Here is a 72,089-nt window from a genome sequence, read left to right as displayed (position 1 = left end):
TCAGGAAAATTACCCCCTACGTAACTTAGGGTCTGCCCATAGGCGACCACTTATAACTAGTGAACAATGGGGAACTTGGTGTTCCTATTACGAGATGAGCACCCACAAGGACTGACAGCCAAACAGGCAGTAGCAGAAAGAGAAGGTAAAAAGGCAACGCAAGGAACGAATCAGTTAATGAAGGCATGTGGAATGGGAAAAGCGGGAAGATTAGATCGGGAAAAATATAGATGATATAATGAGCAGATCCTAATAATAATAATAATAATAATAATAATCTTTATTTATATAGCGCCAACATATTACGCAGCACTTTACAATGTAGAGGGAACATGAAAACAATATCAGACATTACATAGTGACAAAGTTCATTTACAATTCAAACCTGGGGAGTGAGGACCCTGCTCGCAAGAGCTTACAATCTATGAGGACATAAGGGAGACACAAAGTGTAATAGTGTTTGTTCTGTACAATGGTCCGGCCATTTTTATACACATGCGGTGGTAACATAAAGCTGCATGAGCCGGTCACCAGCCAGTATCCGTGTATGACGGACATGAAGAGAAGGAGTGTGAGGGAATCTTATTCTGATGACTAATCTAAATGGAGGGCCATGAAAAGGAGTCAGATTAGGGAATTTTATAGGCCTGTCTAAATAGATGTGTTTTCAGGGCACGTTTAAAACTGTGGATATTGGGAATTAATCTGATTGTCTGGGGTAGCACATTCCAGAGGACGGGTGCAGCACGAGAGAAATCCTGGAGACGGTAGTGGGAGGTTCGGATTATGGAGGATTTTAATCTAAGGTCGTTGGCAGAACGTAGAGCCCGAGTAGGGTGGTAGACAGAGATGAGGGAGGAGATGTAAGGAGGTGCAGCACTGTGGAGAGCTTTGTGGGTGAGAGTAATAAGTTTGAATTTTATTCGGAAGGGGATGGGCAACCAGTGCAGTGACTGGCACAGATTAGAGGCGTTGGTGTAGCGTTTGGTCATAAAGATGAGCCTGGCTGCTGCATTGAGGATAGATTGGAGAGGGGAGAGTTTAGTGAGGGGAAGACCGACTAGTAATGAGTTACAGTAGTCAAGACGAGAGTGAATCAGAGCAACAATGAGAGTTTTGGCAGTTTCCTCCGTAAGAAAAGAGCGGATTCTGGAGATGTTTTTTAGGTGAAAATGACAGGAGCGTGAAAGTGATTGTATGTGAGGAGTAAAGGAAAAATCTGAGTCAAAAATAACCCCGAGACAGCGGGCGTGCTGCTTAGGAGTTATGATAGTGCCACACACAGAGATAGAGACATCAGGTTTAGGGAGGTTAGTAGATGGTTGGAACACAAGGAGCTCAGTTTTAGAAAGATTCAGTTTCAGATAGAGAGAGGACATGATGTTAGAGACAGCGGACAGACAATCACTGGTGTTCTGTATTAGAGCAGGGGTGATGTCACGGGAAGAGGTATATAATTGGGTGTCATCAGCGTAGAGATGGTACTGGAAGCCAAATCTGCTGATGGTTTGTCCAATAGGAGCTGTGTAGAGAGAAAAGAGGAGTGGACCTAGGACTGATCCCTGAGGAACCCCGATATCAAGGGGAAGAGGAGAAGAAGTGGAACCAGCAAATGACACACTGAATGAGCGGTCAGAGAGATAGGAGGAAAACCAAGAGAGAGCCGCGTCCTTGAGGCCAATAGAGTGGAGCATGTTAAGTAGGAGTTTGTGGTCTACAGTGTCAAAGGCTGCAGAGAGATCCAAAAGAATAAGGAGAGAGGATTTACCGTCCGATTTAGCCGCCAAGAGATCATTTGAGACTTTAGTAAGGGCAGTTTCTGTGGAGTGTAGAGTGCGGAAACCAGATTGTAAGGGGTCAAGAATGGAGTTAGCAGAGAGATAGCGGATAAGGCGAGAGTAGACCAAGCGTTCCAGGAGTTTGGAGATGAAGGCCAGATTAGAGACTGGTCGGTAGTTGGCAGCGCTGGATGGGTCAAGTGTTGGTTTTTTCAATAATGGGTTTATAATGGCATGTTTAAAAGCGGAGGGAAAGATACCAGAGGAAAGAGAGAGGTTAAATATTTTAGTGAGGTGACTAGTGACAGCTGGGGAGAGGGACTGGAGGAGGTGTGAGGGGACAGGATCACTAGGGCAGGTAGTAGGACGAGAAGAAGAGAGGAGCCTCGAGACTTCTTCTTCAGTTATTGGGTCAAATGCTGAGAGTGAAGAAGAGGGAGTGTGGGGGGGAAGGGGATCGATGTTACTAGGGGACTGGGAGATAATATCATGTCGGATGTTGTCAATTTTAACTTTAAAATAATTGGCCAGGTCTTCAGCACTGAGATCTGTGATTGGTGTCTGCACTTTAGGACTAAGGAGGGAGTGAAAAGTATCAAAGAGGCGTTTTGGATTATTAGATAGTGTGGAGATGAGAGAAGTGAAGTAGACTTGTTTGGCGCGGTGAAGGGCCGAGTTGTAAGTTTTGAGCATAAATTTGTAATGGAGGAAATCTGCATCCAAATGCGATTTTCTCCACAGTCGTTCGGCACATCTCAAGCACCGCTGAAGAAAGCGGGATTGAGGCGTGTGCCAGGGTTGTCGTCGTCTTTGTCGGGTGGTTCGGAGTGTAGTGGGGGCTGCTTCATCCAATGCATTTTTGAGAGTGTTGTTATAAAGTTTGGCAGCCAGATTGGGACAGGAGAGGGAAGAGATAGGGGACAATGAGGACTGTAGACTGTCTATGAATTTCACAGTGTTAATGGCATGTAGATTTCTGTATGTCTGATACGTAGGGATGACCTGAGGAGGCAGAGAATATTTGATAGTAAAGCAGAGAAGATTGTGGTCAGAAAGTGGGAGAGGAGAGTTAATAAAGTCAGAAACTGAGCAGAGCCGGAAGAAGACCAGGTCAAGTGAATGCCCGTCTTCATGTGTAGGAGAGTTAGTAAGTTGTGACAGACCGAGGGACGAGGTTAAAGATAGAAACTGGGAGGCAGATGAGGAGATTGGGTTATCAATGGGGATGTTGAAGTCACCCATGATGAGAGTGGGTGTTTCAGAGGATAGAAATTGTGGAAGCCAGGCAGCAAAATGGTCCAGGAATTGGCGGGGTGAGCCCGGTGGGCGGTAGACAACTGCCACTCGGAGGGGAAAAGGGTGAAAGAGTCTGAGAGTGTGGACTTCAAAAGAGGGAAATGTGAGTGAGGGGACCGGGGGAATGACCTGGAAAGTGCAGTGTGGGGAAAGAAGTATACCTACTCCTCCACCCTGCCTGTTCTCAGGTCTGGGGGCATGAGAGAACTGGAGACCACCATAAGATAGAGCAGCAGGGGAAGCAGTGTCAGACAGGTGTAGCCATGTTTCTGTAAGAGCCAGAAGGTTGAGAGAGTTAGAAAGGAATAAGTCATGAATAAAGGTGAGTTTGTTGCACACGGACCGAGAGTTCCAGAGAGCACAGTTAAAAGAGACAGGAGAAGACCTACAAGGAATGGCAAGAAGATTTGCAGGGTTTCTATGTGTGGCAGGTAAGTGGTTGAGCTTGGCAGAAGAAAAGGGAGGCCCAGGGTTGGGAGAGATGTCCCCTGCAGCTAATAGCAGGAGAAATGAGAGAGACAGCAGATGGTTCTGTGATTTATGAGAGCGTTTTTTATGTTGGGCAGTGGGATGAGATGGGTTAAGTTGACTGAGGAAAGTGAATAGTGAATGGGAGCTGTACATGGGTGATGCCAGGATAGAAGGACTGATGCGGACTGTGTTTGGGCAAGTCTTAAATGGGCGATAGGATTGAAAACCAAGAGCAGCTATAATGATGAGAGCGGTGGCAAACATGTTTGTTTACAGATAGTTAGAAATTAATATTGAGAGCGTGGGCTAGTTTGTCTGGTTTGGTAATGCAGCTTACCTGTCACTGACCCTGTGCAACTGCCATGTATAACTGCCAGGACACTTTGACAGTATGACACTTAACTGCCATGTATAACTGCCAGGACACTTTGACAGTATGACACTTAACTGCCATGTATAACTGCCAGGACACTTTGACAGTATGACACTTAACTGCCATGTATAACTGCCAGGACACTTTGACAGTATGACACTTAGACAGAGATGACTTCTGCCGTCGTGCCCCCCTGCACGAGTGCCTTCCCCATATGCTACATCTAAATTTATAGGGGAGTAGATGCTCAGATCTAGGCCTAATTAAGCTCGTTCAGCTATTAATCAAATCAACTAGACACATGAGGTGAAAAGCTATGCAGAGATAAACAAACAAACTAGCAGGTCTGGATGATCATAAAACTTAACGACGATCAAACACTTTGACAAAACTTTGAGATAACATTAGACTATATAGGAAGAAAGGAAAGCAGAGTACCATAAAATAAAAGTTTCAGCTTTTTGAAATGCAGCTACAGCAGGGATGAGGTTCATGCAGGAATGAAATGGATTACATACCATAAAATAAAAGTTTCAGCTTTTTGAAATGCAGCTACAGCAGGGATGAGGTTCATGCAGGAATGAAATGGATTATATACCATAAAATAAAAGTTTCAGCTTTTTGAAATGCAGCTACAGCAGGGATGAGGTTCATGCAGGAATGAAATGGATTATATACCATAAAATAAAAGTTTCAGCTTTTTGAAATGCAGCTACAGCAGGGATGAGGTTCATGCAGGAATGAAATGGATTATATACCATAAAATAAAAGTTTCAGCTTTTTGAAATGCAGCTACAGCAGGGATGAGGTTCATGCAGGAATGAAATGGATTATATACCATAAAATAAAAGTTTCAGCTTTTTGAAATGCAGCTACAGCAGGGATGAGGTTCATGCAGGAATGAAATGGATTATATACCATAAAATAAAAGTTTCAGCTTTTTGAAATGCAGCTACAGCAGGGATGAGGTTCATGCAGGAATGAAATGGATTATATACCATAAAATAAAAGTTTCAGCTTTTTGAAATGCAGCTACAGCAGGGATGAGGTTCATGCAGGAATGAAATGGATTATATACCATAAAATAAAAGTTTCAGCTTTTTGAAATGCAGCTACAGCAGGGATGAGGTTCATGCAGGAATGAAATGGATTATATACCATAAAATAAAAGTTTCAGCTTTTTGAAATGCAGCTACAGCAGGGATGAGGTTCATGCAGGAATGAAATGGATTATATACCATAAAATAAAAGTTTCAGCTTTTTGAAATGCAGCTACAGCAGGGATGAGGTTCATGCAGGAATGAAATGGATTATATACCATAAAATAAAAGTTTCAGCTTTTTGAAATGCAGCTACAGCAGGGATGAGGTTCATGCAGGAATGAAATGGATTATATACCATAAAATAAAAGTTTCAGCTTTTTGAAATGCAGCTACAGCAGGGATGAGGTTCATGCAGGAATGAAATGGATTATATACCATAAAATAAAAGTTTCAGCTTTTTGAAATGCAGCTACAGCAGGGATGAGGTTCATGCAGGAATGAAATGGATTATATACCATAAAATATGGGATTATGTGGGATTATTGTTTAGTTGGTTGTAATTTGGCTCAGTTGGATAGTGTATACAGAGTGTACGTAGGAGATACGTAGTGTGGGACTTTCCCTAACAGCCAATAGCCATAGTGTTTGTTAGTGAAGATAAAAACTGAGAGAGAAGGGTAAGAGTCCCCTCTATCATAGCAGGGCTATGGGCAACAGTCACGGCAAACGAGAGTAGGTATGGCATATGGATGAGCAAGCACCTGTTAAAATGGTGTAAATTTATTAGGGGATTGTAAATCCAGAACCACACAGAGTCAAATGACAAAGCAGATTGGAGTAGATGGATTGTAGCATCTTTTAGAAAACAACAAAGAGCCTACAAATGTATGTAATGTTAATACACTGAAGTAAAAGTGCAGGAGGTTGTCAGAGGAAATTCATATTTTATAAAGTAAAGTTTAAAGCAAAGGGAGGTATAGAAGTAGTAGTTGTTTTAATGTTGCAAATGACCTTATAGTAAATTCCCATATGGTATAATTTAGAATCAACTAGTGTGACAAGAGAAGGGGGAGGTGGAGAACAGCTGCTAGTGAGATAAGAAATGTAATCTTGTTCTTGAAATGAATGGACACAACATTAAATGCTGATATAGATATTTTGTATGACTTTGTGTCATATTGTATGTATTAGAAAACAGGACCAGCCGACGCCCGGTAATGGCGTCCGTACCTCATGTTGAGTGTGTCCTCATTGTTGGTGGGAAACCCCCCTGCGCACTGTTTCCAATGGGAGAGGCTGCCCCCCCCTGCCCCTGATGTGGCCACGCCCGGCCCAACCAAATCAGTATGAAATAATCACCTTGTTAATTTTGTCATTTGTAGTGTTTTTTCTATTTACAGAAGTTCCAGTCTAGTTCACTGATGAAACAACACGTCATCATAATATAGAGATGGTGGCCGACAGATTGTACGGTTAAACATTAACGTAGCTAATTCCTATACAATGGTGTGATAAATGATTGCAGATACGTATGTTGTTTTGCCGGCATTGAAAGTGTTAAGATTGTGAGAGAAGAAGTTGTGAGAAGCTGCGAGTGTGTGACCCCCCTCCCTCTCCCCTGTAGTGTGCTGTGTTTGGGAGGAGGAGGGGGGCTGACTGGGTGCAGTCTGCAGGGCTGATGAGACAAAGGGATCTCAATATGCACTGCTGAGATATATATATATATATATATATATATATATATATATATATGTCAGTAATGTCTACAAACCGAAATAAATTTCTTCTCTTTTGCGCAAGCGCTGTTGGTTATAAAAGTTCCGATATTTATGTGTTATGATGTGATCAGATTTCATGTGTTTTGATGTTAATTCAGATGTATTAAACTACAGATACTGTGAGACACGGGGTTTTGAAAATGTATGTGCCCCCACCGTTATACTGTTTATTGGTTTGCAGTAATTAATGTTATCAGAGATAATATTTTCTGTTTTATTGAATAACTAACTACAATTGTTCTATTTTCGATTTCACATAGAAATTATGTCATTGTAAAGATCAAATGTTTGTCAGGAAAAAGGCATTTTTGTTTCAGGCTGTTGTACATTACAGGAGGTTAAATTAGTGTTATGTTGAGATGTAGTTTTGAACTCTGCTACATCACTCTCGCAGAGTCCACAAAGGGGGGAAGGGTGAAGGAACTGATCAGGTACAATTTTGGTTTATGTGTAAGAGACCATCCCCCTCCAGCAAAGTTACACAGGAGGCGATGTGACATCACTCACACGAGTTTTTATGGATTTAGATGAGGGAGAAGGCAAAACAAAACTTGTCTGGACATTGTTAATTTGATGTAAAGTTTTTGTGAATGTTTTATTTTTATTTGTTTTTGTATTAATCAAGTATTTGCAGAACCTGATAAAAGTGAGATTCTCAAAGTATTGTGGATTATCAGCTGAATGAGGAGGAGTTGTGTTTGGTAGCGGCTTGTGACACCAATCCATGGAGTACCTCTACGCAAGCATATACTTTGTACTGTACTGAACAAAATGGACATGACACTGCGGTTCTCACACAAAGTCATGGACCACAGCAGCGCCCGGTAGCATGTTATTCAGCTAGACTAGACCCTGTGGCCCGAGGTTCCCCATTATGTGTGAAAGTTATTATTGCTGTAAATTCAATGCTAAACAAGGCCTCAGATTTGGTCCTGGCATTTCCACCACATGATATTACTGCTATTCTAACTCAAGTACAACCTAAGCATTTGTCCACTGCAAGACATTTGAGATTAACCTGTGCTCTTCTTCTTCCTGAGCAGGTTACTTTACACCGCTGTACTACATTGAACCCAGCTACCTTACTGCCTTTGGAGCAAGGGGGAGAAGACGTAGGTAAAGTATGGTCACAATTTTTGCCTGACACTGATGAACATGATTGTATGGCCCTTATGGCCCAGGAAACAGTGGGGTTCGCACATGTAAAAGATACCCCACTCCAAAACCCAGACCTAAGACTCTTTGTGGATGGTTCAAGGTATTGTGTAGAAGGATCTTTTCTTACAGGATATGCAGTAACCACCGAAGATGTAGTCCTAGAAGCAGCCTCCTTACCAGCGTCCCGCTCAGCACAAGAAGCGGAGCTTAAGGCCCTGGCAGCAGCATGCCAACATGCAGAAGGAAAGACAGCAAATATATACACTGACTCTCGATATGCTTTTGGGATTGCACACGATTATGGCCCCATATGGAGGGCAAGACAATTTTTGACCTCTGCAGGTACACCTGTAAAGAATGCAGACTTTGTAAAATACTTGATGGAGACCCTGATGTTACCTACTGAGGTAGCAGTAATAAAGATAAAAGCTCACACTAAGGTGAGTTCACCAGAGACAAAAGGGGAAATGCTTTGGCAGACGAAGCAGCAAAGCAAGCAGCACAGAAGCTACCCGTGTTAGCAGCCGTATGTCAGATAAAAGATCCAGAGGAAACAAGACCAGCTGTAAGCCCGGAACTACTGCAAAAACTTCAAGGACAACAAAAGAAGAAAAAGACAAGTGGACGGCCCAAGGAGCAACGCTACGAAAAGATGGCCTCTGGCAATGTAAGAATAAACTGTGCCTGCCTAAGACAATGTTCCCAATGATGGCCCAGATAACACATGGAGAGACACACCAGTCAAAAACGGCAATGATGGACTTGGTTAACAAAACCTGGTATGCTCCAGGGTTTAGTGTGATGGCCAGCAGTTTTACACAAGGATGCATGATCTGTGCAACACATAATATTGGAAGAACTGTAAAAGTACCACAGAAGCACACACCCAGACCTATATATCCGTTCCAGAGACTACAGATAGACTATATTCAACTACCCAAAGTTGGTACCTATGAGTATGTGCTTGTTTGTATTGATCTCTTTTCAGGATGGCCAGAAGCTTTTCCAATAACCAAAGCTACAGCCGTAGCCACAGCAAAGAAACTGATCAACGAGGTGGTGTGCAGATATGGAGTTCCAGAGGTGATCGAGAGCGACAGAGGAACTCATTTTACGGGTGAAATCATGAACCATGTGTTGTCAGCTCTAGGCATAAGTCAAGCCCTACATACACCATACCATCCACAAAGTAGTGGGAAGGTTGAGAGACTAAATGGGACTCTCAAATTGAAAATCCAAAAAGCAATGGTAGAAACCGGGAAACCATGGACCGAGTGTCTACCATTAGCCTTGTTCTCAGTAAGATACACGCCCACAAAAAGAACAGGTCTCAGCCCATATGAGATCTTATTTGGGTCGGCTCCCAGATTAGGATGTTATTTTCCACAGGTGCTCCAAATGCAGTATGGTAGACTAACAGATTATGTATAAACGCTGAACAAACAATTGACCAAGGTGTATGCACAAGTCTTTGCTTCCATTCCAGGTCCTGATTCAGTTGACGTATAAGCTAGAACCAGGAGATTGGGTCGTTGTCAAAAGACACGTGAGGAAGAGCCTTGAGCCAAGGTTTGATGGTCCTTTTCAAGTCCTACTCGTTACAAGCACCTCAGTGAAGCTCGAAGGAAAGGCAAGCTGGATTCACGCCAGTCATTGTAAAAAGGTTCTTCAGCCAGAAGAATGAAGATCTTTGCGGTTGTTGCGGCGGTTGTTGCGTGTGCTCTTATACAAAAAGGCAGAACTGCTACTCCTGTACACGTAATCAGTACAGAATCACTGGAACAGTTCAGGACAGGGTGGGCGAATGCCACAGTGATAGAAAGCAGGGTAACTACACCTGTAAGGCCAATGACCCGTGTTATACTACAAATGTGACTACAACCGAAGGGACTTGGAGAAAAGGACCACATGGAGGGACTGTGTACCTTCACATAGACAAAACAGCCAACATTAGCATACAAGAAGAGACGGCTGTTGTTTTGTTGTTATGAACCAGATTTACAGTATCTATAGAAATATACAACCAGTAAAAATAGAAATGAAATGATAAATAAGACTTATGAAAGATGCAACAAGGAGAGGCTCAACTCTACGATTGTAATAAAAGAAACTGATGGGATGATATTATGTATGAATAATAGCCAAATAAGAAATAGAAGATATTTTGTATTCTTGATAACAATTTTAAGAGATAGTTTTAAGCCACATATACCAGTACAAAGTCTGGAAAGAATCGCACACACTTGTAAGAGCGCTGTAACCCAACAGCAGAAAAAGAATGTACACTTCAATATTTCCTTCCCTGAATCCCCCAGCTGTCATAGACAAAAAAAGAGAATGGTATGACCCGCTATTAGGAGGGTTAGGAACGGGATTAGGAGTATTGAATGGTATACAGTTAGAAACAGTTATGAACAAATTAAACTCAGTGGGAGACGACACATCTACTGCATTAAGGATAGGTGCCTCATGGTTACCTACTACCTTTGACTTACAGCGAAAAGAGTTAGCTATAGATGAACTGTTTCTAAATGTTTTTAATGAAAGTATGCTAACCGAATATAGAACATTACAGAATGTATCAACTTTTGTAAATTGGACAGTATGTACGCTTAAAACGATGTGGCAACAAGAACAGATGAATAATTTTAAGAATAAATTGTTTAGTAGTCATGTTAGGCAATGGACAGACATTCTGCCCATAGGAGAGAGAAATGATACGTGGTTATTGTTACAGCCTGAGTATACTGAGTGTACACCTAAATGGTGCGCAGGAAGACTAATAGCATTCAATGTGAAAAATCCTACTCTATTATGCAAATTTATTGTTATGCCAATGGTAATGATTGATCCGGTGACATTATTAGGACAATATTGGATGCCAGAAATAAAAGGAACACACATAGATTCTCAAAATAAGACAAGGAATATAGATTTGTGCCAGTTAACAGAGCAAGGATATGTATGTAATCAACAGTCAGGGATATAGGAACCCTGTCTAATGCAGCACCAGGATAATGTATGCGCACTCACTATAATCCCAGAAGCTAACCTACAGGTTTATATTGAAGTAGGTCCACAGCATGTATGTTTAATAACTAACGACAAGCAGACCCTTAGCCAGTTTAATCTCATAGGACCATTTTCAGGATGTCTATACAATGTGACGCATTTGACTTGGGGGAACCAAACTATAGTGTTCCTGCCTACTTTAGAAGAAATAATGTCCACTGTATGGGTACCTGAACCTTTGCCCTATGGAAATTTTAGTTTGCCACTGGAAGAGTTAAAACAAGTGTTACAAAAGTCTAAAGACGTAAAGAAATTGATAGCAGCCCATAATGTAACTCTAAGTAAAGTGAAAGTATTGGCTACAATAGCAGCTAGGGAAGTAATACATTTATCGTCAGCAATAAAAGATGCCAGTGCCCATCACTGGTATGACATATTTACAGGATTTTCCCCCACTGCCACTAAGATACTGCACGTGTTATTCCAACCCTTGATATGTTTCATAATATTGTTTATATTGCTTACATGTTTTAATTGTTATACATTTTGCAAAATAAGGGAAGCATTCAATCAGAGGCCTATACATTATGATCAAAGAGTGTTGTGAGATTACCCCACCTACATACCTGTGTGAATCAAGTGAAGAAATGGATCGAAGCCTTGCTATCAGGAGATAGAAGTAGCATTGGAATTTAGGTGTTGGTAAAATCACAAAAGGAGGGATTGTTATGGTATAAATATATGTATAATGTATCTGGGACCCCAAGGAGTGAAATGTTATAGAGGAGAACATGTGTTACAATAGAATGGGTATTTTAGAAAGGTTAAGAGAGGAAATAGTTTGCAGCTGCTCTGCTGTCCATTGAAATTGCGAACAGATGGTGGTCAATCACTTGACCAACCCCCCTAAGCATAAAAGGGAATACCTTGTGTTCCACCAATGGGTTTTATGGGAAAGAAGGATGTAAGGATTGAATATACAGATGACTCATATGTTATGGAATGTTTTTTGTTCTAATGCTATAAAAGTGACCACTACGGTTAAATAAAGGCAGAAGGATTTTTACTTTGAGAAACGTCTCAGTGTATCTGTTGCTTCTCCGAGCTCGCCCCCCCACCTGATTTGAACCTGCATGGAGATCAAGGCGTAACGTGACTCAAATTGCGATCACAAAAGCAATGAGATTGGTTAGAAAGTTTTTATACTTCATAAAACTTCATACTGCATGAAATCCCTAAACATTGTTAGGCTTCGTTCACATCTTGGTCCATCAGAACAGAACCCTGACTGAAACAAACATAGGTTTTTTCTTGCATCACCATTGATTTCAATGGTGACGGACCCGGTACAAATGGTTTTCATTTGTCTCAGTTGTGCAAGGGTTCTGTCGTTTTGATGGAATTTATACGTAGTCGACTAGATAATGGCATGTTATATTTATTCTGCGGGTCAATACGATTACTGTGATACCAAATTTATATAGTTTTTTGTATGTTTTACTACTTTTACATGGAAAAAACTGATTGTTAAAAATAAAATTTCGGTTTTGTCGCCATATTCTGAGAGCCATATCTGTTTATTTTTTTGTCAATTTAGCGTTATGCGGGCTTAGTTTTTGCGGGTCGAGCTGTAGTTTCTATTGGTACCATTTTGGGGTACATGATACTTTTTGATCACTTTTTATTTCATTTTTTTGTGGGAGATGAAGTGACCACAAAACAGCAATTTTGACGGTTAATTTTTTTTGTTTTTTACGGCGTTCACCGTGCGGACTAAATAATGATATTTTACTGTTTTTTACTTGTCCCCTCTAGGGGACTTGAACCAGAGTTCGCTGGATCGCTTGCACAATATACTGCAATACTAATGTATTGCAGTATATTGTGATACTGACAGTCCCCTAAGAAGCCCTGCCGGATAAGAGTACAAAGATGCCTCAGAAGAGTACAAAGATGGCAGACCTGGGGGCCTTCATCAGGCCCCCAGGCTGCTATGCCAACCAATGGCACCCCCTGGAATGTTTTTAGTAATTTAAATGCCGCAGTCGCTAATGACCGCGGCACTTAACAGGTTAAACAAACGGGATTGCACTCGTTACCCGGGAGTGTCGACTGTAACACAGCCGACACACTTGTTCTATGGAGTGGGATTAGCCTGTGAGCCCGCTACATACTCCCCCACCCGACATGTGCCGTATATATAGATTATTTCAGCTAGCGGTAAAAAGAAGCGTGCTGCTTGATCTTCCGGCAGATTCCGCCCAAAACTCCCATTGATGTGAATGGGTAGGAGGTCTCTTCCTGCCCTTCTGGCGTTTATATCTCTGACCTCCCATTGACATCAATGGGAGGCAGAGAAAGCGTATTTCGCAGCGTTTTTTGCCCGTGGCGCTCAATGCTCACGGGCGAAAAACACAGTGAGGGAAAAATCAAATTGATAATTAATAAACAAGAAGCCTTATTTATCAAAACCGTGTAAGGGAAAAACTGACCTTGTTGCCCACAGCAACAAATCATCGACCAGCTTTAACTTCTTAGGGTATGTGCGCACACACTAATTACGTCCGTAATTGACGGACGTATTTCGGCCGCAAGTATTGGACCGAACACAGTGCAGAGAGCCGGGCTCCTAGCATCATACTTATGTACGATGCTAGGAGTCCCTGCCTCGCTGCCGGACAACTGTCCCGTACTGAAAACATGATTACAGTACGGGACAGTTGTCCGGCAGCGAGGCAGGGACTCCTAGCGTCGTACATAAGTATGATGCTAGGAGCCCGGCTCCCTGCACTGTGTTCGGTCCGGTACTTGCGGCCGAAATATGTCCGTCAATTACGGACGTAATTAGTGTGTGTGCACATACCCTTAGACTGTTAAAAATTAATGCTGTGCTGTGATTGGATGCCTGGTAACCGGAGGCCTATCAGATAATGACCTTTGGACCAAACACCTTGCATAGTCTATCTCTATTGGGGTAAAGGGCCACCTGACTATGGGCAATAGTCCACTAGTGGTATCTGTTGCCTCTGTTGAGGAAATATTCCCCCTGCAGCATTTCCCTCTGCTCTGTCTAATTCCCTGGAGCCTCCACAGACGCAGTATCCCCGCTGCGCTTTCCTTGCTCTTGGCTATTTGACGCAACCCTCAAATACAAAAATGTAGTATACAGAAATACGATCAGATTCAAGCTTAATTCATGGGTACACTGCCAGTACCAAGTTTAGAACATATATACAGCACCAGAACAAAGCTAAGTACATAAATACAGCTCTGAAACCAAGCTTAGTACATATATACAGCACTAGAACAAATCTCAGTACATAAATACAGCACCAGAACCAAGCTGAGTACATATATACAGCCACAGAACAAAGCCAAGTACACACATACAGCACCAGAACCAAGCTCATTACATAAATACAGCACCAAAACAAGGCTCATTGCATATATACAGTGCCAGAACCAAGCTCAGTACATAAATAGAGCATCAGAACCAAGCTCGGTACATATATACAACACCAGAACCAAGCTCAGTACATATATACAACACCAGAACCAAGCTCAGTACATAAATACAACACCAAAAGCAAGCTCAGTACATATACACAACACCAGAACCAAGCTCAGTAGATATATACAGTCCTAGAACCAAGTTAAGTACATATATACAGCACCAGAACAAAGCTCAGTACATAAATACAACACCAGATTCAAGCTCAGTACATAAATACAGCACCAGAACAAAGCTCAGTACATAAGTACAGCACCAGAACAAAGCTCAGTACACTAACCCTTTCCCGACATCCACTGTATATGGTGAAGGTTGGGTGGGGGAGTATGTAGTGGGCTCATGGGCTGAGCCTGCTCCATAGAACGACCATGTCGGCTGTAACAGCCCGCTTGTTTAATCCCTTAGATACTGTGGTCAAAGCCGTTAGAAACAGGGGGGGGGGGCTCTGTCCCAGAAGACATAATCTCACCACTCACCTTCTCACTGTGTCAAAACTACTCATCCCTCTACATTAGCGATTCAGGGATCCACCCGCCATCACTTAATGGTTCTCTAGACTAGACTCTATTTGAAGGATGGTGGAATTGTTGAGTTGGGAGTTAAGGCTACATGAGCGATTTCTAGAAATCTGGGAGCCCAGGCTATCTTTTCGCAGATCAGACAGTGACACACCTCAGCCTTCCCCCGTTTCTCGTATTTCCAATTAGAAACTTGGTCTTCATAGACTCTCCTTAATGACTTAAGGGGGTTTTACACTGGATGATTATCGTGCAGACAAGCATTCAAAGAACGCTCGTTGCCCTGTGTAAACAGGGGAACGATCAGCAGATGAACGACCAAACGCTCAATCATCTGCTGGTCGTATTGTTTTAAAAAAGTTAAATATTATCTTTATTGACAGCACATCTCCCTATGTAAACAGGGAGACGTGCTGCCGACATGATAATAATGTATGGGGACGAGCAATCGGAGTAACGACCGCTAGTCCACATCTAAAGCTCCGTGTCACAGGAGCAAACGAGAGCCGATCAACGATGTCTCGTTGATCGCCGCTCGCTGCAACGGCTGCTTATCGGCCGGAGTAAAAAGGCCTTTAGTGCATCCCTTAGGATAAGATGATCACCCCCTCCCCCTATACCCCCTCTACCCTTTACCTTAATAATCCTTCTTGGGTTTATGACTCCTAAACTAACTTCTTATTTACGACTTTGTAATATTTTCCTAGATAATGTGGAATTACTTTGTTTGACTGATTGTATATAGTTTACTGTGTTTGCATGTCTCTGCTACAATCGTACTCAGTTTTTTTAAATAAAATTGTTCCTTTTGTCATACTAGAGTGTAAACCGAGACATATCGGTTTGGCATTTATGTTGTTTGCATGTTTGCTGTTTACTCTTCTGAATAAATAAAAAGAGATTTGCCAAAATGAAACAGGGGGGCGACGCAATCACGGTGTGCCGATGGTTGGCATGGGATTCTGGGGGCCTAATGAATGCCCCCAAGTCTGCAATCTTTGCAGACATCCGGCAGGGCTTCATGGGAGAATGTCAGTACAATAATAAACTTAAATACATTAGCATTGCAGTGTATAGTCCAAGCGATCCAATGATCACTGGTTCAATTCCCCTAGGAGGATTAGTAAAAAAAATAAAAAACACAGTTAAATAAAGTTTTTTTAATAAATATAAAAAAAAATATTAAAAGTTAAAAAACCTTTTCTGATTTTCCCTCAAGCGCAATGTAAAAGAGAAATGTGTGCTTTCTATACTAGCAGTGTTTACCACGCATGCCCACTCCTGCGCAATAACAGCACCTGCGTGTCATTTTCTCCCCCCTAGCAGCGGACCGGAAACTATCAGAATAAATTATGTCAGTGATGTTAGGAGCCAGTAACTAGTTGCTAATAGTGCTCTGACAAGTACTCCGGTGCTGGGGTTAGGGGATTCCGCAGAGTCCCGGAGCAGAGCCTATACTAGCGCTCTACCCGGGACTCCGGCTCTGGGGAAGCCCCTGACATCACTGTCCATATATGGACAGTGATGTCAGGGGATTACACAGAGTCCCGGAGCAGATCCTATACTAGCACTCTGCCCGGTACTCCGGCTTTGGGAAAGACCCAGACAACACTGTCCATATATGGACAGTGATGTCAGGGGATTCTACAGAGTCCCGGAGCAGAACCTATACTAGCATTCTGCCTGGGACTCCGGCTCTGGGGAAGCCCCTGACAACACTGTTCATATATGGACAGTGATGTCAGGGGCTTCCCAAGAGCAGAGCCTATACTAGCGCTCTGCCCGTGACTCCGGCTCTGGGGAAGTCCCTGACATCACTGTCCATATATGGACAGTGATGTCAGGGGATTCCGCAGAGTCCCGGAGTAGAGCCTATACTAGGGATCTGCCCGGTACTCCGGCACTGGGGAAGCCCCTGACATCACTGTCCATATATGGACAGTGATGTCAGGGGATTACACAGAGTCCCGGAGCAGATCCTATACTAGCACTCTGCCCGGTACTCCGGCTTTGGGAAAGACCCAGACAACACTGTCCATATATGGACAGTGATGACAGGGGATTCCAGAGTCCCGGAGCAGAGTCTGTACTAGCGCTCTGCCCGGTACTTCGGCTCTGGGGAAGCCCCTGACAACACTGTCCATATATAGAGAGTAATGTCAAGGGATTCTACAGCGTCCTGGAGCAGAGCCTACACAAACGTTCTGCCCGGGACTCCGGCTCAGGGGAAGACACTGACAACACTGTCTATTTACTGTTTACTGAGAGATTAGAAAATACTTATAGCTGGGTGTAGTAGGCGTGATGAGTCCCTGCTGCCGGCGCATTGCATGCTGGGACACAAGCGGTGCATGCCGGGAACTGTATGACTGGTAGAGCAAGACAACAAACACACAGAGGTAAACAAATCTCTCAATGTAAACAAAATTGAATAATGGTAAATACATATTTTTTTTAAAAGATAAAGATGTTCAGGGGGCATTAATAGATAAATTGAGAAGTGTTGCAGTGATTAAAAAAATAAAAGTATTGGAAAACCCCTTTAACAAAATACAAAGTGAATCAACAGAAGGTAAATCAAAATCAAATCAATATTTGGTGTGACCAACTTTTGCCTCCAAAACAGCATCGATTCTTCTAGGTACACTTGCACACAGTTATGGATTTTGTAAGATTATTAGCCCTTGCCATATAAATTTGTACCATGTGAAAATACAGCTCCCAGTATGACCTGAACAATGTTAAGTTTATTCTGGAAGTTGCTGTTTCACAAAAAAATATTGGTACCACCTATTATCTCGCTTCAGATCATACAGTGACTACAGTCTGAAGGAGAATGAACATTTACATTCAGTGACTCACAGGTGATGTCACCGCCATGATGACTTCTCCCAACCACGACTCATCTCTGCAAAGTTTGTCACTCAGGTGTCTTCCGCTCCTCCCTTTTTCAACACATCTGCATCATTCACTGTGCACCTTAATATACTGCCACACACTGTGCCACTTGTACACAATCGTATCACACATACACTGCCCCTTGAATACAATCATGTCACACACTGTGACCTCCAAATGCAATCATGTCACACACAGTGTCCCGGAATACGACTATTTCACACATTGCACTTCCTGAACATAAAACGCTACATACACAGATCCCCATAAAAATAGTGCCACACTCTGTTCCCCCTTAAAGTAGTGCCATAGGCTGTGCAATAATATAATAAAGTACCAAACTCACAGTTCTTCCTAAAAAGAGTGCTACAGGCTGTGCCTGCTGAAAAGTTCCACAAGCTGTGTCCCATGCAAAAAGTGCCACACACTGTGCCCCATGCAAATTATACTCCACAAGCACACATGCTGAGTAGATAGATACCCGCCATTAACCCTTTAGATGCAGCGATCGAATGCGATTGCTGCATCTAAGTGGTTTGTAATAAATCAGCACCCCTGTGACGTAATCGCGGGGGTGCTGACGACTGCTATCGCAACAGGACGTCTAACAATGCCCTCTTTGTCTGGAACTTATTGCGGAAGCCAATTAGGCCCCGCCCGGAGGCAGAGCCTTATCTGCTTGCTGTCAGTGAACGAGTGACAGTTCTACTGCATTGCACTACATAGGAAGTGCAATGGATTAGAACAGCAATCAAACAATTGGACCTTCAAGTGACTAAAAAAGTTTTAAGTAATAAAATAATCGCCCTTTTTCTCTTATCAAGTCTTTTATTATTGAAAAAAATTATAAACCATACATATTCGGTATCGCCATGTCCGTAACAACCTGAAAAATAAAAATATTATGATATTTATCCCATGCGGTGAACGTCGTAAAAAAAAACTAAAAAATAATGCCAGAATTGCTGTTTTTTTGATCACATTGCCTTCCAAAAATTGGATTAAAAACTGATCAAAACGTCGCATTCATCTAAAAATTGTACCAGTAAAAACTATAGCTCGTTTCACATAAAACAAGTCCTCATACAGCTCCATTGATTAAAAAACTAAAACATTATGGTTGTCACAACATGGCAACTAAAAAAATGTTAATTTTATTTTGCAAAAAATTGTAAAACATAAAAAAGTGCTATAAATTTGGCATCACCACAATCATACTTACCCGCAGAATAAAGTTAACACGTCATTTATAATGCATGGTGAACGCTGTATAAAAACAAACTAAAAAACAATGCCAGAATTGATGTTTTTTGGTCACTTTGCCTCCCAAAAAATAGGATAAAAAGTGATCAAAAAAGTCGCATGTACCCCAAAATAGTACCACTAAAAACAACAGCTCATCCCACAAAAAAACAGCCCTCATACTACTACGTCTATGAAAAAATAAAATAAGTTAAGGCTCCAATAATTTAGGAAAGAAAAAATAAGCAATTGTGCAGAAGCGAGGGGAAGATTTCTTCTTTTTCAAGAGGTGATATATCAATGCCCTAAAATTAGGGAACTAGGAAGGGTAGAGCCTAAAAATATCTTCTGGAAGCGAGGGTGCCCACATTATACCATTACAACATTTCCCAGCGAAATTCCCCAAACTGCAAAGGTGCGGAGTGTGGACCAAAAGGGGGATAAGCAAGGACATTTATCAGTGCGACACTGGCCTGTGCATAAATGATTGTGTCACAGTGTAACACACATCTATGGATTATTTTATTGTTTTTTTCACCCCAATATTATATTACCTGATTATGCCCTGATGTAGTTTGCCCATATTGCATATGCCCCCACATTATAAACTGAAATACCAGTAATAGTCAAACAAAACTACTACCAAGCAAAATCTGAGCTCCAAAAGCCAAATGGCGCTCCCTCCCTTCTGAGCCCTACAGTGTGCCCAAATAGCAGTTTACTTCCACATATATGGCATTGCCATACCCAGGAAAAACATTTTAACAATTTTTGGGGTGTGTGTCTCGGGTGGCACAAACTAGGCACAACATGTTTGCCAATGAAATGGCATATCTATGGAAAAATTGCAATTTTTACTTTGCAGCATCCGCAGCGCAATTATTTATGGATAAGACCTGTGGGGTCTAAATGCTCACTACACTGCTTATTAAATGCCTTGAGGAGTGTAGTTTCAAAAATGGGGTCACTTCTCAGGGGTTTCTTTTATTATTTCACATCAGCGCTCTGCAATTGTGAACCAATAATTTGCATGGTACTCTTTTAGCCCTGAGCTCCATTGAATGTCCAGGCAAAAGATTAGGGCCACATGTAGGGTGATTCTAAAACCAGGATACACAGCATAATAATTAGAGAGCTGTCTTGTCATGGTGGCACAAGCTGGGCACCACATATTAGACACTGAAATGGCATATTCACGGAAAAATTGCCATTTTCACTTTGCAACATCGAGTGCACACTAATTTCTGGAAAACACCTGTTGGGTTAACATGCTCACTACACCCATAGGTAACACCTTGAGGGTGTAATTTCCAAAATGAGGTAACTCCTGGGGAGTTTCCACATTTTTGGTCCCGCAGGTGCTTTGCAAATGCAACATGGTTCCCAGAAACCAATCCAGCAAAATTTAAACTCTAAAAGCAAAATGGTGCTCCTTCTCTTCTGAGCCTACCGTGTACCCAAACAGCAGTTTATGACCACATATGGCATATTGCCATACTCTGCTTTACAAATTTGAGTTTCTTTTTCTCCTTTTATTTGTAAAATAAATATTTTGAGCTAAAGCTACAGCTTATTGGGAAAAAAATTTAATTTTTATTTTCTATGCCCAATTCTAATAAAATGTATGAAACTCCTGTGGGGTCAACATGCTCACTAGACCCCTAGATGAATTCCTCAAGGGGTGTAGTTTTTGCAAATAGAGTCACTTTTGGGCAATTTCCACTATAATGGTACCTTAGGGGGCTTTGCAAAGCGACTTGGTGCCGAGAAACCAATCCAGCAAAATCTGTGCTCCAAAAGCCAAATGGCACTCCTTCCCTTCCGAGCGCTGCCTTTTGCCCAGAAAGGAGTTTATGACCACATATGGAATTTTTCCGTACTCTGGAGAACTTGATTTACAAATGTTTTTATTTGTTGAGAAAATGAAAAATGTTGCGCTAAAGCTAAGTCTTTATTATCACTGCCCAATTCTAATAAAATCTATGAAACACCTGTTGGGTCAAAATGCTCACTACACCCCTAGGTGAATTCCTTATGGGGTGTAGTTTCCAAAATGGGATATTTTGGGGGGTGTTTCCTTTGTTTTGTCACCACATGACCTCTTCAAACCTGACATCTAAAACTGCAGAATCTGGGCAATAAATATTGATTTGTGTTCTGTGTTATGGATTAACCCCTTAATGACCGGGCCATTTTGCACGTTAATGACCAAGGATTATTTTTTGTTTTTTCACGGTCGCATTCCAAGAGTCGTAACTTTTTTTTTATTACGTCGACATAGCCGTATAAGGGCTTGTTTTTTGCGGGACGAGTTGTATTTTGTAATTGCACCATTTTTAGATGCTTACAATATGTTGATTAACTTTAATTAACTTTATTTTAGGAGAGAATTTAAAATAAGCAGCTATTCCAGCATTAATTTTCACGTTATAAATTTACGCCGTTTACTATGCAGCGCAAATAACATGTTAACTTTATTCTCTGGGTCGGCACGATTACGGGGATACCAAATATGTAAAGGTTTTATATGTTTTCCTACGTTTGCACAATAAAAACCCTTTTAGAAAAAAATTACTTGTTTTTGCATCGCCGCATTCCAAGAGCCGTAACGTTTTTATTTTTCCGTCGATGTGGCCGTATGTGGGCTTGATTTTTGCGGGCCAAAGTGTAGTTTTCATTAGTACTATTTTGGGGTACATAGGACTTATAGATTAACTTTTATTTTATTTTTTATGGGGGGAATGGGAGAAAAGAGAGAATTTTGCCGTTGTTTTTTGCGGTTTTTTTGGACGCCGTTCATCCGGCGGTTTAATTAATGTGTTCATTTTATTGGTCAAGTCGTTACGATCGCGGGGATACCATATATGTGTATGTGTGATTTGTTTTGACACTTACTGAATAAAACCACTTTTTGGGCAAAAAAAGTAGTTTTATTTGATTTTGACTGTAATTATTATTTTTTTTTTTTCAACAAACTTTACTTAACTGATTGACATTTTTTTTTTTAGTCCCACCAGGGGACTTCACTATGCGATGTGCCGATCGCATATATAATGCTTTGGTATACTTAGTATACCAAAGCATTATTGCCTGTCAGTGTAAAACTGACAGGCAACCTGTTAGATCATGCCTCCGGCATCGCCTAACAGGAAGATGCTGAAGGCAGACCTGGGGGTCTTTGTTAGACCCCCGCTGCCATGGAAACCCGACGGCGACCCGCGATTTGTTTGCGGGGGCGCCGATCGGGTGACAGAGGGAGCTCCCTCCCTCTGTCAAACACATTAGATGCCGCTGTCACTATTGACAGCGGCATTTAATGGGTTAAACTGCCGGAATCGGAGTGCGCTTCGATTCCGGCAGTTGCAGCAGGAGCCAGGCTGTGTATAACAGCCGGGCTCCCGCTGCTGATCGCGTGGGTACACTGGCAGTACCCGCGCCAACACAGGACGGATATATCCGTCCTCCTGCGCGAACTAGCAGCTGCTGAGGACGGATATATCCGTCCTTCGGCGTTAAGGAGTTAAAATGTAATTTCTGCAAAAAAATGACATTTGTAAATTTCACCTCCACTTTGATTTAATTCCATTGAAAAGCCTAAAGGGTTAATAAACTTTCTAAATGCTGTTTGGAATACTTTGAGGGGTGCAGTTTTTAAAATGAGGTTATTCATGGGGGTTTACATTATATAGGCCCCTCAAAGCCACTTCAAAACTGAACTAGTTGCTAAAAAAAATAGGCTTCTGAAAATCTTTTTGGAAAATGTGAGAAATTTCTTCTAAACTTATGTCTTGTTGAGTCATATAAACATAATAGGATGTTAAAAAAAACAATGCCAACATAAAGTAGACATATGGGAAATGTTAATTAGTAACTGTTTTGTGTGGTATAACTTTCTGTCTTACAGACAGATACATTCAAATTTAGAAAAATGCTTATTTTTCTCTTTATGTTGGTGTTTTTTTTTTTACAAATAAACACTGAATGTATCGACCAAATTTTACCTCTGACATAAAGTACAATATGTCACGAGAAAACACTCTCAGAATCGTTTGGATAGTTAAAAGCATTCCAAAGTTATTACAACATAAAATGACACATGTCAGATTTGAATAATTTGCTTCTTTCAGGAAGGTCAAAAGTGGCTTCAGCGGAAAGGGGTTAATAAGCAATCTTGTAGAGGAATAGATTTACTGTAATAATACAGAAGGTTCTTCACTGGAATATATTTTGGGAATAATTTTATTGATACCACATTCTGAGATGGGGAAATATCATGATATGACTGCTGCTAAGCTGCTTTTCCTCTTCTTTGCTGTCAGTATAGCATTAGCCGAACTTAGAGTTTGACATCTGAGTCACATCTGACAGTTGATTTATATGTCTGACAGTTTGTTTGTTTGTTTGTTAGGCAAACAATGCCTAAAAACTAGGATTTGTCAGACAACATACCTCTTGCAACCAGTCTTTCTCAGGCTTCTTAGATCAGTAGCGATTCTACTTTAACCCAAGACAAGGGGCGACCATTCTAGCACGACTTATTTCTTGTAAAATGAATTGAGATGGAATTTGTGGTTTTATTCTTTTGCTTTACATGGGATGTGGACTGCTGTGTCAGATAACTAGAGCTCCAACCTTCATAAAGATATTACGGAAATGTCCTGGGGCCATGCTAAAGAGAAGAAAATGGCACAATTCTGAAATAAAAATTCAGGAGTCTGTGATAAAAAGTCAGAACTGTGTCATTATTTTTTTACATTGCCAGGGGGCTCTATCGTAGAATATGATATAAAATAAATGAGCACCTTAGAATGAAATAGTGTTCAAAGTTGGACTCACACAGTTCACTCAGAAGAAAAGCAAGCTTCAGGCTATACTGTAAGTCCAGGCTCCCCACGGGTCATATACGCTGCATAAAAATCACCCAGCGTGTCTGACCTGGAACCCGCAGTACATTCCGTCCGAAAAATCGCACCACATTAAGGTGCATTTTTTCCGATGGACTTTCCACTGCAGAAGAAAGCCATTCATACTTACCCCCTCGGTCATCTCTGCATGTAGTCCGGTCTCCTACGATGGCGTTGCAGGCCATGTGATGCTGCAGCCTTTGATTGGCTGCAGCAGTCACATGGGATGAAACGTCCTCCCAGGAGGCCGGACTGCAGGAAGGAGGAGGGCGTTCTGGGTCAGTATGATTTTGATTTGTTTTCAGTAGTTGCGATTTTTGTGGCGTAATCGCTGCTAATACGTTGCGTTATTTTTCCATTGCCGGTTTTCCCCATTCAATGGGAATGTAAATCCCGCAATAGAAAGCCAAGTGTTGCGACTTTTGCGGAGTATTCGCAGCGATTACGCCGCAAAAATCACAACTACGGAAAAAAAACAAAAAAACATACTTACCCAGAAGTCTGTGTTTCTTTGTCCAATCCGGCCTCCTGGGATGATGTTGCACCCCATGTGACTGCTGCAGCCAATCACAGGCTGCAGTGGTCACATGGGCTGCAGCGTCATCCAGGGAGGCTGGACTGGACTGCACAGGAGGGACACGTCGCCATAACAATGGCCTAGGTAAGTATGAGCGTTTTTACCGCTGCTTTCCACAGCGGAAAATCAGTCAGAAAAAAACGCACCTTAATGTGGTGCGATTTTTCGCACGAAATGTACTGCAGGTTCCAGGTCGGACACACTGTGTGATTTTTATGCAGCGTATCCGACCCGCGGGAACCCGGCTTAAACTATAGACTGCGGCGTCCCAATACTAGAAGTCATTGATATGTATTTTAGCAAAACCAATTTGCTTTAGTTATACAATTGGTCCTTCATAGTCAAAGTTGGGGAAAAAAATATAATTAAAATGGAAAAAGTAATGTAAGTTATTTTTACAGGAAAGAATAGAGTAGTGCCCAATAAAAAAATATTTTCTGCTATAATATTTTACATTACTGTCTGTGGGTGACACATTCAACTATACCAAACAATGCATGAGTTAATCACATTAATTCTGCTAAAATAATATTTGTTATTTACCGTAAATTGTAGCATGAATGGAGACCAAAGCTTAGTTCACACCAGCGCTACTTTAATGCATACTTTTTTACTGAGCATAATTGCCAGTTAAAACATTTTTGCATTTGTTTAATATACAGGGTGGGCCATTTATATGGATACACCTAAATAAAATGGGAATGGTTGGTGATATTAACTTCCTGTTTGTGGCACATTAGTATATGGGAGGGGGGAAACTTTTCAAGCTGGGTGTTGACCATGGCGGCCATTTTGAAGTCAGCCATTTTGTATCTAACTTTAGTTTTTTCAATGGGAAGAAGGTCATGTGACACATCAAACTTTTCGAAAATTTCACAAGAAAAACAATGGTGTGCTTGATTTTAACGTTACTTTATTCTTTCATGAGTTATTTACAAGTTTCTGACCACTTATAAAATGTGTTCAAAGTGCTGCCCATTGTGTTGGATTGTCAATGCAACCCTCTTCTCCCACTCTTCACACACTGATAGAAACACCGCAGAAGAAATGCTAGCACAGGCTTCCAGTATCCGTAGTTTCAGTTGCTGCACATCTCGTATCTTCACAGCATAGACAATTGCCTTCAGATGACCCCAAAGATAAAAGTCTAAGGGGGTCCGATCGGGAGACATTTCTTCTGCGGTGTTGCTATCAGTGTGTGAAGAGTGGGAGAAGAGGGTTGCATTGACAATCCAACACAATGGGCAGCACTTTGAACACATTTTATTAGTGGTCAGAAACTTGTAAATAACTCATGAAAGGATAAAGTAATGTTAAAACCAAGCACACCATTGTTTTTCTTGTGAAATTCTCAATAAGTTTGATGTGTCACATGACCCTCTTCCCATTGAAAAAACTAAAGTTGGATACAAAATGGCCGACTTCAAAATGGCCGCCATGGTCAACACCCAGCTTGAAAAGTTTCCCCCCTCCCATATACTAATGTGTCACAAACAGGAAGTTAATATCACCAACCATTCCCATTTTATTTAGGTGCATCCATATAAATGGCCCACCCTGTATTGTTCTTAGACATTCTTTCCAAAAAGTTAACCAACATTTAGAAACTAGATGGGAAAAAAGTACACCCTTCTTTTTTTCACAATCATTAAGGGTGCGGCCACACGGTGCGGCCACATTGCGTTTATGTTGCGTTTTTAACCCGCAGCAAGTCATTTTTTAATAGAAGTCAAAGGTGAAATTTGTGATATGGACAGACAGCTGCTATTATATTACAATTTGTTTTTTGTGCAGTTGACCGTATGTTCATAATGTCCAACCACATGCAGTTAATGACCGCGCTGCCAAAGTTGTTGCTGTACTGCTTGCGTTCTGCAATGCATTTTAATAAACTATATACAGGAAGCATCTAACAAACTTCAACACGGGTGAAAACTATGTCCAGAAACTATTTCCTTTAAAAAAACGCAACAGACAGCGACGCGTAAAATGACAGGTCGTCGGCATAGTACATCGTAAATCCCATTGAAAGTAATGGGCAGATGTTTGTCGGCGTAATGGAGCCGTTTTTTCAGAGACGTAATTTGGGGCGTAAAACGACCGAATTACGTCTGAAACTTGGTTGTGTGAACATACCCTAAGAGAGCATAATAGAAGGCAGGTATTAATTATTAGATGCACAAGATTAGTTAGGCCAGGGCTACGCCTGTAGTACTACGTATTTTATTTAGACTATTGCGTGTTTGCTGCAGTACAAGGTTGTTTACAACTCAATGTACTCATTTAGACTTAAGCTGTAGCTCAATCATTAAAATTAATTATGTACTTCTACAAAAAGTCTAGGTGTAGCCCGGGCCTTAATCATCAAGAAGTGTGAATACCTGTATAAAAGTAGTACTTTTGGCAGCTTGGTGTTCTGGAGAAGTCAGCAATGTGTCTACATCATGCCAAGATATAAGGATCTAAGCCGCAACCCTCAGAGAAGCAATTGTTTCTGCTCATTAATCTTGTGACCATTTCCCAATAATTTGACAGTTGCCAATCTTCTTAGGAAAGGGCCTGCCAGCAAATTCAGTCCAAGGTCAAACCGTTTAATGCTCAGAGATATTGAGAAAAACCCAAGAGCCACATCACATTAGCTACATCCCTCTGTAAGCTTATTAAATGTTTATGTTCAAGATAGCACCATTAGAAAAAGACTGAAAAGTATGGCTTTTATGGAAGGGTGTCTAGAAAAAGACCCTTCTTTCCAAAAAGAATATGGTAGCACAACGGCATTTGAACAAACCACAAAAGTTCCGTAACAAAATCCTTTGGACTGATGAGGCCAAGGTGGAGATACTTGGTCATCATCCAAAGTGCCATGTTTGAAGAAAACCAACCATAGCGTATCACCACAAACACCTCATACCAGCTGTCAAGCATGGTGGTGGAGGGCTGAAGATTTGGGATTATTTTGCAGCCACTGGAACTGGGAAACTTGAAGCCATTGAGACACCTTTGAATTTCATACCAGAAATATGAGGCTATCTGTCCAGCATCTTAAAGAGGGCTTGTCATCTGTCCTGAATTGTCGATTTTAGTAAATACTTGTATTCCCCATGAAAGAACATATTTTCTAAGAAATCTGTTTTCTGACATTCCTCTGTTATTCCTTCTAGAAATGGGTTAATAAATTGACAAGTGGGCGTGACCATTCCCCTTGTAAAAGGGGTGTGTCACTAAACTGTCTCACTCGGTCAACACTCATTGGTAACAATCAGTTGTCAATTTATTCATGCATTTCCAGGAGGAATAACAGAGAAGCAAAGGCACAACGAAGAGTTCTAAGAAAAGATGCTGCAGAATTGTTATTTTTTTTATTGGGGGATATAATTATTTACTAAAATAGACATGGTAGGAGAAGTGACAGGCCCTCTTTAAGCTGGGCAGAAATTAATTCATCCGAAAGGACAATGATCCAAAGCACACCAGCAAATTGACATCTGAATGGATAAATTGGGGTCTTTATTGTTGTGGCCTCCACAAAGGACAGCTGTTGAGTGGTTGTAATGGTAGCTCCCATAGAATAATACATAAAAATATATGTATTATGAAACACAGTAATGTACACCATTGTTAACAATATTTTTTTCTTATATGGATGATATATGGGTCCTGATATCCCATGGAGATGCAGCCAGCCTGTTATGAATAAATCAGCATGGTCCTTGCACTCTCCTCCCTTTTCCCGTTAATTTCCGTCTTTCAGTGTGAGTGCCCTCATATTGACACTCTCCTTTTGTTTCCTATGGTATATTATGCAGGAAGATATGTACAATATAGCATGTACATGAACACAGAGAGACAAGTAGAACTATACTGTACGAGAAAGGCCATGTCCCACACCAAGAAATGCAGGTGATTGTAGTTGTAGGGTGATATCATTGAGAAGAAATGTCCCAGTAAGGGACCTAGATATTTCCATATACAATGTCTGCAAATATCCGTGGAGCTCAAAGTCTGTGAAAAATCGCAAGTTAGATACAGGATTTTCTCTAATCGAATATTGTACTCTTATTTTATATATTTATAACACATGCCCTGTCCTTTTTTATTTCATCAGTGGAATCCACTATAATGAACTAAATTAAAGGCTTTGTCCACCTTTATAAAAAGAAAATTGAATTGCTCCAATGCATTTAACATTAACAATGAAGGAACTTTGCAAATAATCTTGATTAAAAATGTCTTATTGATTTGTGTTTACAGCTCTTATACAGACCTATGTGTCTCCATGGTAACATACAACAAGTAAACGTTCTTTATCCTATTACTGCAGTCATACTCCCCTAGTAATTGATTATCTACCAAATGTATGTTACCACAAAGTAGGGGACAGATGGAAGAAATTATAATTGTGAATCAGAATCTGTTTGTTGTCTGTTACAATGGAGACACATATATCTGCATAGTAGCTGTAAAAACGAAACCATAAGACTATTTTCAAAATTGCTTTCATTTTTTTATTTTAGCATTGGAAAAATAGAAAAAAAAAAAAGTAGGTCTTAACGGTTTACCTAGCCTATAACAGTTTACCCTTTCAAGACCAGACTAATTTTAGTTTTTATGCTTTTGTTTTTTCCTCCCCGCCTTCAAAAGGTCATAACTCTTTTACTTTTTCGTTGACACAGCCATATGAGGTCTTAATTTTTACGGGACAAGTTTTACTTTCTGATGGTACTATTTAGTATTATGCACGATGTACTTTGAAGCTGGAAAATAATTCAGAATGGGGTGGAATTGGAAAAAAACAGCAGTTCCTCCATTTTCTTATGAGTTTCATTTTTACAGTGTTCACTGTAGGGTGAAAATTACACATTATCTTTATTCTGCGGGTCAGTACGATCACGGCGATACCAAATTTATATAGTTTTTGTTGTGTTTTAGTACCTTTAAAAAAATGTAAATGTTTGAAGAAACCAAAAACTTTTTTGCATCGCCATATTGTGACCTCCATAACTTTTTTATATTTCTGTGTATAGAGCTGTATAAGGCGTTTTTTGGTACGTGGAAAGATGTAGTTTTTATTGATACCATTTTACAGAATGTCGGGCATTTAAATCACTTTTTATTCAATTTTTTGGGAGGTTGAAGTGGCAAAAAAGCGTAGATTCGGCAGTTTTTACCTTTTTCCCCGCTACAAAGTTCACCGTACTGGATAAATATTTTTGGATTTTTATAGTTTGGGCATTTTCGGACGTGATGATACCTAATGTGTTTATGTTTATTATTGTTTCTTTATTTCTATATGTGATCTAGTGAAAGGGGGGTTATTTGAATTTTTATATTTTAAATAACTTTTATTTAACCCCCCTAGGGGACTTGAAACTGCGATCATTAGATCGCTTATGCCATAGACACCAATATCAAAGTATTGCAGTCTATGGTAAAATCAGTGCATTGCTATAGAGACATGCCACATGCAGGTCACAAAAGCAATCTTCCTATAGAAGGGCAGGGAGCGTTCACAAGGCTCCCAGCTGCTATAGGAATACACCGGCTCCTGCGGTCTCGCCGAGTGGGAGCCGGTGGCTGGCCCTGAACTGAAAGGGGCAGTAAAATCCCCTCAGATGCCAGTGATCACATCTGACATCGGTATCTGATGGGTTACGTTTGAGATCAGAAATTTTTGCTTTTTTATTCTGAGCCGGTGCCATATTAAAATACCCTTTCCCGACGTAAATTGCCGGTGGAGCGACGGGGAAGGGTTAGACGCTCACACTATGGTCAATTTCTTTGGAAGCCACCTAACCTAATAGTATGTTTTTAGTGTGAGAGGAGCCCAGAGACTCAGAAAGAATACAAGCTCCAATACAAGATTTTGCCCTTGGTCGGATAACACTTTTCTTTAGAAAATATAAACTTTACTATTTAATGAAAAAGTAACTAATCTTGCCATTTAGTGATGATTTTTTCTGGTCTAATCTATGAAGTTTATTCTAATTAGAACAATATTCATGAAGACAAAATATTTTTTTTGGGTTCTAATGATAATTCATTTATAATATGGTGCATACATGCAGAGGCGTAATTGAAGCTCCTACAAAATATGTAACAGGGCGCCCCACATCCCAGGTGCCCATAATATAGCTGGTGTCTTCTAATGAGGCTTTTGGGTAGTGACTGCTACCTCTGAATCCTATATAGTCGTGTTTCTGCATACAGGTAAACATTTTAAGATAAATTGGCTTTAGTCCATTCAAAAATTAAAATTACCTTTGGTAGGAGAAGAATCTTTTTGGATGCTATATGTACTCTCCAGACCAGTGCACTTACCAGATATGAACTCCTGATATATTTACTGCTCTGCCTGTTCAGGCTTCACTGTTCAGCTAGTCGACACTTTACTAACTTGTTGGCATAATTGCTTCAGTATTCATTTTACTTACAATGATGAATTTTTTGTCAGCAGTAAATTTTTGAAACCTTCCTGTAAGTGCTTTGCATCTATCATAAATATCATGACACTTATATTTCTGACCTTCTTGAACTCTGATTGATCCTTGTATTGTATAGGTCTAGATTTCTCCTGTTCTTCATCCCTTATAAATTGACTTTTGCTGCTTTGGATTCTAACCTTGAAGTTAAAAACCTTCCAATAATTGCATTTGTTGACTGCTACTCTCTAAATTGAAAAATGGGGGAATTTATTAGTTTCAATAGTCACCGTTTTCAGGGCTAGAAAAGTCAGAAATTGCTACTTTTGTGCAGCTTATGCCGATCACGGCACTTTTCTAAAAAGTAGGGGGAACTCAGCGAGAGGGGGCGAGGCCACCCACAACCCAACAAATTTACAATAATTTACGTCAAAAAGTGGTGTCAATTATAGCACAAATCGATTTGACTCTCTGGCACATAATTTATTAAAAGGCGTGCTCCTCTAAATAAATTTGGTGAATCTTACTCTGGCGATCTGTATATTAAGACTGGCGTATGAACCGCCATTCTGAAATAAATTTACCCTAGATTTCGCACATGCAGTTTTTATAGTACCTATTATACCCGCCTTTCATCGAAGAGATCACATTTTCCATCACCATTATGTCATTAATCCTAACAATCCATTGGGATAAAGTCGGAGCCATATTTTTCTTCCACAGAAGTGGGATGCATTGACGTGCCGCCGTTATAACAAAGCAAAGTAGTGAACATTAATATGCCTTGATTGAAACATCACGGTGATGGAGACGGAACAATGCCGGATCCAAGGGAAAAGTTGTTTCTGTTACCTCATTATTTACACGACCTATCCCCTCCCAAAAAGAGGAGAACTTTGGACAAGACCAGAATATATGTAGATTCGTGCCTTCACCCCCATTACATCTCCAACAGTTAGAGGGTATCTGTGGGAAAATATTGTGCAGCCGGGAGGGAACTCTGTACCATCTGGTCAGCAATTTGTAATTAGTTTCCTGATATCGGGAACAGATAGAGGTCGTATGTGCCAATGTAAGAATACAAGTCTATTGTATAGGAGATAGGGAAAGCCCTAAATCTGCTTCCCATTTAAGTAAACATGATGCTTTCTGCTTCTAATGAGTGACAGGTATGTTCATCTGTTGTAGTAGTAGTGCAGCCGCGGCATCAGCAAAGTACACATTGTTTCACCATTTTTTTTGCCAAGAAGTGTATACATTTTTCCACGGCTCTATAGTGGGGAGCTGCAATGACTCCCTATGCCTCTGTGTAGCGTGCTGCACATGACTCCACCGCGTGCATGAGACATTAGTCTGTAAAAATATAAAATAACGCTTTTTTTCCAGACGTCCTCTGTTATTGCATATTTGTCACATTGAATCATTTTTGATCATGAAATAAAATTTTATATTAAACAAAGAGAACTTTACTTTACTACTGTATTTATTACATGAATAGAAAACCATGTAAAAAGTAACTGCCTCCTTATCTAATGGAACCAGCTATAGCAGCAATAGTTAAAACCAATAAGTCCCACATTTCTGCAAGGGAATTTTTGCCCACTCTTCTTTGTAGAAGTGATTGGTAGGTTTTCATACATGAACTGCTTATTTTAGGTCCTGCCACTGCATCTCTGTTGAGTTCAAATCAGGACTTTGGCACGGGTAATCAAAATCTGTAACATCTTGTTTCTTCTTATCCATTTAGAAAAAGATTTGCATTTGTGTTTCGGATTATTGTTTTGCTGTATAAACCAGTTACACTTTAAATTCAGTGATAAATGACTGAACCTTCTTAAAACAATTTCTCTGGAACAGCACGAAATATCCGATTCCTCACAATGGAGTGATATATTTCAACAACTTTTTCTTATCTCTCTTGGAACATCTTTCGTGCTTGGCCCTGTGTTCTTGTAGAGACTTGAGCAGTAATAATTTATTAAATGACAATGTAATGAGTTCTCTTTGTAAATGTTAAACGGGGTTCCAGAACTAAAATATTGACTATCACTAGGACAGGGCATCAATATTTCATTGGTGGGATCTTCGTCAATCATCAGAGCTGGTGCTCGAGAGAATGGGGCTAAACTGCAGTAATATATAGAAAAATTGCCAGAGGCAATAGAAACCCGTTTTTTCTCCAACTACTTGCTACCTAGTCGAATAGTTAAATTGTAAAATTTAAATTGTAAATCTTACAATTTAACTATTCTACTAGGTAGCAAGTAGTTGGGAAAAAAACGGGTTTCCATTGCCTCTGGCAACTTTTCTATATATTAAAAGTTTTTTACCCGCCAACTACTAGGGTCTTTTTCTATTTTTTTGTTAAGCAAACTGCGGTAGTAAACATAATGCCTTAAAGTGGTGCTCACTTTATTCTGATGATTTGCGGACCCCCACAAATCACACATTAATGGCCTATCTTAAGGACTTCTATTATATATTTTCGACAGTTTGTTTCAAGCCCGATTATTCATTGGTTTAAAATGGATCACGTCATCTGTAAGCCATAATAACCAATCATATCGCTGCTTGGATTTTTAATACCTGCTTTGGAAATGATAAAAGCTGCTGCTGCGGACATCATAATCTGCCTCCCAGTACATTATTCAGAGACCAAATGAACAACAAAATGCCAGAGGCAAGAACAACATTCTTGAAGAACATTATTCAGAGACCAGACACACATCTAATACACCGCCTGCTGGCACCAGACTCCACATCCAGGAGAGGACGCACAATATTCCTCACAAGACCGTACTCCATCTCCTGCTACAAAGAGAAGCCATCTCTGATGTGTTTTCCTGGGACATGATCAGAACAACTTCCTACATGTAACATGGGAGACATCACAGTCCTTCTACTATACTGGATAAAGGTTAGTATATATAGGCAGGTTGTGTATTTTGGTATATTTGCCAACAACCTCGTTTTGGGGGAGACAGTCCAGCAAGCCGAGTTAGGAAAGGTGGTGTTTATGCAAATGTGTGTTTCTAGGCAGAAAGGGGGCGAGTCATCAATGCTTTGCTACTATAAATAGTACGGGGGAGGGGTATGCGTGAGATTATAACCTATTTGTTCATCCACACACTAACGCTCTGTGCAGTAACGGGACGACTCTGTAATGGAAATGTCTCCAGATTTATTATGGAAACAATTCATTATATCGTTCATTTTTATATCCATGTTACAGACAATTCTTTTGGTTATTGATATAAATTAGACTTTCAATGTTAGCATTTACTGAAAATTACAATGTTATATATGTCTCATAATGAGAGCCACTGTAGTTTATATGAGAAGAATGTGTTGTGCTGGTTACTATGGTGATAGCAGCCATCTTGAGGCTTGTGTCAGAAGAATGCATTGTGCTCGTTGCTATGGTGATACCAGCCATCTTGTGCCTTATATGAGAACAATGTGTTGTGCTGGTTGCAATGGCAGACATCTTGGAACTTATGGCAAAAGATTGAACCTCATTTAACACAACTGTCTAATAGAAAAACTGGATTTGTTGACCATAGCAACCAATCACAGTGCAGCTTTCATATTTCCAGCGCAGTGGAAAAAAAAAAGAAAGCTGAGCTTTGATTGGTTGCTATGGGCCACAGGATATGTTTTTCTATTAAACAGTTTTCATAAATGCGGCTCAATGTGCTGTGCTGGTTACTATGGGGAGGGCAGCCATCTTGTTACAGTCAAAGGCAGTTGGCGTGAGCAGCCTGATACTGGATAGTTTGTTTGTTTGAAGCCCGACTTTTCATTGGTTTAAAATCAGGGAATAGCTATTTTTGATTGGACAGTGAACCAAATTTGCCTCCTTTTGCGATTTTTGATTGGATTAAAAATCGCTTATACTGAAAGTCACTTTTTCTGAAATATACTTTTCACTGCCATTCACTTTTCAATTTGCATCGAAGTACACACTTGCCTAATCGTGATTTTTGATTGGTTGAAAAGCTAACCAATAGCGATTTTTAATTGGTTGAAAAACAAACCAGTAGCGATTTTTGATTGGATTGGAGATTTCACAAAGTTTGCCTCCTTTTGCATTGATTTGATTGGTTTAAAAGTCACTCTGATTGGTTTAAAATCAAACCAATAGCGATTTGTGATTGCATTGGACATCAAACAAAGTTTGCCTCCTTTTGCCACTTTTGATTGGTTTAAAAGTCACTTTTACTAAAATTTACTTTTCACTGACCATGGCTCCCAAAATAAAAACTCCTGAACAAAGAGAAGGCCGACGCTTGGCTCAAAGAATACGTCGAGCAGCAGAAACGCCAGAAATGACCAATGCTCGGCTTGAAGATCAAAGATTGCGACAAGCGACCGCAAGAGCTGAAGAAACACCTCAAGCGACTGATCGTTGGGTTCGAGCACAAGGCGCAAGAAATATTGTTTCTCGACGAAAATCTTGGGATTGCATGAACAAAGCTGCTAATACGACCCAGCAATTGAATATGATCTGCACGACTTGGTCAATATTGGAAACATGGACACGACCTGTGAACATTGTGAAGCCCAGAAGTGGAAGTCAGAGCCACCTGGCATGTACTGCTCTGCTGGCAAGGTTCAACTACCCCCCACTTACTGCACCACCAGAACCACTCAAGTCACTGATGACTGCGAACACTCCCCAAACCAATCACTTTCTGGGAAATTTGAGGCGCTACAACTCTTGCTTTCCGATGACTTCGTTTGGTGTGAACGAAATTCGAGAGAGAGTCTTCATGCCCACCTTCAATATTCAGGGACAAGTTTACCATCGACTTGGATCGCTCCTGCCATTGCCAATGAACCACCAAAGTTTCTGCAAATTTATTTCATGGGCGATGAAAAGCTTCAAGTTCAGCAATGACTGAGCAACGTCCCTGGAACTCGTGCCGACATTTTGCTGGAACTGCAGCAGATGCTTCACGAACATCACTGTTATGTTGAGATATTCAAGAGTTCTTTGGAAATGATGACTTTGGATAACTACAAAGTGGTCATCAAGGCTGACCGACGGCCAACAGGAGAGCATGAGCGGCGATACAACGCACCAACTTTCAATGAAGTTGCTGTCGTCATCGTTGGGGAATTTGAAAATCGGGATATTGTGCTGCAGAAGCGTGATAATCAACTGCAGAGAGTTTCTGAAACCCATCGATCATATGACCCACTGATCTTTTGGCAAGGCGAAGACGGATACGATATTAAAATCTTCTAAACAAATCAAAGTACAGGAAATGTTACCGCCTGGAAAAAAGTTTCGTGCATGGCCTTCTACGCCTATCGAATTATGAGCAAGCCATTCAAATCACCTGTTGATGTGCCAAAATCTTTTCCATCAGTTTTTAGTTGAAATATATTCCAAAATCGAAATGGAGCTTTTCGCTTCATCCGTTTCAATCAGAAGGCACTTCGCGCTGAAAGCTATATCCACCTTCGAGATGCTGTCGTCAACGATGGAAACACGAGCAATGTTGGTCAGATGTTATCTTGCCTTCCAGCTTCACAGGGTGCCCTCAACATATGCACGAATACACTCAAGACTCCATGACATATGTGCGAAAATACGGAAGGCCTGACCTGTTTATTACTTTTACGTGCAACCCAACATGGAAATGAATTTGCCAAGAGCTCTTGCCAGAACAATCGGCGACTGATAGACACGATCTGGTAGCCCGAGTCTTTCGACAAAAGGTTTTCAAGTTCATGAATGTCCTCACGAAGGGCAAGGTATTTGGAGAAACTCAATGCCTCATGTGCACAATCGAATGGCAAAAACGAGGTTTGCCTCACGTACATATACTGATCTGGCTGAAGGAGAAGATCCGACCAAATCAGATCGATTCTGTCATTAGTGCAGAGATCCCAAATGCACAAGAAGATCAAAAGCTATGTGACATCATCATGAAGAACATGGTCCATGGACCATGTGAAAGACTGAATCCAAGCTCCCCATGCATGAAAGATGGCTTCTGTACAAAGAGATTCCCAAGACAGCTGATCCATGAAACTCAGTCTGGAGATGATGGTTATCCACTTTATCACAGAAGAAAAGTGGGAGAAGGTGGGTTCACTGCATTGATGAAGATTGCCAATAGTTACCAGGACATCGAGGTCGACAACAGATGGATTGTACCCTACTTGCCATTTCTTTCCAAGATCTTTCAATCTCACGTCAATGTTTAATATTGCAACTCAGTTAAGGCAATCAAGTACATCTGCAAATATGTCCACAAAGGATCGGCTCAAGCAGCATTTGGCTTGGAAAGACAAGGAAGAATAACTGATTAAATCAATCGCCAAGAAAGACAAGAAAGAACAATTGATAAAATCGATCGCTTCCAAACTGCACGTTACATCAGTAGCAACAAGGCTGTATGGCGAATTTTGGACTTTCCAATTCACGACCGCTATCCGACGGTAGTTCATCTCAACGTCCACTTGGAAAATAGACAGAGAGTCTCCCTCACCGAGGAAACTGCTGCACAACAAGTTTTGCAGCCCAGACACCACGCTGGCAGCATTCTTCAAGCCTTGCCAACAACATGACTTTGCAACGGCACTCCTATACTGCGATGTTCCAAAGTATTATACGTGGAATAAATCTACAAGATTTTTCAAGCGAAGAGTCCACGGAACACCAGTTGAAGGTCATGTTGGAATCAAGTCAAGTGATGCTCTTGGCAGAGTCTACACAGTGCAGCCAAACAACCACGAGTGCTTCTTCCTCCGGTTGCTTCTTCACACAGTAGCAGGCCCAACATCATTTGTTAGCCTCAAGACTGTTGGCGACCATGTTTGTACAACCTATCGGCAAGCATGTCAAGAAAGTGGACTACTTGAGAGTGATTCTCATTGGGACAAGACTTTAGAGGAAGCAGCAACCTGCCAATTACCAGCAAACTTACGAAACCTATTTGCTATCATACTCACGATGTGTGGACCATCCGAGCCACTTGAACTGTGGGAAAAGTACAAAGAGCACCTCTCGGAGGATGTTCTTCTGCAAGCACGACGGCAAAACCCGGGACTCCAATTGGACAGCTGTACTCCGCAAAAGTTCAACATGTCATTGATCCTACTTGAAGAAAAGACCCTCATGATGGTTGGAAAGAGACTTGAGCAACTGAGACTTCCCGGGACGGAAAGGAACAACGACGAAAGACTTGGACGGGAATTGCTTCGAGAAACAAGCTATGACATGAGCGCTCTGGAGACTTATCTTGCAACGAATGAATCTCTTTTGGTTGCTGACCAAACGACGGCGTACAATTAGATCTTGGACATGGTTGTGAAAAACACAGGTGGTATTGCCTTCTTGGATGCTCCTGGCGGAACAAGAAAGACGTTTGTCATAAACCTGTTGTTGGCAAAGATCCGACAACAATCCAGGATTGCTCTGGCTATTGCTTCCTCAGGCATTGCGGCAACATTGCTTGATGGTGGCAGAACTGCCCATTCAGGGTTCAAATTACCGCTCAAATTGACTCGAGATGCGTCTCATGTTTGTAACATCAGCAAAGGTACTGGTGTGGCAAATGTCCTGCAAGAATGTTTGACGATTGTCTGGAATGAATGCACGATGGCACAAAAAATGGCGCTTGAAGCTCTGGATTGAACTCTGCAGGACATGCGTGGAAACAATACAGTCATGGGAGGTGTCGTCTTGGTGTTGGCCAGTGATTTCCGTCAGACGTTGCCTATTGCTCCAAAGAGAACACCAGCAGACAAATTGAAAGCTTACTTGAAGCAGTCGGTGTTGTGGAGGCATGTGAAGAAAATGAGTATCACTACCAATATGCGAGTTCATCTGCATGGAGATGCCACAGCTGGTGAGTTTGCCAGCAGATTACTCAATCTGGGGAATGGAGATGTTGAAGTTGACAATGGGACGGATCTGAAGAGCTTCCATGATGATTTCGCAAATTTTCCAAATTCGGTAGTAGAGCTTACAGTGTCTTTCCCAATGTGTATGTGGTAGTTCAGAACGCACAAGACATGGGTAGGTGCATGAATAGGGTCCCAACCCCATTACGTAACAAAAGAAGTATTCGGCACACAAATTCGTGATTCTTACAAATTTTCAGATTTTTATTTTATCATTAGTTGATGCCAGAGGTTTTAGTGCGACGTTTCGGTCTAAATTTAGACCTTCACCAGGCACTACAAAAGTAAAATACATTGAAACACAATTAATTAGCATCATGTAGATTAATACAAAAATAGAAGTAAAAATAGGGAAAAGAAAAACAACGAAAAAGAAAATAAATATATTAAACGAAAAATGAATGGGAACAATGTCTATGGTATGTATTAAGGCATCGTTCATGGGCTAAGTACAACATAGGAAGTAATGTAAAAAAAATCTGTTATTAAGCCTAACAATTTGCAAAATACAGTATATTTTTCATAATATAACATATATTGTGTGTACATAAAAAAACAGACAACCTAACACAGGAAGCATTGCCAGGGCATAACAGTTGGAATATAGTGATTCAATGTAGCATAGAGGAGGGCAGGTGTTAGGAGAGGACAACATAGGGTTAATATCTGTAACTTTCTGTTAAGGAGCCAAATTTATGCATATCAGATATGGAGGAAGATTAAAGAGTATTGTAGAGAGTAGTTTTGGAGTATCTAGTAGTTAGTGGTATGTACTAGTTTATAGTGTATTGTAGACAGTAGTTTTGGAGTATCTAGTAGTTAATGGTACGTAGTAGTTTAGATGGTAATGTAGAAAGTAGTTTTGGAGTATCTTGTAGTTAGTGGTACGTAGTAGTTTAGATGGTATGATAGACAGTAGTTTAGAGAGTATTGTAGAGTGTAGTTTTGTAGTATCTAGTAGTTAGTGGTATGTAGTAGTTTACAGAGTATTGTAGACAGTAGTTTTGGAGTATCTAGTAATAAGTGGTGCGTAGTAGTTTAGATGGTATTGTAGACAGTAGTTAAGAGAGTATTATAGAGTGTAGCTTTGGAGTATCTAGTAGTTAGTGGTATGTAGTGGTTTACAGACTATTGTAGACAGTAGTTTTGGAGTATCTAGTAGTTAGTGGTGCGTAGTTGTTTAGATAGTATTGTAGAGAGTAGTTTTGGAGTATCTTGTAGTTAGTGGTACGTAGTAGTTTAGATGGTATTGTAGAGTGTAGTTTTGGAGTATCTAGTAGTTAGTAGTGTGTAGTAGTTTAGAGAGAATTGTAGAGTTTAGTTTTGGAGTATCTAGTGGTGTGTGCCTGTGGCTTGGTCGTGTGTTAACTTTAGACTGCATGTTTATGTTTGTGTGTTGCTAGGGTTACGGGATCGTAGATGTCCGGCGTCATAAAGGAATGACGTACTGTACTCTAATGATGAAAAGTAATACTGCATTACCTGATTCCTCCTGGTGTCTAGAATATCCAGTCGTTGGCGCTGCTTGTTTGGGTAGCGGCTAACCGCTATATTTGGCGCGGATGAACTTGGCTGGAGGTGGCCATTTTATGTGGAGTGGGTCGGGCGGTGGGCGGCGTTACGATAGCCCTCGTCATGAGGTATGTAACTCCCAACATCGCCTTCAACTACAGGGATCATGAATGGTTATGTCAACGGGCAATACTGGCTCCAAAGAATGTTTCTGTCAACGCCATCAACCAGCAAATTCAAATAACTCTGCCAGGTCAAGAAAAGCTGCACAAGTCCACCGACACAGTTATTGACCCCGATCAAGCGGTGTACTACCCGACAGAATTTCTCAGCTCTCTGGCTTACCTGCCCATCGATTGATGTTGAAGGTTGGCTCACCTATCATGCTGTTGAGAAACATTGACGCTCCAAAACTTTGCCACGGGACGAGGCTGTGTGTCAAGAAGTTGATGGATCACGTCATCGAGGCCACCATACTAACAGGATGTGCCAAGTGGGAAGTTGTCTTTATTCCTCGCATTCCCCTCGCTCCAAATGATGTTCATTTCAAGTTCAAGTGGCAACAGTTCCCAGTACGCCTAGCCTTCACAATGACAATTAACAAGGCTCAAGGTCAATCCCTGAAAGTGGCAGGAATACACCTTCAAAGTCGCTGTTTTTCCCATGGGCAACTATATGTTGCTTGCTCCAGAGTCGGCACTGGAAAGAATCTCTACATCTTGGTACCAGATCAAAAGACAAAAAACATTGTTTACAAGAAAGCGTTGGAATAGAAACATGCAGTCCTAAATCAACACTATATAAATCTGTAATGAATATATTGCTTCATTTCATTTCTTCCAATAACATTATTTACACTCTCTAGTAATTAAATTCATATTGAGAGGTAGCAATTAAATTCATACTGAGAGGTATTTAACCCGTTAGTGACCGCCAATACGCCTTTTAACGGCCGCCACTAACGGGCTTTATTCTGATGCATATGCCTTTTCACGGCACTGCATCAGGCTAAAGTAAACAGAGCAGGGAGCGTCAAATCTCCCTGCTCTCAGCTGCCAGAGGCAGCTGAGGGCTGGGGGCGTCCCTGATCTGCCGTGTGAGATCGATATAAGTATCGATCTCACCCGTTTAACCCCTCAGATGCGGTGCACAATAGCGTGCACCACATCTGAGTGGTTTTGGAGAGAGGGAGGGAGCTCCCTCTCTCTCACACCGACACCCAGCGATACGATCGCCGAGTGTCTGTGTCTCTAATGGCAGAAGGGGGCCTGATAAAGGCCCCAGGTTTGCCTGGAGCGAATGTCTGCTAGGTCATGCCGGAGGCATGACCTAGCAGATGCCTGTCCGTTTTAAACGGACAAGCAGTAATACACTGCAATACAAAAGTATTGCAGTGTATTATAATAGCAATCGGAGAATCGCATATTAAAGTCCCCTAGTGGGACTAGTAAAAAAGTAAAAAAAAAGTTTAATAAAGTTAATAAAAAAAAAAATTTGATAAAAAAATGAATAACCCAGCTTTTCCCCTTACAAAATACTTTACTATTAAAAAAACAAAATAAAGTAAAAAAGTTACACATATTTGGTATCGCCGCGTCCGTAACAACATTATTTAACCCGCACGGTGAACGCCGTAAAAAATGAAATAAACTATGGAAAAATTGCTGTTTTCTGTGAATCCTGAAAAAATTTGATAAAAAGTGATCAAAAAGTCGCATCTACTCCAAAATGGTACCAATAAAAACGACAAGTCTTCCCGCAAAAAAAAAGCCCTCATACAACCGCATCGGCAAAAAAATAAAAACGTTACGACTCTATAAATATGGAGGCACAAAAACAAATAATTTTGAAAAAAAAGTGTTTTTACTGTGTAAAAGTAGTAAAACATACAAAATCTATACAAATTTGGTATCGTTACAATCGTAACAACCCGCTGAATAAAGTTATTGTGTTATTTATATCACAGGGTAAACGGCGTAGATTTAAGACGCGAAAAAGAGTGGCGAAATTTCAGATTTTTTTCTATTCCCCCCCCAAAAAAAGTTAATAAAAGTTAATCAATAAATAATATGGGTGCTATTAAAAAATACAACTTGTCCCGCAAAAAACAAGACCTTATACAGCTATGTCGACGCAAAAATAAAAAGGTTATAGCTCTTGGAATGCGACGATGGAAAAACTTAAAAAATGGCTTGGTCATTAAGGTTTAAAATAGGCTGGTCATTAAGGGGTTAAATAGTGAGCTTTTACTCTATCTATACCGTAAGTCAACCTCCCGAGCAACGCCAGGTATAAAAGCTAGTTTAAAATAAGTCTGATCTCCAGTCCCTTAGTAATCCTAGAGTTCTGATTTCTTTATTGAATAAAGTTAACGCATCATTTGAAAGAAAAAAATCAGAGCAAATTAATAAAGAAGGTAAATATAAAATAAAATTGTTAAAATAAACAAGTGTTTTGTAGGATTTTGTAGGATTTTCTCATATTGAGTTATATCTAATAATATTGGCCGGTATAATGGCTAAGTGGCATAGGCTGGGTATTTATCCGTTAATTCTAAGCAGTGTGTGTATAGTGTTAAAAAATAGAATTTTCTTTTTTTTCCTTTTTAGCAACTTACAATAAATATTATTTTTATACTTTTATTATACTATTATTTGTTATCTGCTTTGAGTATTCACTTTGTACTCCATTACTGATATATTTACACAGTTAAATATGTTTCTTTATAATATCCCAGTATTCTATATCCTTTTGTGTCCTGATTTTATATAGCATGTGTCCAGGTCAGGACACACATGTCTGTGACCTATCTTAGATAAAAAAAAATAGATAAACAAGATGAATGGATCATTGTGCTCCTGATAGAATATGGCTAATTTATCAAAGTAGCAACAGAGGCCTGGGAAGAAAAAACAATTAATTCCTTATCAACCATTGAAAAAACATTGAGACAAGCTGTGTCCTGAAGAAGAAGCTCTGAAAACGCTAATCAGAGCATTAAAGGAGTTTTCCACTTGCACTATCTTAGTTTGTTAAAAGGGTCAACCAACTTTAAGCTGATCACAAGATATCCTTCTACTGCAGATCCCACAAATCAGCTGTAATATGTGAAGAAACCTTCTAGCATGTGATATTTTTCTCTGCAGCACCACCAGCTGGGGAAATGAAGGACTACACAGTTCTTATTGGAATCAAAGGCTTTTCTTGTAATGTATCGGCATGCTGGATCCTCCAAAACAAGAGATGATCTTAGTTACAGGACTGTTGTGGTGAGCAGATAAGAAACCTGAACAGCATAGCTTTTTCTAATCTTTTAGAATGCCCCTTCAAGAACATTTGAAAATGTGTTTTCTAAACCAGACATCAACTTGACGAGGGATAATAGAGTGCAGTCCTGTCTTACCTTACCTCCCGCTACTGTACCAATTCACCCGCTGCGTCCCCCACTTACCATACTGCTAACTAGCCCAATAATACACAGAGACTTTTGCTTGGAATGAATTTGGCCACAGCAGCCATTTTATTAACAAAACAAAACAATTCCACACATCAATACACAGGAAATAAATAACCACAATTTACATAACATTGGGGAGGGAGGTCCCTGAAACTCAGGAAGGAGGATCTGGCGCCAATCTGCTCATACAATGTAATTTTACCCCCAACCGTCCGAAACACAGGCTCAGGGGCACCGTGACCAACCACAGATGGCTAAAACGTCACATGTACCAATTCCTTGGGACACCACCCAGCAGGAGCCTAAATCCACCAGATCCCCCAGAACATAATTTGGGGAGGTACCATCCCTACTATTAGTCCCTCCCCGCCAAATTTGACCAACTCCAAGGACCCCCAACCCCTGCCACAGCGAGCATATCTTGACCCCCTCAAGTATGCGAGTTCCCCCACAACACTAAGGCCCGCTCGATTCCTTCCTGAATATTTAATGCCCACAGATCCACACCCACTGCATTCAAATGCACACCATCCGCCAACAAAAATTTACCCACACCATCCTCAAATTAACATGACGCGCAAACACTCCGCCATTCCTTGCCACAAATACAGACACCGCCGTATTCACCTTCACCCGTGCCCTATTGATTTTCGCGGTACGATTTGCGACCAAACCACCACCACCCTGGGAAAAACGGCCCATAGTCACAGGAGATCGAATCGGATGTCCCGAATCAGCTCCCTAAAAGGACGGATGCCCAGGTCATTCCCCCCAACATGCAGTACCAAGACATCCGGTGCCCTGTCCAGCCCTGCCGAGTGATTGAACGCCGTCAAAATCCTCGCCCCCGACATGCCCCAGAATCCGAGCCACCGCAACGTGGCTACCAATCTATCGAATCCCAGCTGGCGCCCGTCTGGCCAAACGTCCGCCCGAACCACCCCTCAATGGACATACGAGTGCCGAAAGATCCATACCAGGCACGGGGACTGGTCTGAAAAAGAGTGAACACAACCGTTAGGCATGAGCAATAACAATAGCCTCAGGAATGCCCCCCCCCTGGAAACCGCTCCCCCCACCTTCCCCTGCCCTTTTGCAAGCAAGTGCGGATGCACATATGTTTTATATCGATGAGATTCCCACCTCCCTATACGACGCACCACTTCCGGTGCCAACCCCCAGCTGGCCGCCTCCGTTGCTGCCGCAATCTGAAATGAATGTGGCGCCTAAGAGCTATCCTCTATGCCCATGAGCGGCAGACACCTTCGAAAAACAGCCGTAAACTGGAATCGAGACATAAAACCCTCATCCGCATGATGCAGCAATTGACCCGCCCCCAACTCGTTAGTCCCCAAATAAGACACTAAAGTACTCACCGGACACATGATTGCCCCTGACACTGTATCCAGGACCACCCGTTTTTCTCTTCCTGACTGATCCGTTTTAGATCGGCGAATCCAGAACTCCACCCTGCCCTGCAGCTGCATTACATCCTCCCACAACACACCCCCTGGTCGCGATCTACTTGGCGCCACCAACTCCCCCACCCTAAGTGCTCCGAAAAATGCCCAGGAGAAAGCCAATCTAAACAAACCCATCTCATATCCGTAGGTGCACACCCTGTCCACTGCCTACCCAGTTGTTCTAGCAATGCAAATGACACCGGGCGCTGCCTATCAGCCACCACCCATCCCCTTCTAAACCCCATCAGGGCCTGGCCGACTAGAAAATGCTTTGTGATGTCCTGCCGTCCTCGCCATTTGCATTCAAAAGCCAAGGCCGCCACAAAGCAATTCACCTTCGCAACCGACCAACCCGCAGTCCACACATAGCCTAAAAATGCAAGCAACGCCACCATCCAGTCATCATCCGTTACTACCCCATCCACTGCAGTCAACCAGTCCTCCCAATCTATCCACGCTGCCTCATACGCTAACCACGTCCCTGGAACCAACGACGAACAGATCAGCCGACCAGCTCCCTGCAGACAAGATCCCACAAGTGTGCCGGACAGACGAGCCCCTCTGCCTCCGCTTCTGGGGCCAACATCTGGAACCGATCCCACTGTAACCGAGAAAGAGAATCCGCATTTGAGTTGTCGACCCCTGGTACTTGCACCGCAGTAACCCACGCATTCAATGACAAACACAACAAGACTAGATGTTGCAACAAACAGACAACAGGGGGAGATGACGCCGAAACATTGTTAATTGCCATCACCACCCCCATATTGTCACAGTGAAACCGCACCGTCCTGTTCCTAAACTGCTCCCCCCATATTGTAACGGCTACAACAATGGGAAACAACTCCAAAAAGGCCAGGTTCTGAACCCAGCCCTCCTCCACCCATGTGACGGGCCACTGCCCCACACACCACTGCCCCCCTGCAGTAGGCGCCGAAACCCACGCTACCAGATGCATCGGGGAATAAGTTCCAATCAAAACTATTAACCACCGGTGCCATGATAACTGATCGGCCATTGTACTGGTCCAGAAACTCTGACCAAACCTTTAGGTCGTCCCGATGTTCCCTGACTAAGCGGACAAAATTATGAGGTGCCTTTATCCCCACCGTAGGTTGCCCCAACCGCCTACAAAATATCCTCCTATGGGCATAATCCGAGATGCGAAATTAAGCTTCCCCGAGAGTGATTGCAAATCCCGCAGTGTGATTTTCCGCACGTGCTGCGTTTTTTCCACAAGCAACTTTAAATCCTGCAATTTCTCTGGGGGAAGACGGCATTCCATACGCTCCGTGTCAATTGTGATACCCAGAAACACCATCACTGAACTGGGGCCCTCTGTCTTCTCCAGTGCAAACGACACCCCGAGCCGCCTACACACCCACTGTACAGTTGATAACAGGTTGCTACACACCAGGGAACCTGCAGGCCCGACACAAAGAAAATCATCCAAGTAATGAATGATTGAGGCCACCCCCGCCACCTCACAAATAACCCACTCCAAGAAGGAACTAAACGCTTCGAAATAGGCGCAGGAGATTGGGCAACCCATTGGCAAACTTCTGTCCACAAAATAACCGCCCCTCCCAATAGCACCCCACCAACCGAACGCTCTCTGGATGTTTTGGAAGTAACCGGAAAGCTGACTCTATATCTGTCTTTGCCATAAGCGCTCCCTTCCTGTACCGCCTTACCCAATCAACTGCCGCATCAAATGAAGTGTAGACCACTGAACATATAGACGGATCGATGCCATCATTCACAGAAGCCCCTTCAGATGCGACAGGTGATGAATAAGCCAAAACTTGTTGGGTTCCTTCTTGGGGACCACCCCCAGTGGGGAGACCACCAAGTTTGGAAAGGGGGGCAAAACAAGAGGCCCCGCCATTCTACCCAGCCCCACCTCCTTGCTCAATTTTTCTGTCACTATCGATGGGAACTCCTGAGCCGACTTTAAGTTATGCAACGAAAAGGGGACCTCATGCTGCGGTGGAGGTATGCAAAACCCGTCCCTAAGACCTGCCTCCAGCAACTCAGCCCTCTCCCTATCCGGATATCTACCTAGATACAGCAACATCTCTGCCAGCTGCACCGGTGTCTCCCCCATGGGCACCCACACTGGCTCCCTTTCCCTTCTTGAAGCAGCGGCATGACCCATGGGACGCTCCCCCGCAAACGGAGCAGGAGTGTTTAATTTGCATGCTGCTCCAAACTTTCCCCCTGGAAAGGACTCCCTGCCAAACCTCACCGGTGCCATTACCCTCAGCCATAACCCGAGGTCCTTCTGATCCCACCATATACTGGGGCGGACCGCCTTAAGCTGTCTGAACTGCTCGTCATATCTGAGCCAGGTCATCCCCCCGTAGACCATGTAAGACTCCTCTATGGCATCTAGATAGCAGAAGAGACTGGAGCAGTTATCCGGCGCCTTCTCCCCTATGACACTTGCTAATATAGCAAATGCCTGCAACCAGTTGGGAAAAGTTTGGGGTATTAATCTATACCTACGCTTCTCCTCCTTCTCTTTCTTACTCTCCAAATCGCTTTGGCTTATCCAAATTAAATTTCTCCAGCGGTAGCAGTTAAAAAATCTCCACATACTCGTCCTTCCATATCTTCTCCTTAACCTCTGGTTTTAAATGCGCTCCCAGAGGGCCCACAAAGCAAACATAAACCTCCCCTTTGCCTTATCATCTAACCGCACCCGATCAACCTCTCCATTCTTATCAGTCTGAACTGACACTGCCACACCCGACTCCCGGACTGTAACCCCCTGCCCCCCAGTGCCTGTCCCCTGCGGCACCTGACCACGCATCAACCAGCGACGGACTACCCCATAATCCAACGTTCTGGCATCACAACAATAATTCCCCCCAACAAATCATGCAAACTATTGTCCTGCCGTACCCCACCCACACATGATTCCTTGTGACCCACACCCCCTTGTGACGCCCTGCCCTTGGAAGCTAAGGCTAGCATGAGTAAAATACGGACTTGTGTACTCACCGGGCAGCATAGGAGCTGTGGGCCCACCAGCCGGGGAAACCGGATCATCCCGCCATCCTACTTGATATGCCTCCTGTTCTCCCGCATGGTCCTCTTCGTGGGTCTCGTTCCCGTCTCAGCAGTCCCTGGAGGGCCGCCATCTGCCCATACTGGCAACAACAGCGTCCGCGATGTTCATGTCCTTTGGTCCTCCATCGCTGAGCCTGTGGGGCGCCGCCCACCACCGTTGCCCCGTGCGACCACCGACTGTGGTCGCCAAGCAATGTCATCATCCGCGATGTTGTCATGGAGACAGGCAAGGCCGCCTGACTGGAGCATCGCCACGTCGGCCTGCCGCAGATCCTGACACAATTGTCCTGGGGCCTAAGGGCGTCCCCCACCTTCTGGGGCTATCCCCCGACACCGATGGTTCCGGCCGGGAGATGGGATTCCTGCCAGCCCGGGGCCTACGCCCAGGATGAGAGGGCAGAATGCCCCGGTCTCTAGGATCCCTGGTGGGGCTTCCAACGCTTTGCCGAGTTCCTTCTGGGCTCACCCTTGCTGGTGGCCTGGACCGCCGTGGATATCCCCTCTGGGGATCGCGGTCCAACGATCCCCCAGCCGCCTCCACATTTCCTAGCGATACCACACCGTCTGTTATGGGCGCAGCTGCGCCAATCACCGGCGGTTCTCCCGCCTGACCTGCCAGCAGGGACCTCAGCCAGTCCGTGCCCCGCTTGGCCGCTAGTCTCCCGACCTGCTTCATCAGGGTATGTGCGTCCGTCATCTCTGTTATATTGTGAGGGGGTGGCCATTCGTTTTCCTCCGTCCGCGTGTGGGAAGAGCTGAGGGACACAACCTGCTCGTGGTTACTTCTGGGTTAGACTGGCGCTCTGTACGGAGCACCGTCTAACCCACCCTCGTGTCCCTTGGCTCCTCCCCTTGCTCTTCCCCTCATCATGGGGCCTCCCCCTAGCCTGCGGCTTGGTACGGCCGTTCTTTAATGTGAGTGAAACATTTTTTTTAGTGTAATCAACTATATACTGTACACACCGACCAGCCAAATCATTAAAAACACCAACAAGTGAAGAAAATAAAATTGATCGTTTTTTATTTTTAGTCGGCTGCATAGCTTCGTAATACACAATATTAGGCAGGTGGTTTTAATGTTATTGCCGATTGGTGTATATATTTTTATATATATATATATATATATATATATATATATATGGACAGAAATATTGGGACACCTACAACAGCTTTTTTTGCCCATCCCAAATAGCATTTGTGAGGTCAGACATGGATAGTCGATTAGAGGGCCTGGTTCGCAAGCTTCGTTTTAGTTCATCCCAATAGTGTTCAATAGGGTTGAAGTTATGGCTCTGTGTGGGCCAGTCAAGTTCTTCCACACCACACTCACCCATCCATGCCTTTATGGAACTTGCTTTGTGCACATGATGGAACAGAAAAGGGTCTTCCCCAAATTGTTCCCTCAAAGTTGGAATGATACAATTGTCCAAAATGTCGTGGTGTGCTGAAGCAATAAGATTTCCCTTCATTGGAACTAAGGGGCCTAGGCCAACCCCTGAAAAACAACCCCAAAGCATTATCGCTCCTCCTTCAAACTTTACAGTTGGCACAATGCAGCCAGTAAGATAACGTTCTCCTGGCATTCGCCAAACCCAGACTGCCAGATAGAGAAGTGTGATCCGTCACTCCACAGAACATGTTTCCACTGCTCCAAAGTCCAGTGGCGGCGTGCTTTATACCACTCCATATAATGCTTGGCATTGTGCTTGGTGATGTAATGCTTGTATGCAGTGCTCGGGCATGGAAACCCATGACATGAAGCTCCTGCCACACAGCATTTATGCAAATGTTAATGTCATAGATGGAGTTTTGGAACTCTGCAGTTACTAAGTCAGCAGAGCGTTGGCGACTTTTATGCACTATGTGCCTCTGAACTCAGCGACCCCACTCTGTAAATTAGCGGAATCTGCCAATTTGTGGCTGAGTTGCTGTGGTTCCTAAATGCTTCTACTTTGCAATAATACCACTCACAGTTGATCGAGGAGTGAAGAAATTTCACAAACTGACTTGTTGCAATGACGACATCCTATTACAGTACCACGCTGGAATTTATTGAGCTCTTTAGCATGACCCATTTTTTCACAAATGTTTATAAAGGCGACTGCATGGCGAGGTGCTGGATTTTATACACCTGTGGCAATGAGACTGAACGAAACACCTGAATTTAATGATTAAGAGAATTGTCCCAATACTTCTGTTCATTTCCTGTCTATATATATATACATATATATTGTTTTGGACTGCTTTTGATATTCTCAATTATTGGTAAGACTTGTTGTTTTTAAATGAACGAGAGCTTACCCATGAGAGCTATCTGAACAAGGAACAGGCAGGATGTCGATTTTGGCTACATGAGCCGTGTAGCTCCTTCATGTAATCCTTTCATTCTTAACATTCTATTTATCAGCTTTCTCAGAAACATTCCAGCCTGTGGCAGGCACAAGGAATAAACTAAGGCAAAGAATGAAGCGTGCAATAATTCATGTCTTCCCTGTTGTATCTTATACTTTGAGAGTGGATCTCCCCTCACACTGCAAGGAACACAGGCAATGTGTCTTTAATCACGCAGCATCTGAAGTAGAAGTTATTTCCAATAATATATCAGGTACCACTTTATATACTTGCTTACTGTAATAGAAAAAAACAAAAAACAGTCTATATATTAAACTGAAAGCGAATTTACAATATGAAACGTTGAAATATAAATGAATTTGAAACAAGTTACATTATACACATTATTCGTAATATGCATTCATTTCATGTATAAAAGGTACAAACAGGATTTTGTTTTCTTTCTCTGTTTTTTATCTAGAAACAAAAAGAAAAATTACTTTACCGCATGCTGTATTCATCAACATTTTTAAGGAATCCCATTCAAGATAAGAAACAGATATTTGAGTAGCTTGGCTGAGCATATAGCCAGTGTTATATTGTGTTAAAAATTCCTTAAAGTCACAATTTCAAAGAAGTTGTAATTGAAATTTACCAGTGGACTGTGTGCTGTAAGTAAAAGCAGGAACATCAGTTACATGAATGTGCAGTTTTAATACATGTATCAAATAGAGCTGGATTAAAGGGGCTTTTAGATGCCAAGAACTGCGCCAATTACAACGATTGCTGGTCTTAACTTTATCACTAATGAGAGGGAAATTGTATCAGAAATTCCAACAACTAATTTGAAAAGAAGTGTATGAACCCTATATTATAAAAAAATAATCTTACAGTTATATATAAATCATACAAATAAAGTATAAATATTTCAAATATAATATAAACATAGTACTATTGAAACTAATGAAAACTATTTCTAAATTACTTTCTTTGCTTTTATTGTAGCATTTCATGACTTTCCTTGTGTTTAAATTTATTTATTTTTACTCTGTGTTTTTAATAATAGTTAATTTGAAAAACAGAAATATCAATATCAAGTTTGATCACAAGTACAGCTGATGCCCTTTTCACATTTGTGTTTGAAGCCTCCATCCCAGATTCAGTCACATTTGACAAAAAAAAATAGTGCAGCATGTCAGACCACATTATAAGTCAGTAGGCTCACACGACACACACCAATGGGCCGGCAGACCCTATTACCTAAAAATGGGATCCATTGGGTTCTGTCACGGTGTCCGTTGTGTGACGGGTCCGTCACAGCTTGTATTCCTTTTTTATGCTCCTATGATGGAACAAAAAAAACAGAATTTGCAACGCAGATGTTAACTCAGCCTTATGTTCAGTACTAAACAATGATGTGTATCGGGATGGACTTAGACACCAGGGGGCCACTATCCAAGAATAGTGTACATTATGGGCCTTTGCTCTCTAGTAGCTTATCATAGAGGACCTGCCTTGTGTCGCTCTCACCGAGCTACTGCATGTAATTCATTAGCTCAACCGTTTGTTTTTTTGTTTGTTTTTTACTAAAAATGGCAATTACTGTGTTTTGTGCAACTTTATAATTAGTTTTTTTTACAAATTATTTTTACTTTTTGAGATACAGCTGCTCTGTATTCTGTGTACAGAGCAGATGTATCTAGCGCTGAAACCTGTATCTGTTAGGTCTGCCGGACTGACGGCTTCAGTGACAGTGATCGATTACAGGGGGATCCTGCATTGCCACTGACAAATAACCTGTCAGTCCTGCTGACCTGATGGATTCACACAATAAGGCTGCTCTGTTAACAGGATACAAAGCAGCTGTATCTCAAAAAGTAAAAATAATTTTTAATAAAAACTAATTAGAAAGTCGTACAAAACACATTGATTGACCTTTTATTAAAAATACATTTGCTTTCGAAGATGTACGTAGCCTTTCATAGACAGTAGGAAGCAACTTTTAAAGTGGAGGTAATACCCCTTACCTAATATAATTCCACAATACTATACAATAACCAGGTAAAAATAATAGAAACCCTAAAATTCTAATAAAAAATGGTATTATATGTATGACTATGTACTGCTAGAAGGTTGATTATCTTTGACCGTAATTGGGCTAATTTATGTCAGTATAGATGTTATTAAGGACAAAGCCCCACGTGGCGGAATTGCTCTGGAATCCTGCTGCGGACACTCCGCAGCGTTAATCCGCAGCGGACCCGTTTCTCCATTGCCTTCCACTTCTTTTTAGTAGGGTTCGTTTAGACGATGCGGAAAATTCCGCTGCGGAGCATAGGCTGCGGGGCGGAATTTGGTGTCCGCAGCATACAATGTATGTTGCGGACCTGTGGCGGACTGGTAGCGGACTCATTGCGGAAGTTCTCCATTGACTTCAATGGAGATTCAAAATTCCGCAATGAAGTCCGCAGATGTCATGTACATGGTTATGTGTGCTGCGGAGCGTATTGGTTTTTTAACATGACATTTCTTCATTCTGGCTGGACCAATATGTATTTCTAGGTCTACAGCCAGACTGAGGAAGTCAATGGGGCTCCCATAATTACGGATGACTACGTGTGTGCACCCGTAATTACGGGAGCGTTGCTAGGCGACGTCAGAAAATAGTCACTGTCCATGGTGCTGCAAGAGTTAAGCGATCGGCAGTAACTGTTTCAGCACCCTGGACAGTGACTACCGATCACAATATACAGCAACCTGTAAAAAAAATAGAAGTTCCTACTTACCGAGAACTCCCTGCTTCTTCCTCCAGTCCGGCCTCCAGGGATGACGTTTCAGTCCAAGTGACGGCTGCAGCCAATCACAGGCCAATCACAGGCTGCAGCGGTCACATGGACTGCCGCGTCATCCAGGGAGGTCGGGCTGGATGGCGAAAGAGGGACGCGTCACCAAGACAACGGCCGGTAAGTATGAATTTCTTTTACTTTCACTAGGGAAAGTGCTGTCCTTTCTCTCGAAGGGAAGTACTTTCACCTCAATACGCAACTGCCAGTCTGCATCAATTTACTGCACATTTTGGGCAGATCCGCAACAGAATCAGAATTGGGGAAGAAATACGCCACGTGGGGCCATGCCCTAATACTATTACTATTTAGGTTTATAGTGAGATTCCTACTGAAACACTGGGATTTTGACTGCTACATTGTTAACTTTATGTTGAAGGCAAGGAACTTGGATCCAACTATATAATTTCCTCCCATCTTCCAAAAACATACTGACTAATATGTTAATTGCTTTCTATGTGTATTTGTTTGTTCTAGAAAGCCAATCGAGATTGTGTGCCACAATGGGCACAGGGACTGATGTAAAGGCCCTATTACACTGACCAATTATCTGGCAAGCGAGCATTCACAGAACGCTCGTTCCTGATAATTGCCCTGTGTAAACAGGCAACGATCAGCCGATGAACATGTAAACGCTCGTTCATCGACTGATTGTATTATTTTAAATGCCAAAACTATTATTGTTATCGGCAGCACATCTCCATTTGTAAACAGGGAGATGTGCTGCCGACATGATAGAAATGTATGGGGACAACCGATTGTAGTAACGAGCGCTCGTCCCCATACTAGCTCCTTGTGAAAGAGCAAACGAGCGCTGATCAACGAGCTGCCTCATTGATCGGCGCTCGTTTACACATCCCACGTTTACATGTCCCACGTTGGGCCGTGTAATATCACATTAAATTATGACAATCTCTGTACAACCGTGCACAGAGATTATATGAATATATTGGTATAATATACAGAACAGAAAAAAAATAAAGCTATAGTTTTAAAGACTATTGTATAAGAACATAACCAAAAGGCTCCGTTCACGTGACAGAGGCCAAGAGGCGTGTATACCTTTTTCTTTCTGTACAGACAACTATATTCTACTACACCTTTCTATGCAGCAGCATCCTGCAAAAAAAGTATACCGCATGGTATATACGTTTTTTTAACATGGGATACTATGGGTGAAGTTTAATACCACCAAACAATGAATACATAACATGCAGTGATCAAGTAACACCACAATACAGTAACCAAATCATACTACCATACTGTGATCAAATAATGTGCTATACAATAAGTATATAATAGCACCTTACAATGACATCCGTGCAGAGATCAGACACAGTGTCATACAATTTAATCCAATAACTCACTGTCAATATCTGTCAGAAAGACTTCTTCCAGCTATAGTCTGCCAGTGATATATTTGGCTCCCTTTGTGGCACACCCTCTCTGGCAGTATGTTTCTTCCCTCTCTGGCAGTAACACATATTTTAGATGCGACTGTAACCCATTAAAATGTACAGACAGTGTTCCCAAGCGCTGTCATCTCTTCAGCTCTTGCGAGAGATCAATCTTGCACTTTGTCTGCCGAACTGGCAAGGGGGCGTGTCACAGCCCTCCCCATTACATGCTGCACTCAGCTGCACATGTATTGGGAGGTGAAAGGTTCTCTTTAAACGAAAACTGATGAAAGAACATTCATTTCTATTGAGTCTTTTTTATATAGATGAGACATTATTAACCCCTTCCCAACATCCGCCGTATATATACGGCGCACGCCGGATGGGGGAATATGGAGCGGGCTCACAGGCTGATTCCGCTCCATAGAGCGAGTGTGTCAGCTGTGTGTTACAGCCGACACTTCCGGGTTACGAGCGGGATCCCGTTTTAGTACGATCCCGCTTGTTTAACCCGTTAAATGCCGCTTTCAATAGAGATCGCAGCATTTAAATTACTAAAAACAGGGGGGCGACCCCCTGTAACGTCCCAACGCCCCCCCCCCCGCGCGGTGAGATCGGGCAGAGCCGTTGGTTGGCACGGCTGCCTGGGGGCCTGACGAAGTCCCCCAGGTCCGCCATCTTTGTACTCCTATGAAGCTCTGCCTCCGGCAGGGCTTCATAGGAGACTGTCAGAATGACGATATACTGCAATACATTTTAATAAAACAATGAATTATGCGATTGTAAGTTCACGAACTTAGATATGATTGATGACAACTGGATCCTGCATGCAAGAGACATGCAGGACCAGAATTTAGCCAAGCCGTCAGTTCTCTAGGCCTGATTCGGCTTTGATGGCAAGATCCAGCTATTACGTACACAGGATACATAAAAGCTATATCTCAAAAAGTTAAACTTTTTTTTAAATAAAAACCTATTTAAAAGTTTTTTTTAGAATCACATAATACATTGCTTTATTTTTTTTTAAACTCAGTTTTAAGGGTTGCGTATCCGTTCATGCAATTCAAGTAAGGTTAAGGGTACAGACATTAGTATTAGTGCCATTAAAAAAGATAGAAATGTATGAAGAATCTAATATTTTTCTATAATAAAAAAGTGTCTCCAGACCAGAACTTCACTAATGTATGAGCCAGTATTCTTCCTTTATTAATAACATTAATATTGGGAAAAACAAGACATCTGGAGGAGACTAATCTGACACATGGGGGACTTATCTGTAAGTATAATTACACTAACCTCTATTCACATGGCTTTGCCCCAGGATTTACTACTTTCCTGCAACTGTCACGATAATTAGGTTATACGGCTTGAAAAAAGCTCATAGCGAGCTGAAACGTCGCTGCTTTTGGAATAAACAAACCACTTTGTTCACCGACTGCTGCCTGACTTTGCACTTTGTAGGGATTACGAAGGTACTTGGAAACAGGTACCCTCCAGGCGAGCACCATGTATTTTTTTGATAGCTTATTCAGTGCTGCTAGCATCTTCTCTATTTTGTCAATATAATTAGGGTTATGTGCACACAGGGCGGATTAGCTGCGGATTTTCTGCAACTGATTTTATTGCGGAAAATCTGAAGCATATTACAGTAGCAGAGAAGTGGATGGGATTTCAACAAATCAGCAGAAAAGACAGGCGGAAATTGACTTGCGGTGTGGATTTGCGGATTCTCAGTCCTCAACATGTCAATTTCTCTTGCGAAAACGCTGCCGAATTTCGGCACAGAAAATCCGGTTGGAAATTCCGCAGTGTTTACACTGTGTTATAAATTATAGACCTACTCTGTCTATCGTTGTTGTTATAATTATTATTATTATTATTATTATTATTATAGTACTGTATATATTATTTAAAAACACAAATCATAATAAGTAAAAGAGAAGGAAAAAGAAGATGTAGTGACAGACAGCCTACTTTCAGCGGCCTGTCGCTTATGTGCTTAAGTGAAGCCGTTTCCAAGAACTTAAATGAAGAGCCCAAGCAAAGTCGTCAGTGATCAGTCCTGAGTACTTATGAGCTGCCGCTAGCTCCGTCCACTCTCCGCTGATTGACAGATGCCTCCCTATGAACAGTAATTTCTGTAACCTACGTAGAAATCCCTATTCTAATGTTAGTCTCTATACTTCCATACAATAATTTTATTACCAGGAAACAGAACCTCCAAATCTCTGCCCTCCTCTCTTTTCACTCATTTACTTTCATCTTCAAGACTTCCTCCTTGTCTCTCCACTCCTATGACATTCTATTCCTTAGGACATTTGTCCTACTCTTGAAACCGTCATACAGAATGTATCATAGAAATTCACTTCTTTGGCATGTATTTAATCTGTCATAAACCTGGTTTTATCATCCAAAATAATTCATAAGGTCACCCATAATGACACATCCCTATCTCTTGTCACAGGGGACTTTATGTGGGAATTTATTTGCAATGCTTTTACTAATGCAAGCGATTTTACTTTTTTTTTGGGATGTATAGGATATGCCATAAATGTGTGATATCTTAAAATGGGGGTCCCCCAATGTCGTCCCTGCCTGGTGAGGCGGCTGCTGGCCGCTGCATCTAGGAGGTGAAGGTGGTGTGATGGCAGGAAGGAGGTGAAGGGAAAGTGAGCCCTAATCAACCCACCGCCCTGTCCCTGCCTACTTGCAACGACCCGCCCTAGGCGACGAGGTACAACTGGGCGGCGGTCCCTACGCTGTCTAAGTGCACAGGAAAACAAACAGGGAACACGCAAGGGAAGGGGCAGTAGCCACGGAACGCCACGAGGAAACGGAGCGGCGAACGAACAGTCAGGACCAGGACGAAGTGAGTAACCCGAGCGGGCACGGAGACAGAAGCAAGCCAGGGGCAAAGCAAAGCAAGACAAGGGGAACTGCAGCAAGGCAGAAGCACGGCAGAAGCAGGCTGGAGCAAGCAGCAGTGGGGCCAGGAATCCAAAAGAATAACAAGCAATGAGGAAGAGAAAACTGCAGGTATAAATGGACAGGGGGCGGAGCTAACTCTGACTGACCAGGCCGCGATAGGCTCTCCCACTCCTGAGCCTGCCACCCTGATTGGTGGGAGCCGGTGTCAGTCTAAGAGGTCTGGCCTCAGGTGTCGACTGATTAACCCTGGGAGTCTCCACAGACGTAGTGCCTGGCAGATCCATTACAGTACTCCCCCTTTTATGAGGGGCCACCGGACCCTTACTAAGAGGACCCGGTTTAGTGGGGAAGAGAAGGTGGAACCTCCTGACCAATACCCCAGCGTGAACATCTCGAGCAGGTACCCAAGTCCTCTCCTCCGGCCCGTATCCTCTCCAATGGACCAGGTACTGGAGGGAGCCCTGGATCATCCTACTGTCCACAATCTTGGCCACCTCGAATTCCACCCCCTCAGGGGTGAGAACGGGAACAGGAGGTTTCCTAGAGGGGGACCAGGACGGGGAGCAGCGTTTAAGGAGGGAGGCATGAAAGACGTCGTGTATGCGGAAGGATGGGGGCAGCTCCAGACGGAAGGATACAGGGTTGAGGACTTCAATGACCTTATAAGGCCCAATAAATCGGGGAGCAAACTTCCTGGACGAGACCTTAAGGCGCAAGTTCCTGGACGACAACCAGACCAAATCCCCGACGACAAACCGGGGGTTAGCAGAACGTCTACTATCTGCCTGAATCTTTTGTGCGCTCTGGGACGCCTCTAGGTTCTTCTGAACCTGGGCCCAGACAGTGCACAGTTCCCGATGAACATCCTCTACCTCAGGATTATTGGAACAACCAGGGGAGACGGAGGAGAACCTTGGGTTAAACCCGAAATTACAGAAAAACGGGGAGACCCCTGACGAGTTACTGACCCGGTTATTCAGGGAGAATTCAGCAAGGGGAAGGAATGAGACCCAATCGAATTGACAGTCAGAGATGAAACACCTTAAATATTGTTCCAGGGATTGGTTGGTCCTTTCCGTTTGGCCGTTAGTTTCGGGATGGAAGGCGGAGGAGAAGGACAGATCAATCTCCAACTTTTTACAAAAGGCTCTCCAAAATAAGGAAACAAATTGTACCCCTCTGTCCGAAACGATATTGACTGGGGCCCCATGGAGACGCAGGATGTGTTTCACAAACAAAGAAGCTAACGTCTTGGCGTTAGGTAGCTTCTTAAGGGGCACAAAGTGGCACATCTTGCTGAAGCGGTCGACTACCACCCACACCACCGACTTGCCCTGAGATGGAGGCAAATCGGTGATAAAATCCATGGAGATATGGGTCCAAGGTCTCTGGGGAATGGGCAAGGGACGTAGTAGGCCCGCAGGTCGGGACCTAGGGGTTTTGGACCTAGCGCAAACCTCACAAGCGGCGACGTAAGCCCTAACATCTTTAGGCAACCCAGGCCACCAATAGTTTCTGGTAATGAGGTGTTTGGTGCCCAAGATGCCAGGATGACCAGATAGAGCGGAGTCATGGTTTTCCCTGAGTACCCTCAGCCGGTATTGCAGGGGAACAAACAGTTTGTCCCCAGGGGCGTTCCCGGGAGCTGCACCCTGATCAGCCGCGATATCAGAAGCTAAATCAGAATCCGTGGCAGAGACGATTATACCAGGGGGTAAAATACAAGCGGGATCCTTCTCGGAAGGAGGATTGGCCATGAAACTACGTGACAGAGCATCAGCCTTAATATTCTTGGACCCAGCCCTATAGGTAACCAAGAAATTAAATCTGGTAAAGAATAGTGCCCACCGAGCTTGTCTAGGATTAAGCCTCCGGGCCGATTCTAGGAAAACCAGATTCTTGTGATCCGTAAGGACCGTTACCTGGTGTCTGGCCCCCTCCAGGAAGTGCCGCCACTCCTCAAAAGCCCATTTAATGGCTAGAAGTTCGCGGTTGCCAATATCATAGTTACTCTCCGTGGGCGAAAACTTCCTAGAGAAGTAAGCACAGGGGCGGAGATGGGTGAGGGAGCTGGTACCCTGGGACAAGACGGCCCCCACTCCCACCTCGGAAGCGTCAACCTCCACAATAAATGGCTCCTCTTGGTTGGGCTGAATCAGCACGGGGGCCGAGATAAAGCACTTCTTGAGAGTCTCAAAGGCCTGGACGGCCTCAGGGGGCCAATGGAGGACATCAGCACCCTTGCGGGTAAGGTCCGTAAGAGGCTTAGCGACGACCGAGAAGTTGGCAATAAATCTCCTGTAATAGTTGGCGAACCCTAAAAAACACTGTAACGCCTTAAGGGAGGCAGGTTGGACCCATTCCGCCACAGCTTGAACCTTGGCAGGGTCCATGCGGAATTCATGAGGAGTGAGGATTTGCCCTAAAAATGGTATCTCCTGTACCCCAAAGACACATTTTTCAGTCTTAGCAAACAGATTATTCTCCCGAAGGACCTGGAGCACCTTCCTGACATGCTCCACGTGAGAGGACCAGTCCTTGGAAAACACCAGTATGTCATCAAGGTACACAACAAGAAAATTACCCAGGTACTCTCTCAGGATTTCATTAATAAAATTCTGGAAGACAGCAGGGGCGTTACACAACCCAAAGGGCATGACCAGGTATTCGAAATGACCCTCGGGTGTGTTGAACGCAGTTTTCCACTCATCCCCCTCTTTGATGCGGATAAGGTTATATGCCCCCCGTAGATCGAACTTAGAAAACCATTGGGCTCCCTGAACCTGATTAAAAAGATCCGGAATCAAAGGAAGTGGGTACTGGTTCCTTACAGTGACCTTATTCAGGTTACGATAATCAATGCACGGCCTAAGACCACCATCCTTCTTCCCCACGAAGAAGAAGCCAGCACCTACAGGAGAAGTCGAGGGGCGAATGAAACCCTTGGCCAGGCATTCTTGGATATACACCCTCATGGCTTCACGTTCAGGACATGAAAGATTAAATATCCTACCCTTAGGAAGCTTGGCACCAGGCACCAAATCGATAGCGCAATCGTAATCTCTATGGGGGGGCAACACCTCGGAGGCCTCCTTAGAAAACACATCGGCGAAGTCCTGAACAAACTCAGGAAGCGTGTTTACCTCCTCCCGGGGAGAAATAGAGTTAACAGAGAGACATGACGTAAGACATTCATTACCCCATTTGGTGAGATCCCCAGTATTCCAATCAAACGTGGGATTATGCAACTGCAACCAGGGAAGACCTAATACCAGATCAGACGATAATCCCTGCATCACCAGTACAGAGCACTGCTCCAAATGCATGGAGCCAACAAGGAGTTCAAAAACAGGAGTATGCTGAGTAAAATAACCATTAGCAAGGGGAGTCGAGTCGATACCTACTACAGGGATAGGATAAGGTAAATCAATACAAGGCATCTTTAGAGACATAGCAAATTCCACAGACATGATATTAGCAGATGAACCAGAATCCACGAAAGCACTGCCCGTGGCAGACCGGCCAGCAAACGAGACCTGAAAGGGAAGCAAAATTTTATTGCGTTTCACATTAACGGGAAATACCTGTGCGCCCAAGTGACCTCCCCGATGATCACTTAGGCGCGGAAGGTTTTCCGGCTTCTTATTCTTGCGCCTGGGACAGGTGTTCAGTAGATGCTTGTCGTCCCCACAGTAGAAGCAGAGACCGTTCATTCTGCGAAACTCCCTACGTTGTCGAGGGGACATGGAGGCCCCGAGTTGCATGGGTACCTCCGAGTCCTCCGTGGAGGGGCGAGGAGGCGGGACCTCGGGGGGGATCGCAGAAAAGTCAGAGGGGAGCACACTGAAGCGTTCTAGCTGACGTTCCCTGAGACGTCGGTCAAGTCGTACTGCTAGGGCCATAACCTGGTCAAGGGAGTCAGACGAGGGGTAGCTAACCAGCAGATCCTTCAGGGCGTCAGATAATCCTAACCTAAACTGGCACCTTAGGGCCGGATCGTTCCACTGAGAAGCTACGCACCACTTCCTAAAATCAGAACAGTATTCCTCAACCGGTCTCCTACCCTGACGTAAGGTCACCAGCTGACTCTCGGCTAAAGCAGTCCTGTCAGTCTCGTCGTAAATGAGTCCGAGGGCAGAGAAAAAAACGATCAACAGAGGAAAGTTCAGGGGCGTCAGGAGCCAAGGAGAAGGCCCACTCTTGGGGCCCTTCCTGGAGTCGGGATATGATGATACCCACCCGCTGGTTCTCGGAACCTGAGGAGTGGGGCTTAAGGCGGAAATATAGTCTGCAACTCTCCCGGAAGGAGAGAAACGTCTTACGGTCCCCTGAAAACCGGTCAGGTAACTTGAGGTCGGGTTCTAGAGGTGAGGTGGTGCGCCCAACCCCTTGGGCCAGGGCCTGGACCTGTAGGGAGAGGCCCTGCATCTGCTGGGTCAGGGTCTCAAGGGGGTCCATGATAGCGACAGCGTAGGAGAAATGGTAGACTAGGTAAGGGCTTGTTATTCTGTGATGGCAGGAAGGAGGTGAAGGGAAAGTGAGCCCTAATCAACCCACCGCCCTGTCCCTGCCTACTTGCAACGACCCGCCCTAGGCGACGAGGTACAACTGGGCGGCGGTCCCTACGCTGTCTAAGTGCACAGGAAAACAAACAGGGAACACGCAAGGGAAGGGGCAGTAGCCACGGAACGCCACGAGGAAACGGAGCGGCGAACGAACAGTCAGGACCAGGACGAAGTGAGTAACCCGAGCGGGCACGGAGACAGAAGCAAGCCAGGGGCAAAGCAAAGCAAGACAAGGGGAACTGCAGCAAGGCAGAAGCACGGCAGAAGCAGGCTGGAGCAAGCAGCAGTGGGGCCAGGAATCCAAAAGAATAACAAGCAATGAGGAAGAGAAAACTGCAGGTATAAATGGACAGGGGGCGGAGCTAACTCTGACTGACCAGGCCGCGATAGGCTCTCCCACTCCTGAGCCTGCCACCCTGATTGGTGGGAGCCGGTGTCAGTCTAAGAGGTCTGGCCTCAGGTGTCGACTGATTAACCCTGGGAGTCTCCACAGACGTAGTGCCTGGCAGATCCATTACAGGTGGTTGGGATTCTGGAAACAGCCGAGCTTACTCAGCTATGCTGTTTCCGTAACTTCTATAGAAATGAATGGGAGTTATGGAAATAGCGTAGCACAACGCGCTAGGCTATTTCTCTAAGTTCCAAGTTACAGTAACAGCATAGGGACCTGCATACATCAGATGTGTATATCATATCCTGTGGTTATGCCATAAATATCTGTCATGAGACAACCCCTTTAAGAGGTTATAACTTAGAACCTCATGCCAAACACTTGTGTTCCATAGTCTGTAGAAGGTTCCAAGTTAAAAAAACGTGTGGTATGCTTTTTTGTGGGATCCCTCAGTATAGAATAGCATAGTCTACTACACTATTCCATCCTTTAAAAAAAAAAACTTTACCGACGCATACCAGCCCGAGGGAGGCCAAAAGGACAATCTTTTGGATTCGGTTGGGCTAATGGAATGTACATGATCAATGTAGTTCATAAATGCCACGTGAAAAGGGACTTATGCTCATGAATATTCATCTTTGTATGATGACTAGAGAAAATCTACACCATATCAACATTTACCAAAATATTAGCAAATATTAATTGTTATTATTATTAATAATATTTTCCTTTTATAACACCATCAACTCCCTGGGTGCTGCACATATGAAATACAGAAGTTAAAGTACATAACATGAATACACTATAAAAACAAGCAAGTACAATAAAGAAATGCTTACTGAGATATAGAAGAAGAGAGGGCTTACATCTACAAGGCAAAGGAGAAGAGACGGAAGTTGTGGATAGAAGTTGCTTATACAGTTGTGTAGTGGACACAGGGGTAACTACAATGCATAGAAACAATATATGAGCTGATAAAGTACAATTTAGTATTACATGCAGATTGAAATGTATGGTTTTCTACGTTCCTGATAAAAACCAAGTGTTTATTCCACAAAGCGTGTAAGGAATGTGTCATGTTGTTATCTTAATAAATGTGCTGTTGAATTTTTTCACACTCACGATATTAATCAGAGGGATTGTTAAAAAATACACAATGACCAATACTGTAATGGTTGACAGCAGAATATTATTCAATGTATGTGAATGCAACCAAGCTATGCAATAACTATATCCACAATGGAAATCCTTTTACTTACCTACCTGAAGACTAGTATGAGTAAAATTCACAGGTTACTAGTGTAATAAATATAATTAAAGTGAATGTTCACATGTAAACACAATTTTGTGCATATTTGTATCTAAATCGTTCCAAAATTATGTAATAGTTAATTTCTTAAAATATCTTGAAAGCAGTAGGAGATCTGCTTTTTCTGGTTGGGAGATCTAAATCCTCTGCGTAGATATAGAATAAAGGAATAAAATCCTGGATGCCTTGGAATATTACTACATACTGTTACACATTGAACTCAATAATAAAACAATTTTTTGGGATTTTCATTTTTTCCTCCCCATCTTCCAAAAGCCATAACTTTTTTATTTTTCCAGCAGTATAGCCATATGAGGGCTTGTTTTATGCGGGACGAGTTCTAGTTTTTAACGGTACAATTTGTTGTACCATATAATGTATTGGGAAACTGGAAAAAAAATTATTTGTGGGGTGGGTGTTTCATTTTTATGGATTTCACCATACGGTAAAAATGGCATGTTAACGTTAATCTCCCAGTCAATACAATTACAGCGATACCAAATTTATATATTTTTTTTATGTTTTACTACTATTACAAGGAAAAAACTAATTTTATTTTTCCATCGATTAAGCAGTATGAGGGCTTATTTTTTGCAGGGCAAGCTGTAGTTTCAATTGGTAGAATTTTGGGCTACATGAGACTTTTTTATTACTTTTTATAAAAAAAACATTCTATGATATGAAGTGACCAAAATACAGCGATTCTGGTATTTTATATATTTTTTTATTTGTATGGCATTCACTGTGGGCATTAAATAATGCTATAGTGTAATAGTTCAGACTTTTACGGAAGCAGCGATACCAATTTTGTAGTTTTTATTTTTTTTTACATTACTTTAGAGGAAAAATGGGAAAAGGGGGGTTTTTGAACTTTTACATTTTTTTTATTCTTTTTTACACTGCTAAAAACTTTATTTAACCTTTTTTTTACACATTTCCTTAGTCCTCCTAGGGGATTTGAACTTGTTAGATCGCTGGTCTAATACACTGCAATACTAATGTATTGCAGCATATTGTCATTTTTACATGCTCCTGTTAAGCCGTGCCAGAAACACGGCTTAACAGGAAATTGAGATTTTGTTTGTAACATCTTAGATGCTGCGATCGTGCTTGATCGCAGCATCTAAGGGGTTAAACAGCCAGGAACAGCGCGATTGCTGTTCCTGGCTGTTAGTCCCGGGTATCAGCTGTAAAACACAGCTGACACCTGCTGCGTACGTAGCGGGCTCAGCTGGTGAGCCTGCTCCGAACATTAACTCCCCCACCATGACACAATAGTACACCGTGGCGCGGGAAGAGGTTACAATTAAAGAGATTGTTTATGCTTTGGAAGTGTTATTCTGTCCTGTACCACCAGCCTCTATTGCTCCTAGGTACTGGTTAGCCTCTGTGACTCTTCACCCATGTGACGGCATAAAATATGTCCACATCATAGCAACCACAGGTATAACATCGCTATGGATGTAAAGGTGCACAAAATCAAGCACACAGCCATGCAATCTCCATAACCAAACATTGCTAGTAGTATGGGTCGTACTGAGCATCTGAGTGACTTTAAACATGGAGCTATCATAGGATTCTTCCCTTGCCACAAGTCAGTTGGTGAAATTTCTGATCTACTAGATCTACCCTGGTCACCTGAATGTGTTATTAATGTGAGGGTGAGCGTCTAGGAGTAACAACAGCTAACCTAAAAGGTGGTAGACCGTGCAAACTCACTGATGGGGCTGAAGTGCATGGCGTGTAAAACTCGCCTATCCTCTGTTGTATCATTCACTACTTCAAACTGCCACTGGGAGTGACATCAGCACAAGAATGGTGCGTCAGGAGCTTCGTGAAATGGGTTTCCATGGTCGAGCAGCTGCACAGAAGCTTAAGATTACCTAACGCAATGCCAAGCATCGGCAGGAGTGGGTTAGAGCATGCCACAACTGGACTTTGGAGCAGTTAAAACTGCACCAAAGAGGATCGAAACATTAAACTAAACATTAAACGAAAAGCAACGGTTCCGTTAGAATTACCATGGATTTCAATGATAATTATTTTATTTCAGTTGCTTTTAGTTTGTCTCTGTTCGCTAGGTTTCCGTTTTTTTGAATGAAAACAAAAGATCTGCAGACTGCACTTTTGTTTCCATTCAAAAAAACGGAAACCTGGCGAACAGAGACAAACGGAAAGCAACTAAAACAAAAGAATTACCATTGATATCAAGGGTAATTCTAACGGAATCGTTGCTTTACGTTTAATGCTTCTATTCTCTCTTTATCTGACGGAAGAGTGGTAAACGTATACTTACGGCAGTGTGAACTTATCGACATTATAAGGACTGTGTAAAAAAGTGATTCTGGTAGCACATGATATACTGTATGGCCTAAACATCATTCCTACGTTATAAGACCAATGTGCAAGACATAGGAGTAGGGTCTGCTGAGGCACCCAATGAGTTACCCAATGCTAGCAGATATACTCTCTATTACATCCCAGATTGGAGAAATCAAAAGTGATATTTCTATCATGCGTAATGAGATGAATAAAATTAGAGAATGTATTAAAGAAGTTGAGCAAAGAATAAGTGAATAAAAACCTAAAAATATAGTATTTTTAATAATCAGTATAAGTCAAAACCATGCTTATACTGATAAAATAAATAATTTTATTGGTACAAGATATAAAAAACACACATGAAAATCAAAGATGATTACCACAGTGTGAAGCAGATGAGGCCAGACAGTTGTCAATAGTTGGATAATAAATACACATATATATGTGTTTTGGAAGTATCATGAGTAAGGCTTGGAGTAACTGCAACCATGAAAGCACATTCAGTGCTCTACATAGTGTATGAGATATATAAACCCAGGAGACATGTAATGTGTTCTAGATAATATACAAAGAGTCCCAGGTCTGAGTAATCATTTGAAGGTAAAGATGTAGTCAGCACCAGACCAAAACAAATGGTTACATAACAAGTATATGTGGATATATAATATAAGCAACTTACCCATAGATTTGTGCTGTCTGGCATCACACCCGATGTACGTTTCGGCTGAGAGCCTTCGTCTGGGGGTGGTGCCAGAGAGTTTGAGGGAGGTTTTCATGTGACGAGCCACCAATCACAAGTGTGATCAGCTAACAAATTTCATCAGTCACAGCTGATGAAAGGGATGTGACACATCCGGAGCGAAACAGAAATTAGGAGGCAGACAGAGAAACACCCCAAGCGTCATGCATATAACACACCACATTGCTCAAAAAAGTTCCTGTGGTGTGCGCATGTGCGAACACCACTCCGATACACGTGACCAGCAGGGTAACATCCATGCAGGTCACCTGAAAGGAGGGAAGGGCTAATGCTAGGCAGTCACACGACCTGACTGCCATCACAAGAATTGCCATGGTGACGCTGTAGTATAAAGATGGTGTATCGTATTGTTGTTTGTATATGTATATAGTTGATTCGTGGGAGTGTTACAGTATATTATATCACACCAATAGTTGATTCAAAAATATACAAACAGAGACAAGTATCGCTAACACATATATGCATCAGTACAATAATATCAAATGATAAGAGTAATCGTTCCCTATCCTTTCCCTATTCATTTACAATATATCGTTACATAAATAACATAGAACATGTGTTAGACATACAATATGGAAAAAAAACACAACACATAAAAATGCACATGTAAAACACACATGAAAAACGCACATAACTAAAAGAAAAAACTAAAAAAAAACAAACATTTTTGTTTGAATAAAAAATCTATAATATATATTATAATAATAATACAAAATAGAAATAAATAATGAAGGTAAGTATAAATACATATATATATAATACACAGAAGTGTAAAAAAAGATATATATATTCCCTGTGTTAGATAGTGGACAGATATATGTAAAACACAGTAATAAATCAAATATATATGAGAGAACCATAAGGGCATGACCACACGTAGCGGAATTGCTCTGGAATTCCGCTGCGGACAGTCCACAGCGGAAATCCGCAGCGTACACGTTTCTCCATTGCCTTCCACAGATTTTTAGTTGTGTTTGTTTACACGTTGCGGACAATTCCGCTGCGTAGCATAGGCTGCGGCGCGGAATTTGGTGTCCGCAGCATGCAATGGTTGTTGCGGACGTGTAGCGGACTCGTTGCGGACTCATTGCGGAATTTCTCCATTGACTTCAATGGAAAGTCAAAATTCCGCAATGAAGTCCGCAGATGTTATGTAGATGTTATGTGAGCTGCAGAGCGTATTGGTTTTTCTAACATGACATTTCTTCATTCTGGCTGGACCTATGTATTTCTAGATTTACAGCCAGACTGAGAAAGTCAAAGGGGCTCCGGTAATTACGGGTGACTATGTGTGTGCACCCATAATTACGTGTGACTACGTGTGTGCACCCATAATTACGGGTGACTACGTGTGTGCACCCGTAATTACGGGAGCGTTGCTAGGCGACGTCAGTAAATAGTCACTGTCCAGGGTGCTGAAAGAGTTAAGCGATCGGCAGTAACTCTTTCAGCACCCTGGACAGTGACTTCCGATCACAATATACATCAACCTGTAAAAAAAATAGAAGTTCATACTTACCGAGAACTCCCTGCTTCTTCCTCCAGTCCGGCCTCCCAGGATGACGTTTCAGTCCAAGTGACGGCTGCAGCCAATCACAGGCTGCAGCGGTCACATGGACTGCCGCGTCATCCAGGGAGGTCGGGCTGGATGGCGAAAGAGGGACGCGTCACCAAGACAACGGCCGGGTAAGTATGAATTTCTTTTTACTTTTATTACGGAAAGGGCTGCCCCTTCTCTCTATCCTGCACTGATAGAGAGAAGGGAAGCCCTCTTTCCCTCAATACGCAACGGCTAGTCCGCATAAATTTAATGCCCATTTTAGGCAAAGCCGCCACAGAATCTGCAACGATTTTATGTACCATTTGTGTGGATACATTCTTTATATTTTTTCTTTTTTCACACTTATATTTGCATTTGTTTGTATACACTTTTTCAGTTTTCACTTTTTCACCATTTTTGTCACATTTGGTTCACATTATTATTATTGTTACACGCTCTTATATGCACACATAATCATGAAAGAAGGGCAAGGACATTATATGTTTTCCTCTCTTTCTTTTATAGAGCCTTATGGTTCTCTCATATATATTTGATTTATTATTGTGTTTTACATATATCTGTCCACTATCTAACACAGGGAATATATATATATTTTATATATTTTTTTACACTTGCTATATTCTTTCTTTATTGGTGTATATGTGTATTATATATATGTATTTATACTTAACTTCATTATTTATTTCTATTTTGTATTATTATATACATTATATATTATATATTTTTTATTCAAACAAAATGTATTTTTTTTTAGTTTTTTTTTTAGTTATGTGCGTTTTTCATGTGCGTTTTACATGTGCGTTTTTATGTGTTGTGTTTTTTTTCCATATTGTATGTCTAACACATGTTCTATGTTATTTATGTAACAATATATTGTAAATGAATAGGGAAAGGATAGGGAAAGATTACTCTTATCATTTGATATTATTGTACTGATGCATATATATTCCATGATGTATTAGCGATACTTGTCTCTGTATATTTTTTAATCAACTATTGGTGTAATATAATATACTGTAACACTCCCACGAATCAACTATATACATATACAAACAACAATATGATACACCATCTTTATACTACAGCGTCACCATGGCAAATCTTGTGACGGCAGTCTGGTCATGTGACTGCCTAGCATTAGCCCTTTCCTCCTTTCAGGTGACCTGCATGGATGTTACCCTGCTGGTCACGTGTATCGGAGTGCTGTTCGCGCATGCGCACACCACAGGAACGTTTTTGAGCAATGTGGTGTGTTATATGCATGACGCTTGGGGCGTTTCTTTGTCGGCCTCCTAATTTCTGTTTTGCTCCGGATGTATCACATCCCTTTCATCAGCTGTGACTGATGAAATTGGTTAGCTGATCACACTTGTGATTGGTGGCTGGTCACATAAAAACATCCCTCAAACTCTCTGGCACCACCCCCAGACGAAGGCTCTCAGCCGAAACGTACATCGGGTGTGACGCCAGACAGCACAAATCTATGGGTAAGTTGCTTATATTATATATCCACATATACTTGTTATGTAACCATTTGTTTGGGTCTGGTGCTGACTGCATCTTTACCTTCAAATGATTACTCAGACCTGGGACTCTTTGTATATTATCTAGAACACATTACATGTCTCCTGGGTTTATATATCTCATACACTATGTAGAGCACTGAATGTGCTTTCATGGTTGCAGTTACTCCAAGCCTTACTCATGATACTTCCAAAACACATATATATGTGTATTTATTATCCAACTATTGACAACTGTCTGGCCTCAATTGCTTCACACTGTGGTAATCATCTGTGTTTTTTATATCTTGTACCAATAAAATTATTTATTTTATCAGTATAAGCATGGTTTTGACTATTTTTTATGTTTTTATTCTGATTATGTTATGAGTCACAGCTGATGTCACCCGTAGTCTTGGGCGTTTTCTAATATATGCCCTCCCCCCATATAAAATATTATATATGACCTACTGATATCTATTTAGTTTCTTTATAGAGGGGTATTTAGGTTGTCCTCCATATTGGTGAAGTATAGAAAATAAGTAAAGTTGAAGACAACTTAAGTGAAGTACTGAAAGATTTGAAATATACTAAACTGGAGAATAATAAGTTACAACAGAAAATGGTGTATGTGGAAGATAGGAGCAGGAGAGCAAATTTGGGAATTATAGGGGACCCAGGGGTGACCGAGTATAAAGATTGTACGGCATACATCCAAAACTGGATAGTGGAGAAAGTGGGCAGAGAGGTGGTTCCTGAATCTTTCGGTGTGGAGACAACCCACAGAGTGCCTGGCAAACGCAAGACCCCAGGGGAACATCTTCGGGCTATAATCTTTAAAATACATTGCTATAAAGATAAAGAAGCCATTTTGAGGAAATTTAGAGGGATGCCTCCACAAGAAATCAACAGGTCTAAAGTCTTGGTCTTCTCAGTCTATTCAATGGCTAGGCAGAAGCAACAAGAAAAATGTTTTGATGTGAAAAGGAGACTAAGAGCAGAGAACATCAAATATACTATGCTCTATCCAGCTAAATTGAGGGTCACTGGTCGACAGCAGACTTTTTTTCTTTGAAACCCCAAAAGCCGCTGGGGATTGGTTGAGGCTAGGTGATCCTTATAAAGGACAGAGGGTTAACGTTATATCTCTGCAATATTTATAGGATACTCGTAGGTATTAATGCAAGGATGTAAAGGTCATGCATAAGTGGGTGGGGGGTTTATATTTGTGTAATGTGAAGTATTGTCTGTATGATATATTTTTTTTATATACAGTATGTAATATCTCTTTTGTTTGTATTTTCTCTGGAAACTGTTAATAAAAACTATTTGATTTAAAGAAAAAAATAAAAGGTCATGCATAAAATAAGGGGTGTGAGAGTAAGATGTATAGCAGAGGGATTACCTGGAATATGCTATGCAATAGTGTGGGTTGGGGTACAGTACATATTGTGGAAAAATATACGTTATAATGATAAATATGGTATATTTATCAGGGTTGAAGGTATATTCTGGAAGTAATGCAGTGTATCATATAATATATAACATGGCATAGTTATCTAGGTTGGGGGTTTAATCTGGAGGTAACACGCTAGGTGGTTGTTGTGGTGGTGACGTAACATGAATATATACTTTAAATGTACGCGGGTGATGGGAGGATATTTGCCAGAAATTATATGCTTAGTTTAGACACATCTAATAAAAGAGTAGGTACATATTTTCGGCCGTAAGTGAGCAGCGATTCAATTTCACTGAACGCACACTTGCTACGCTAG

Source organism: Rhinoderma darwinii, chromosome 8 (assembly GCF_050947455.1).
Source record: "Rhinoderma darwinii isolate aRhiDar2 chromosome 8, aRhiDar2.hap1, whole genome shotgun sequence".
Taxonomy (NCBI): domain Eukaryota; kingdom Metazoa; phylum Chordata; class Amphibia; order Anura; family Rhinodermatidae; genus Rhinoderma; species Rhinoderma darwinii.
This window is presented reverse-complemented; position numbering follows the sequence as displayed.